Source organism: Mesoplodon densirostris, chromosome 7 (assembly GCF_025265405.1).
Source record: "Mesoplodon densirostris isolate mMesDen1 chromosome 7, mMesDen1 primary haplotype, whole genome shotgun sequence".
Classification (NCBI taxonomy): domain Eukaryota; kingdom Metazoa; phylum Chordata; class Mammalia; order Artiodactyla; family Ziphiidae; genus Mesoplodon; species Mesoplodon densirostris.
This window is the reverse complement of record NC_082667.1, coordinates 113,028,007-113,098,631: the sequence shown is the minus strand read 5'-3', so window position 1 is coordinate 113,098,631 and position 70,625 is coordinate 113,028,007. Positions and strand designations below refer to the sequence as shown.

Sequence of the window (70,625 nt, the reverse complement as noted above, 5' to 3'; positions counted from 1 at the left end):
GGGGGGCTATCTGGTTGCTGGAAGGAGTGGGGAAGGAGAAGGGAGGGAGAGTGCTCTTCAGGCTGGGAAAGATCCAGAACTCTCATTAATGTCTGACACCTCCAATAAAAGCTGCATATTCCCCAAAAGCAAGTTTTGAAAATCCTAGACTCTTTGAAGCTTGGTGTTTAACTGCCACTCCTTCCACACTTAGTAGGAAACCAAGCCCCTTGGCTTGCGCACAGGGCTCCCATCTGGGGCGATTTCCCTCCTCCAGGCATTTGAGGCCCTTGTGTGCTTCTTGCAGCTGGGCATGAAAGGGAGGCCTTGGTCCTCACAGAATGAAGAGTAGCCACCCCGGGGGCAGTGGCTGTAGTGCAGACAGGCTTGGAGGCTGGAGTGGGTCAGAGCTGGGTGGGAAGGAAGCAGGGGTAAGACTTTGGAAGTTGGAAGGCGAATGGAGTTGAGAAATGGGACTGAGCCCAAGCAGTTATTTTTCTCGACTCTTTTTCTCCCCTTCATTTACCTGAAAAAATTAGCACATATATAAATGCTAAAATAGGAATATACTGAAAAGCAAGTCCCCATTTATGCAGACTACCTGCCTCTTAAATGGCCTCTTAAACTACAATTAACAGCTTTTTGTGTATCATTCAGAAATTTTCTATGCTTAAATGCATTTACTTCTTTTTTTTTTTTTTGCCATCAGCAGGAACATATGATACCCACTCTTCTATATATGACTTGCTCTTTTATTTTTTAATTAAAAAATTTTATTTTTAATGTTTTATATTCATATTTATATTGCCGTATATGACTTGTTCTTAATATATCTTAGAGATCGTCATATGAATCTACTTCATTTATATGCATATATATTTCTTTATATACACACATATCTACTTCATTCTTTGGCTGGTATTGTATAGCATAGATGTACCATAATTTATTTAACCCACCCTCTAGTGATAGATACTTAAGTTCTTTTTAGTTTTTAGTTATCATGAACAAAACTGCAGTGGACAGCCTTATACATACACGTCTGTGCAAATATAACTGAGGGGTACATTTCTAGAAGAGGAATTGCCGTGTCAGAGGTGTGTCCTTTAAGCTGACAGACGTTGCTCAGGTTGTTTTCTGGCCAAGATTGCATCCAAAGTGCGGGGAGAATTGGTTGTCAACCTTCCATCTCTCCCCCACCTCATCTGGGAATAAGGTGACCCCCAGGGTGGGATAATTCCCTAGGGGATGATTGAGAAATCATCTCTGTTTGGCTTTGGGATGCAGGAAGAGAGGTGTTTTCTGTTTGGTTTTTTGCAGAATAGTCTGTCCTCTTCATGATGTTTGCTTGGGTGGAGTGCTTCTTGCTTTCCCTGAGCAGCGCTGCACTGCAGAGGGACTGCCGGACTCAGGGGGTGTCAGCTGGGCTCCCCACAGAGTAGAGGGGCCAGCTAGTCTGCCCCCAGGGAACTCCCCGGGCTTCCCAGCACTGTTCACCAAACTGCAATAATGTTGCAATCATTTGCCTGGTGGATTTAACTTTTCAAAGACTTTTGTAGCCAATGTTTCATTCCATTTCAGCTGTGAGGGAGGCCAAACAAATACTCTTAGGTCAGGTGAGGAAACAGACCCAGAGAGGCTGTGTGATGGAGTGTGGTCATGAAAAGGTACTGGGTCGTGAGCTAGGACTCTCGGGCTCAAGTCCAGCACCGAGGTGTTAGCGGGGTGACCCTCTGTGGAAGCAGTTGGACAGGATGGTCTTCCAGCTCCTCCCCATCAAGGACGTGGTTTGATGACTATCCAAGGGCCTGCAGTTAGCTTGGGGGCAAGCTGGCCGTTCATGATTTGTGAAACCCATCCTACAGTGGCTCCAGGCTGGTACCACATCCTGATGTGGCTTCTATAGAGGAAGCAGAGGGTCTCTCTCCTTTGGGTGATGGCACATCCTCCAAGACTCCTCAGGGGTGGGTTTGGTGGGGCGTTTGGAGAGGGGGCAGGAAGCACAGCAGTGGCTGCAGCTGACATGATGGGTCCAGGCTGCTAGGGAAGAGGCCCTGCACCAACACCTTCCAAAGGCACTGTGGGTAGAGCCCTGTTGCCCCATTAAAGCCCCTATAGTTCATGCCATCTGCCCCCCATAAAACCAACCAGTCTCCAGAGTCTGACCCTGCAGATGGCTTTGGGACCTAATCAAAGCCAGACCCGTGCCTGGTCTCCCTTCCACTGGTCTGTGAATAGCCTTCAGCCATCCTGGCTCCACGCCCCCTTAACTCCTTCATCCCTGGCTTCCTTTCTCTCCCCCAGGATCTCTGTTCTGCTGCCCTTTCACCCCCTTGGACTAGGGTCACACAGAGGAGCCCATTCCAAAGCCAAGTGTGATGTCTTGAAAGAATCTAGGCTGGGATCAGGAGGCCAGGGCTCCTCCCCTCGGGCCACCACTGACTTGCTGTGTGGCTTCCAGAAAGTCATTTAACCTTGTGGGGTCTCACTTTCCCTATCTTTGGCAACCAACATTTATATTTTAATAAAGGGCTTTCAAAATGTTTTTCACCTACATGGCCCCATTTAATGTTTCAAAAGGAGATAATTATGCCTCTTCTAATTACTATCACAGGGCGAAGTTCATGAGAAGGTGGGTTGTGGAGGTTAGGAAGCAATACCTAGGTCACCAGTTACCCTGCCAGACTGCGGAGGGGTCTCCACAGAAGATGGCACGAGCCTCTCTGTAGGCCGGTCAAGGGCCTCTGTGGAAGGGGCCAGGATTTCCTAAACACCACCCAGGGGACCACAGCATGTGGGTCCACAAGGGAGGCAATTCCTGCTCCAGGCCACTCAGCTAAACCCAGTGAGGCGGGGGTGTGGGTAGTGACAGGCCTCGCACTTGCCAACAGTCATGGCCTGTCTCCCCTGAAGGCAAAACAGGAGGAAACACGCTAAATAGTAGGGGAAGGATTGAGGACAGACCCGTGAAGGGCTGTGTCAAAGGGAGCCGCGGCCTGGGTGGCTGGTTGAGCCGGGGTGTGGAGACGCCCTGTGGTGAGAATGAGGAACCACAGTCTGGTTCCCTCGGAAAGGTGATGGGGCAAACCGGGGATGCGACTTACTTGAGTTTACACCTGTGCTGGGCAGGTACTTGCCCCAGCTGACCCTTGAGTCCCCGAACTGCCCTCTCCTCTGTGTTCACGCTGGTGTTCAAGAACACCTCCTCTCTCCTCAGCTTTAAGACAACCTTCCCTGGGCCCAGGGCAGGGAGGAGAGTGAGGATCCAGCCTTCTCCACCCTTCAGGCCAGAGCTCAAGGAGTGAGCTAACGACAGCAGGAAGGATTGCAGTTGGATTCCAGAAGGGACTTACTGGGTGGAAGATTGTTCCATGGTGGCACAGAAATCCTTCTGCCCAGGCCAAGTTCAGTGAAGAAGGTAAAGGAAGGGGATGGACTGTTTCCTAGGGTGCTCAGATGACCACTTCAGAGGCTGGTCCCATCGCCAGTGGCCTGACATTGTTGTTCTGATGGACAGAGTGGACACAGCAGGTCACGTGGGCATTGCTTAGTCCTCGGCTCTTAATTGTCCAGGCCAAACCCCAGCCGTCCTCGGCGCCAACTTGGTGTAGCCAGTGAGACTCCTCCAGGGTCCCTGCACCATGGGCTTGCTGAGGGCACTGACTCAGGCTGGGAGTTGACTATTAGGGGCGAGCTGGGCATCTCACATTGGGTGAGGGTATGGCTGCTGAGCCATGTGGGTTATGGGGGGGGGTCACAGTAACAAGAACCGACACTCACTGTGCATCTCCCTTGTGCCAGCAGCTGTGTGTCCACAGTCCCTCCCAGCGACCCTACGCGGTAGATCCGTCATTTCCTCCATTAGACAGGTGAGGAAAGTGAGACACAGAGATATTAAGGAACTGGCACAGAGCCACACAGCTGGAAGACAGTGGAGCCAGGATCTGAGTGCAGGCGACTGGACTCCACAACCCACACTTGTCACCATTACACCTTCCCAAGGGGTAGGATGGTCGGGCTGGACTGAAAGTGGGGCTGCGAGGTCAGTGGGGGTAGAGTTGGAGCAGGAAAGGGGGCTCCAGATCCTGGGGGGTGTGAGGGCTTAGGGAGATGGGGGCAGGCTGTGAGGAGGGGAAACCCAGCCGTGTCACTGGACCTCCCTGTGAGAGGCTGAGCATGCTTGCTCAGAAGGGCTAGAGCTTGTACAGTTCCACCTGCCCAAAAGCAGAGTTCCCATCTGTGGGCAGGGCACACTGATGTGCCAGGAATGAGTTACAGGTGTTCTAAGACAGAGATCTCCTCCATCCGATCCTCCAGATGGTCCCAGGTTCCTGGGGCATCTGCCACCCCCTCCCCCAGCTGTAGCCTCTGGCTGAAAGCAGCCCCTCACTTTACTCCAGTGGGTCATGCCATGCCATGTCGTCGTTTTTCTCATGTGCCGTGCTGTGACAAAGTTTGGGGAGTTCTGTCTCAGACAGGAGCTCACACGGCCTCTGACTCTTTCTAGGAGCTCAGAGCATCAGATGCTGCTTCAACAGCTGCTAGTACTGCTTCTCCGGGGTCAAGCAGAGAGAGCCATCCCTACACTGGAGTGCTTGGGGACCTGTTGGTGGGGTGGCATGCGCCTGGCTGCTAGGCTGGGCTCTCTGACCTGGAGCTGGCTGGGGAAAGCCCACGAAGCTCAGGGAATCTCCCGTGGGAAGCTCATCACGTCCACCCAGTGCCTCTGCGCCTGCTTGCTTCTAGCTGCATGGTCCTGGGCAGGTGACCTCCCTGGGCCCCAGATTCCTCATCAGGAAAATGAAAATAATAAACGCCTCCTCCCCCCGCCCCCCGGAGGGTGCTTGTGAGCATTAAATGAGCGCATGTGCCTATTCAGCAAGCCTTTCCAGTCTTGCTCTGGGCCAGGCAGTGGTTGGTGTCAGGGATGGGAAGTGAGTTAGTACACCGCAGTGTCTCTGGGCAAAGAGAGGAGGGGACCCGGGGACAGGGAAACAGACCCAGAGACAGAAACCCAGAGACTTAATAAATGGGGCTGCGCACAGAGCCCATACGAAACACACCACCAGTAAATCACCTGCTGGACTTCCCTTTAGAACAAGAATGATCGTCATCGCCCCGGTGACCCGCTGGACGTTGGACTTCAGAAGTGCCCTCTGCCTCCCTGCTCAGTTTGGTCCCTCCCCTCACTCACCCCAACCCCTCGGGGACCAGAGAGAATGTCCTGGAGCCCGTGTCCCTGCCACCCTCAGAGGCTCACTGGGCAGCAAACTCAGGTCCCCGATTCCCGGTAGCGGGGAACCCGTGGGCAGACACAAAACCCATTCCAGTGTTGGGCATGAAACAGGCCTTTGTGCCAGGCGGGAGCAGCCATCAAAGCCGAGCGGGCGGGGCCAGCCCGGAGCGCTGAGAGCCTGGGCGCCTCTCCAGACAGGCGTCCTCGCCCCTCTGCCTCCTGTTTCCATCCTCCTGCTTGTAACTTCAGTGATAAGGCTACTCTTACCTGCGTTGCACGTTTACAGCTTTGGGGAGCACCTTTCACTCCAGCTGACTCATTTGCTCTGCATCCCAAACTGAGGAGGCATGAGGGTGCCACTGAGAGCTGTCAAGTGGCTCATTTGTTCAGTAAGCACCTGCTGTGTGCTAAGCTCTGAGGATACAAGGGCAGGGCTGGACTTTGGACGTTGGGCCATCTTAAGGCCCAGGGTCTTATTCCTGAGAGCTGTGGGGTGCCACTGGAAGGATTTAGGTAGGGCCAGCATGTGAAGAAGGGAGGAGAAGGCAAGTTCAAATTTATGTTTCAGAAAGACCGCCCTGGCTGCTGCATGGAGAATGCATTGAAGTGAGCCAGATGCATTGTGGGGAGAGCAGCGGGAAGCTCCTGAGAAGGCCAGGGTGGTGATGGGGACAGGGTCACACAGTGCAGAATTCGATGAATGACAAGTGTTGTGGGATTCAACCCTTCGTCCAGCCCCTCACACAAGATTCAGGGTAAAGCTGTTTGTAGGGTGAGAAGAGGGAGGAGTATGGAGACATTTCAAACTAGAAAGTTTCAGGGAAGGCTCCCCATCAGTCGACTGTGGTAAGACTTGGGTATTGAAGTTGATTATTAGCCACAAGACTTTGGGCCAGTCACATAATTTCTCAGTGCCTCAGTTTCCTACTGTGTGAAAAGGGATAATATAGTTCTGGCTTCTAGTAATGGAAGAATAGCTTTGTGGGACTTACCCATCCGCCCACCCCCCAAACAGTCACTGGCAACAGATAACAATTATAAAATCTGGGAAAGTATTTAAAAAAATTATTTGAAGACAATGGGGAATGACTAAAAGCAGGCTTCAAATAAATCTCTCTCTATCCATCTCTCTTTTTCTTTTTTTCTTGCAGTACACGGGTCTCTCAATGCTGTGGCCTCTCCCGTTGCGGAGCACAGGCTCCGGACGCGCAGGCTCAGCGGCCACGTCTCACGGGCCCAGCCGCTCCGCGGCTTGCGGGATCTTCCTGGACCGGGGCAAGAACCCGTGTGCCCTGCATCGGCAGGCGGACTCTCAACCACTGCACCACCAGGGAAGCCCTCTCTTTTTCTTTTTACACATAAGAAAACATGGATAGATAAAGAAATATTGTTATAGATCTCCAGTAGGTTCTATTTCTATTAGGTCTCTAAGGCAGCATTTAAACACAACACACAGGAAAGCTGGAGTAACTATATTAATCTCAGACAAAATAAACTTCAAGTCAAAGATTATTACTGGAAATAAAAGGAATATTTCATAATGATAAAATGCTCAAAACATTAAGAAAGCATAATAATTATAAATCTGTACTAAGATATAATAATACTTAAAATAATTGTTTATAATCTGTACTAAATCTAGTAACAGAGCTTCAAAATACATGAAGCAAACACTAACAGAAGAAAAGAGAGAAATAGACAAATTCACAATCATAGTTGCAAATTTTATCACCCTTTTCTCAGAAAAACTGGACAAAAATTTAGTTAGAATATAGAAGATCTGAAGGACACAATAGCCTCCCTCAGTTGAATTGACATTTATAGAATACTACCCATAACAATTGCTATACACATTTTTCCCCCAAATGCCCATGGAATATTCACTAAGATGGATTATATGCTAGATAAAATAGCATCTCAATAAATTCCATAAGACTGAAATAAGATTGAGGATGTTTTCTGACCAAAATGGGATGAATTTAAGAATCAATAAGGTATTTAGAAAAATTCCAAATATTTGAAAATTTAAAAATACAGCTTTAAATAACTTGTGGATCAAAGAAAAAACTAAAAGGGAAATTTTAAAGTATTTTGAACTAAATAATAATGAAAATACAACATATCAAAATTTGTAACATGGTATTTAGAAGAAACTTTACAGTTTTAAATTCTTCTATTAGCTAAGAATAATGGCTTAAAGTCAATCATCTAAATTTTTACCTTCAAAAACTGGAAAGAGAGGAGAAAATTAAACTGAAAATAAGTAGAAGAAAGGAAATAATAAAGGGCAGAATCAATAAAATAGAAAACAGATGATAGAGAATGACAATGAAACCAAAAGTTTTTTCTGGAAAAATTAATAACATTGATAAACCTCTATCAAGACTGACCAAGAAAAAGAGAGAAAATATCAAGTACCAGTATCTAGAATAATAGAGGAATATCCCCACAGATCCTATAGGACATCAGAAGGATAAAAAGGGACTATTATGAACACCTTTATGCCAATAAATTTGACCACCTAGATGGAATAGGCAAATTCTTTGAAAAAAAAAGCCAACAGACCAAAATGGACATAAAAGAAACAGAAAATCAAAATAGTCCTATACCTATCCAGTACATTGAATTTGTTATATAAAACTGCTCTACAAAGGAAATTCCAAGCCCAAGTAGTTTTACTGTTGAGTTCATTACATATGTAAGGAAGAAATAGTACCTGTGGTCTTTCAGAAAATGTAGAAGAAGGAACACTTTTCAGTTCTTTTCATGGGTCCAACATAACCTTGAGCCCAAATTTGACAAAGACAAGAAAATTATAGACCAGTATCTTGCATAAACATATATACAAAAACCTTTAACAAAATATTCACAAATTGAATCCAACAATATATAAAAAGGATCATATATCTGACTATATGAGGTTTATCCATTTCATACTTGCAAATCTATTATAATCCACATCATTTATAGAATAAAGGAGAAAATTCATATGATTATCTTAATAAATGCACAAAAAGCATTTGACAAAATTCCACTCAGTCATGATAAAAACACTCAGAAAACTAGGAAAACAAGAGACTTTCCCAGTCTGATAAAGGACACTATATGAAACCTACAGCTAAAATCACCCTTATTAGTGAAAGACTGAACACTTTCCCTGTAAGATCAGGGAAAGTTTAAGATCAACTTAAACACCATAGAGATTCTAGAAATAGACTTGCACTCACACAGTTAATTTATTACTTCTACTTAACATTGTACTGAAGATCATAGTCACTGCAACAAGGCAAGAAAAAGAAATAAAAGACACAAATATTGGGAAAGAAGAAGTAAAATAACATGTTTTCACAAATGACAAGATAGTTTATGTGGATAAACACCTTACTAGAACTAATGAATGAATTTAGCAAAGGTGCTAGATACAAGGTCAATATATACACATAAACTATATTTCTATGTACAAGCAGCAAACAACTTGAAAAATTCCACTTAGTATTATAAATAACAAGATACTTAAGAAAGTCTTTAACAAAAAATATGCAAGAATTGTGCACTGAAAATTACAAAATATTCCTGAGTGAAATTTAAAAAGACCTAAATAAATGGAGAGTTACATAACATTTACAATTGAAAGACTCAATCTTGATAAGATGTAATTTTTGCCAAGTTAATATGGAGATTTAATGTAGTTCCATTCATAATCCTAGAAGGGTTTGCTAATAGCATTTTATAGGCTATTCTGAAATATATATGCAAGTTCAAAGGACCAAAATAATCCTAAAAAAGAAAAACAAAGATGAAGAGTTTATAGTAGATTACTTTAAGATTTATTATAAAGCTGTAGCAGGGACTTCCCTGGTGGTCCAGTGGTTAAGAATCTACCTTCCCATGCAGGGGACGTGGGTTACACCCCTGGTTGGGAACTAAGATTCCCACATGCCGCAGGGCAACTAAGCCCGTGTGCCGCAACTACTGAGCATGTGAGCCACAACTAGAGAGAAGCCTGCGTACTGCAACAAAGAGCCAGCATGTCACAACGAAAGATCCCACATGCTGCAGCGAAGATCCCATGTGCTGCAACTAAGACCCGAAGCAGCCAAAAATAAAATAAATAAATAAATATTTTTTAAAAGCTGCGGCAATCAAGACAGTGATGTATTGACATAAGGATAGACAAATTGATCAACAAAACACCATAGAGATTCTAGAAATAGACTTGCACTCACACAGTTAATTAATTTTGAACACAGGTGTTAAAGCAGTTCTATGGAGAAAAGAAAATATTTCAACAAATGGTCCTGAAACAATTGTACATGTTTATCCAGAAAGAATAAGCCTTGACATCTGAACTTTATATCATATATCAAAAAATTAGAGTTGGAGCTTCCCTGGTGGTGCAGTGGTTGAGAGTCTGCCTGCCGATGCAGGGGACATGGGTTCGTGCCCCGGTCCGGGAGGATCCCACATGCCGCGGAGAGGCTGGGCCCTTGAGCCATGGCCGTTGAGCCTGCGCGTCCGGAGCCTGTGCTCCGCAACGGGAGAGGCCACAGCAGTGAGAGGCCCACATACTGCAAAAAAAAAAAAAAATTAGAGTTGGATCATAGACCTAAATGTAGCAGCTAACACTACAAAGTGCTTTGTTAAAGCAAGCATAGGAGAAAATATTTTTGAGACCCAAAAGCAGACAAAGAGGTCTTGAACAAGACCCAAAAGTCAATAACCAAAAAAGAAAAAAATGATAAAGTAGGCTTCATTAAAATTAAAAAAAAAAAAACTTTTGCTCATCAATGAACACTTCTGCTTTCATCATGATGGAGTAATGGGGACCAGATCTACCCTGTCAACTTAAACAAGTAGAAAATTGGAAAAAATATATGGAACAACACTTTTCAGTTATGAGATAATAGCATAGGGCTGTGATCCTTGAGAGAATGGAAAACATGAAGTGAGCCCTCCAAATACCTTACTGTATGGCCTGGAGGCATCTTCTAGGTCACAGAACAGGGAGAGAGAAACCAAGCAGTGCCTGTTGATCTCATTGAACTGAGGAGAAAGTGACTGGAGGTCAGGGAAGCCAAGGAGCAGAACTTGCAGGGCAGGGTACCAAAGAGGAGGGAGCTACAGAGGAGAGAGAGCTCTGGAGATCTTCAGAGGTGTCCCTTGAGTCTTTGACTGGCTATTGATTTACAATGTGTGAGAGGAAATGACCCAAAGCTAGGGAAAGGATTCCCAGAAAGGAGTGAGCAAAACAATTTCTAGAGCCCACATAGAACTTGGAACTTGTGTTCTCACCAACCAGAGTTGAGAAACCTTATAATGCATGGGACATTGGGTTAAATGCTCAGAAAGATATTGCCTTAGGAGTGGAGCTAAATCAATTCTGGTCTAAAGGTTGCTGTGGACCCACGTTAAAGAAGCTTAGACACAAGTCTTGAAAGGCTTCAACTGATGACAAATCACTTACCTGTGCATCACAATAAAGTCCAGCACTTAAAGGAATGCAACAAAATTCAGCACCCAACAGATAAAATTTACAATGCCCAGCATTTAATAAAAATTTCCAAGCATGAAATGAATTAAGAAAAACATGACTCATAATCAGGAGATAAACTGGCCAATAGAAAAACAGAGAAAATAAAATGAACAAACAAGAGTGTTAAAAGCATATTATAAATATGCTTCATAGATTTAAGAAGGTAGAGGAAAACTAACATAATGTGAGAAAAATGGATAATATAAAAAACCCAGATGGAACTTATACAGATGAAAATATAATATCTGAAATAAAATATACTTTGGAAGAAACTAAATGCAGGTTAGACACTGTGGAAAAAAGGAGTAATGAGCTTGAAGATCCAGCAATATAAATCATACAGAATGAAACACAGAGAGAAAAATATTGGGGGAAAAAATGAACAGAGCTTCAATGATCTGCAGGATAATGGCAAGCAATCTAATATTCATGTAACTGGAATCTCATAAGGAGAGAGTAGGGCAGGGCAGAAAAAGCTCAAACCCAATGCAAGAAATAAGAAAAATGAGAGCAGAAATTCCTGAAACAAAAAGAAAAAAATCCAAGAAACCTAAAGCTTACTCTTTGGAAAATATTTTGATTTCCCCCTATTCACCCAGTTGGTGAGACAGGGATTCTTGCCCACGAGTTAGGGAAATGGTGGAACACGTAACACCTGACACCAGACAGATGCAACAGTCAGGAGTTTATTAGTCACATATACTCACAGTCAGGGGGAGGAGGACACTGCATGCCATTCAGGGCTGCATAGGGGTTGCACTTGGGAACAGAGTGAACACCAGGGGCTGTTGGGAGGCAAGCTTTGCAGTACCAAGTGGTTGAGGTGCCCCATGATTCCTAGGATGTGATTGGTGTGTTTGAATAATTCCACCGGCTGTCAGGGAACTGAAAATTACTATTCAGGGACAAATAGGAACTGCACCTGGTCCTCTTGATAGGGTGGGTTTTTTGGCTAGAGGACCTTATTCACAGGAACAGAGTGGGAAGGGGAAGTTGAGGTAGGGCCAGATGAGGCCCTCCTGATTTCACTAGGTGTCAAGGCAGCACATAATATTGGACCTGAATTTTAGGCCTTACACCATAGAACCATAGAAAGATCAACATAATTGATAAAACCCTAGCCTGACTGATCAGGAGAAAAGAGAGAAGACACAAATGACCAATATCAGGAGTGAAAGAGGGAAAATCTCTATAGATTCTACAGACATTGAAAAAACCTAAGGGAATATCATGAACAACTATATGCCAATAAATTCAGCAACTTAGATGAAATGGACATATTCCTTGAAACACAAGCTACGCAAGTCACACAATAAGAAATAAATAATTTGACTATCCCTATATCTATTAAATAAACTAAATTAATAGTTTTAAAAAAATCCTTTCTATAAAGAAAACTCCAGGAATGGCTTCACTAGTGAATTCTACCCATTGGTGTGCTGGTAAATGTTTCACCTGTGATTTTCCAAAGGGAAAAAAATTCCCTGGTTTGTAGCATTTGCCAGTTTCCACGGTGTAAATATTCCCACCATGACCAATTTCAGGTTACCAATGTGATGTCACTGATCATGGAGCTGGGAGAGATGTGCAGTAGAACACCACTTGGATAAAATAGTCATAAATGTCCTCAAGAGAACTGCTACGAATAAAATGTAGCAAAAATAATTAAGAAGTGATGCACAGTCATTCAGGATTTATTACCTTTGTTTTTAATATAATTTATTTAATTTTTAATAATGGCTGTATTTAACAACAGTTCACAAAATTCCTAAAAATTTAACAGTAGGCTATCATGAGCCAGTACAAGCCAGTTCTGGTATACCGATGATTCTACTAAACATTTAAGGTAAAAATAATACCAATTCTATAGATACTTTTATAGAAAATAAAAGAGGAACGAACATTTCCAAACTTACTTTAGGAGGCCAGCGTTACCTGGATACCAAAACCATACAAAGACATTATAAGGAGAAAAAAAAAAGCTAAAACTACAAACCACCATCACTCAAAAACATAGATACAGAAATACTTAACAAAATTTTGGCAAAGAAATTTCAGCAATATGTAAAAAGGATAACAAATCATGACCAAATGGCCTTTTTCCCAGGAATTCAAGGTTGTTTTAATATTCAAAAGTCAATCTATGCTTTATCATATGTGATAGACAGAATATCCATTTCTTAATCCCAGAACCTGTGAATATGCTGCTTTCTGTAGCTTAAAAGATTTTGCAGATGTGATTAATTTAAGGATTTTGAGATGGAGTGGGATTCTCTCCTAGAGCCTCTAGAAGGAAGATAGCCCTGCCGACATCTTGACTTTAGCCCAGTAGATCCATTTTGAACTTCTAAACCTCCACATCGGTAAAATAATAAATCTGTATTGTTGTTAAGCCACTGGTTTTAAGCAGCAGGAGGAAACTAAGTAGAAAACTAACGCATCATTTAAACAGTCTTAAAAGAAACAACATGCAATCATGTCAATTGATGCAAAGGAAGTTTTTGACAAAATTCTACATAGACCCATGATAAAATTTTAGCAAACTAGGAATAGAAGGGAACTTACACAACCTGAAAAGAAAGGGTGTCTATAAAAAAACCTAAATAAAGATGTTTAAAAATTTTTTTAAAAACCAAAAAAAACAAAAAACAAAAAAACACACCTACAGCTAACATCATAGGTAGTGGTGAAAGACTGAATGTTTTCCCTCTCAGATCTGAAACAAGGCAAGGAAATCTGTAAAAACTATTCCCCCCTCCAGTTTTATTGAGATATACTTAGCACATAAAATTGTACTAGTTTAAGATGTATGACATAATGATTCAATGTATATATTGCAAAATGATCACCACAATACATTGAGTTAATTTATCCGTCACCTCACATAGTTACATTTTTTGCTTGTGATGAGAATTTTAAGATCTACTCTCTTAGTAACTTTCAAATATACAATACCTTATTGTTAACTATAATTACTATGCTGTGTATTACATCCCCAGAACTTATTAATACTATAATTGGACATCTTGGCCACCTTCACTTATTTTTCCCATGCCCACCCCCCTTTTATAAATATTTCTATTCAACAGTGTACTGACGATCCTAGGCAATGCAATAATTCAAGAAAAAGAAATAAAAGCCTTGTTGCTTTGAAGGGAAGATTCAAATATTGTCTTTGTTTACAGTCAACATGATTGTCCATCTAGAGAATCTTAAGGAATCTACAGAAAAGCTAGGGTACTAGAACTAATAAGTAAGTTTGGCAAGATTTCATGATACAAGTTCAATATACAAAATGAATTGTATTTCTGTAGACTAGAAACTAACAACTGGATATTTACATTAAAAATAACGTTTATAATAGCATAAAAACATGAAACATTTAGGGGAAAATTAGCAAAATTTATACAGTACACTGAAAACTAAAAAATATTGCTGGGAGAAATTAAAGAAGATCTAAATAAATAGAGAGATAGACCATGTTCATGAACCAGAACAATTGATATTGTTAAGATCTCAATTCTGCCCCCAATTAATCTATAGATCTAATGTATTCCCAGTCAAAATCCCAGCAGGTTTTTTGAGAATTTCACAAGCTGATTCTAAAATTCATGTGGAAATGGAAAGGACAAGGATAGCTAAAAAAATTTTATGAAAAACAAAGAACAAGTTTGGAGGAATTACTACCTGATTTCAAGACTTACAATAAAGTTACAGTAATTAAGAGAGTGTATTATGGTGTAGAATAGAGATTTGGATCAGTGGAACAGAATAGAGCGTCTAGAAATACTTACACATATACAGTTAATTGACTTTTCACAAAGGTGCCAAGCTAATTCAATGGGGGAAATGGCAGTCTTTTCAGCAAATGGTGCTGGAATAATTGGATGTCTATATACAAGAAAAAACAATGACCCTTGTCTCACACCGTAAACAACAACTTGAAATGGTGGGGCAAAGACCTAAAATCTTTGTGATCTTGAGTGAGCCAAGATTTCTTAGATAGGACACAGAAAGCACAACTTCTCTCTAATGAGAAAAAAAAATCAGTATATTGGACTTCATCAAAATGAAAACCTTTTGCTTTTTAAAAAAGACATTGTTAAAAAAGTGAAAAGGCAAGCCACAATGGGGGAGAAAATATTGCAAATCATATATCTAATAAAGGACTTGGATCCAGAAAATACATGGAAAACTCTTCCCACTCAGTAGAAAGACAAATAACCTGGTTAAAAAGTGAGCAAAAGATTTGGAGAGACATTTCACCAATAAAGGTAAACAGAGCAAATGAGCATGTGAAAAGAAGCTCAACATCATTTGTCACTAGATAAACACAAATTAAAATTACACTGAGATACCACTTAACAACCAGTGGAATGGCTAGGACATCAGGAGACTGATTTTACCACGTGTTGGCAGGGTGAGGAGAAGCTGGAAGTCGTGTGAGTTGGTGGGAATGAGAAATGACACGGCAACTTTGAAAAACATTTTGATAGTTACTTATAAAGTTAAACATCCTCTTATTACATGACTCAACAAACTCACTCCTAAGTATTTTCCCAGGGGAAATAAAAAAAAGAAACACATAAAGACATTTATGTAAATACTCATAGCAACTTTATCTATAACAGCTGCAAACAGAAACACCCAAATGTCCATCAAGTGGTAAATGGATAAATTGTAGAATGTCCATACAATGGAATACTATTCATCAATAAAAAGGAACTATTTATATAGGCAACAATGTAAATGAATCTCAAAAACATTATGCTAAGTGAAAGAAGCCAGACAGGAAAGATTACATACTGAGAGACTCAATTTATAGAAATTCTGGAACAGGCGAAACCATGGTGCCGGAAAGCATATTAGTGATTTCCAGAGCCTAGGGGGATTCACTGTAAAGGAGCACAAGGGATCTTTTCAGAATGATGATCTTTTCAGAAATTTCATAATCTCTTCTAGATTATGCTTCTCATGCTGGTTATATGACCGTACACATTTGTCAAAATTCTTTGAATCGTATACTGAAAACGGGTGAATCTTATCTAAATTATGCCTTGATAAATCTGATAAGAGGACACCACTAAGAAAATTAATAGGCAGGCCACAGATTTGGAGAAAATATTCAGAAAACATGTAACCGACAAAGGACTGACTACAAGAATAAACAAAGAACTCCTATGATTCTATAATGAAAAGACAAGCAAGTCCATTAAAAATGGGCAAGAGGCTTGAACAGATACTTCACAAAAGACGTAGGAATGCCAATAGCACATGCCAATAGCACATTGCTTGACATCATTAGAATAATGCAAATTACAAGCAGTACATACCAGCCAGCATGGCTAAATTTTAAAAGCCTGACAACCACCAAATGTTGACGAGACCATAGAGCAACTGGAAAACACACACGTTGCTGGTGGGAATGCAAACCAGTACAACTGCTCTGGAAAAGGGTTTGACAGTTTCTCATGAACTTAAACATACACCTGTACACCTACTCTTTGACTCCGTAATTTCCCTCGTAGGTATATATCCAAGAGAAGTGAAAACATATGCCCACAAAAACAAATGTTCATAGAAGTTTTATTCACAGTAGTCACATACTGGAAACAGCTCAAATGCTCATCAACAGGAGAATCACTAGACAAATTCTGACACATTCCTACAGTGGAGTACTAGTCAGCAATGGAAAAGAAACCAACTACTGATGTATGCATCAAGATATATGAGTCTCAAAAATAATATGCCGTGAGAAAGGAGCAAGGCACTCAGGAGTACATACGGTATGATTCCACTTATGTGAAGTTCTAGGTTAGGCAAAACTATTGTTAGCTACAAATTAGATCAGTTTAGGGTGGAGGTAGGTGGTGGGATTGACTGGGAATGGACATGGAAAACTTGCCCGTGAGATGGTAATGTCATATTATGACAGGGATGCGGGTTACTTGGATATAAACATTTATCAACATTATACAGCTATATTTGTACATGTTAACGTATGTAAATTTTCCTAAAAGTAGTCATGTCAAAAAATAATAAAAATTGAGTGGGTGAAAATATAGTGAAAGGAAGAATGGCACAGTGAGATAATTGTTACAGCGAGGCGATGTGTGCATAGGGATTTAAATTATACCATTATGTCTACTCTGTGTATTTTTGAAGTTTTCCGTAATAAAAAGTAAAATAAAATAAAAGGAAAGAACAGGATAATGATACCTCCTGGAGCTGTTGTGCGTTCATTTAAGCAGTGTCGGGGAAAGGGTTTTGGAGTCTGGGAAGTATGTTTTGACACAAGCTTTCTCCACCGGATCTGCCTCCTCCTCCCTCTCATTTACGCACTCTAGCTCTTGCTGTCTGCTGCACTCTTGTTCTGTTTTGTTCTTCTTGTCACTCTGCTTTCTTTTTCTTTTCTTTTTTTTTTTTTTACATCTTTATTGGAGTATAATTGCTTTACAATGGTGTGTTAGCTTCTGCTTTACAGCAAAGTGAATCAGTTATACATATACACATGTTCCCATATCCCCTCCCTCTTGCGTCTCCCTCCCACCCTCCCTATCCCACCCCTCTAGGTGGTCACAAAGCACGGAGCTGATCTCCCTGTGCTATGCGGCTGCTTCCCACTATCTATCTACCTTACGTTTGGTAGTGTATATATGTCCATGCCTCTCTCTCACTTTGTCACAGCTTACCCTTCCCCCTCCCCATATCCTCAAGTCCATTCTCTAGTAGGTCTGTGTCTTTATTCCCGTCTTACCCCTAGGTTCTTCATGACATTTTTTTCCCCCTTAGATTCCATATATATGTGTTAGCATACGGTATTTGTCTTTCTCTTTCTGACTTACTTCACTCTGTATGACTCTGTATGGACTCGAGTTCCATCCACCTCACTGCTTTCTTTTTCATTTCCCACCTGCCTAGCTCCTTCCCTTCCCCTGCCTGCCCATCGCCCTCTGTCCACTGATGCCTCCAGATCTGCCGCGTTGGGGCTCTGGTGGCTGCAGACTGGGTGAGGGCGGTGTCTTGAAGATGTGGCCGCACAGCAGCAGCCTGCTTGGGGAGGTCAGGGAAGGTGCTACTTCTTGATTTCTCCTCTTGCAGCCCACAAGCTCGGCCACCCTGTGTCTCCCAGGCTGCTCTGCTTGCCTTGCAGCCTGAGAGCCAGCACTCTAGCCAGACGGACAGGCTGCCATTGCCCTGACAACGTATCCTCTACTTGGCTTCCCTGAGAAGTGTCTTGAGGGAAATTTTTTTTTTTTTTTTTTGCGGTACGCGGGCCTCTCACTGTTGTGGCCTCTCCCATTGCGGAGCACAGGCTCCGGACGCGCAGGCTCAGCGGCCATGGCTCACGGGCCCAGCCGCTCCGCGGCATGTGGGACCTTCCCGGACCGGGGCACGAACCCACGTCCCCTGCATCGGCAGGCGGACTCTCAACCACTGTGCCACCAGGGAAGCCCTTGAGGGAAATTTGAGCCAAGCTTTAAACCCCAGCTCATCTCCTTTCTGGAGCCGCCCTGCCCGACTCCGACCTCCACGGGGTAACTGCCTTCCGGCTGCCGTCAACATCTCAGCCCTTGTACCCTGATCTGTTCTTGCCAAGCCGCAGCTGAGTGCCTGGCGATGCTCCGGAAACTGTGGGCTTCGGGGCAGGATCCACAAGACGCCTACAGTCTGCTCTTTCTTTTGTTCTGTTTTAATCATCCATTAACTCAACAGATATTTATCAGGCCCCCACTGTGTGCTGGGCACCGAGTGAGACGCTGAGGGCGGTAGAGCTGGCCTGGTCGTGGGAGGAACGGAAGGCTACGAGGCAGCGTGACGGGGTCAACCACCAGGGAACTCGGAGGAGGGGGGTTGGGGGGTGGGGGGAGCGGGAAGGGAGGGGTCGCTTGGCCTGGATTGGGGTGACAACGTGTCAAGAAGCAGTTCTTGGAGGAAATGCCAACTAAGCGAAGACCCAAAGTGGGTGGAGTGGCAAAGAAGCAGCGTGTGAAACAGCCCCAGGGTGAGAACTCCTTGCAGGGCCTTCTGGGAGCTACAGAAAGTTCTGTCTGGTTAGACTTTGGGTGTGAGGGGGGGTCCAGCCCGCATGTGAGGCCTGGAGACCCCCCTGCTCCCCGGCCAGAGCTGCCGACCAGCCTCCCCGGGCGCCCCTCCCCGGGCAGTGGTGCTTCTGCTTGGACCAGGAGGACTCCAAGGTGGCTGGCGCCGGCCTCCCCTGAGCAGCACAGGACTTGAGTGGGATGGTGCCGAGCAGGGGCCTGGGTGCTCCTCCGCTTGCTCCCCCTCTTCCTCAGCGGTCCTCCCCCGCTGAAGCCCTCAGTGACTCAGGCAGAGCTGGCCTCGCCTCCTTGCATGTGACTCACGTCTTGTGCCTCTGTGGGGTCAGGCAGCCTCCTCTGCCCTCTTTGCCTTTCAGGGAATGCTCTGGCTTCCCTTCCAGTTCTGGTTCCAATTCTTGTTCAGGTTCCGGCTCTGGTTCTGGGCTCAGCTGTACCCACAGGTGAGGCCATACACAGAAGCCAGGCCTTGCCAGGGACAGGAGAGCCGATTCTGACCTCAGAGCCTCCTCCTGGGGAGGGGCCTCCCCCATCCCTGAGCCAGGATGGGGGCAAGGGCTGCCATGGGGTGATGAGACAGACTGTGGATGGACTTCCCAGAAGTGGAGGCTGGAAAAACATGGAAGATATGGAAGGAATTTTTGGTGATATCACAAAGGTAGCCATTAGACTCTAAAATCAGTTAGCATGCTTAGCTCAGAAGAAAAAAATTTAGCAGTATAGTTTAAGGGATTAGAAGGAGAGCTCTGGAGTCAGATTATGTAGAATTCAAAACTCAGTTCTGCTACTTATTAACCTTGTGAGCTTGGGCAAGTTACTTAACCTCTCTGTGTCTCAATTTCCTCCACTGTAACATGGGAAGAATGACAGTACCCACCTGGTAAGATTATGGGAGGGCTGAATCAGGTAATTCATATTAAGGATTTAGCCTAGTGCCTGTTACATGGTGAAGGCTTCATAAATAATAATAATAATAATAATAATAAATAATAATAATGGTATTTATTGGTATTATTCTCTCCAACCCCTCTGAGAGACGGGTGAGTGACCCTTGCCTGGCACCCACTGGGGGCTTCACAAGGGTTTACTCCCCCCTCCCCCCGCCATGGGATGAGAGAGCGGCAGAATGGGGGTTCTGCTGGGATGTATGCCATCACTGGTTAACAGCTGAGTGACTGAGGGCAAGTTGCTCAACTTCCTGGTCTTAATGGGTCTGAATTTCCTCATCAGGGAGATGGGGATAACGCTGTCTCACTTGTGAGTAGTAAAGTTCGTACTGTATGGATGGATGGCACCGAGCTGAGTTTCAGCTCTGCTGTGTGAACTTGGGCAGGTTGCTTCACCTCTCTGCACCCCTGTTTCTTGGGACTGTGTACCAGGGAGAGTTGTGAAAGTGGGGATAATCTATGTAATGTGCCTGGCAGACAGTATGGCTTCAATAAAAAAATAGGCGCTAGTATTGTTATCCTGATGATGAAGATGGGGAAGAAGTTCAGGGTTCTGGGAGGGAACTGGTTGCTTCTGGGAGGGAACCGGTTGCTTCTGGGAGGGAACTGGTTGGATCTACGTGTTCCTTGGGAGAGAGAGCTACTTACCGCAGCCTCAGAATGAGATGTGCGTCTTGTTTTCCTTCATGCCTTCCTGAGATGTTAGCATTGCCTGAACCTGGGCAGGTTCACGTTCAAGCTGTGTGGAAGGGATGGGGAAGGAAGGTGACCTTGGAGGTCTTAGGAGCAAACCCAAAGCAGAGGCTTCTCTGTGGCCAACCCACCCCTCACTTTGTGGGGCTTGTGCTGACCGAGCACCTCATCCCCTCCAGGCCTCCCCGGCTGACAGTCCGTGCAGGGCAGCCGAGTGCTGCTGGACCAGCCCTGCCACACCCGTTCCGTCTGCTCTCCGGTGTTTGTTTGTTTGTGTTTTTCCTTTCCTCCTATCTTTCACAATTCTGGGGAAATTAGTTTCTAGAATTCAAACAGCCGGGAGGAAAGCCGGAGGTTATCCAACACATTTCCTACCACAAGGCAGGTCTGCAGCAATCCCACCCCCCCATCCCCCCTCCAACCCCGCGCCCCCCAAGTCCTCTAAAGGAGACGGTATCTTGGGCGAGGCAGACAGCCTGTGGTCTGTCTGACCTCAGTCCCTCTAGCTGGGCTGTTAGCCTGTGCCCTCTTGTTTGGCCCTCTAGAGAGGTGGAAAGAAACTGGCCAACCTACATCCAAATAATCCTCCTGAGGTTAAGAAGGGTGTTATTAAGGCATCCCTTCTCCAGGCTAAATAATCCTAGTGCCTTTAATCCTTTCCTCTCAGGTTCTGTTTGCCAAGTCTTTAATTATTTTCATTGCCCTCTGTGTAATTTAGGATGCCACCCTATAATCATAGAATTTCAGAGCTGGAAGATTCCTAGGAGAGGTGTGGAGGAGAGCCGGTTGCAGAGGGTCAGGCCTCTACTTGCCCAGTCGCCAGAATGGGAAGGAAGCCCAGTAGGCTCCCCTTCACGACGCCCTTCCCCACCCCTCTTCCAGCAGGGGAGAGCCCTGCTCATTTGTCCTTAAAGCAAAAATTGACTGAGCCGTTCTGGTGAGCTGTGCGCTGTCCAGGCATTTTCAAAATTGTGACTTCCTTAATCCTTCCACTGTCCTGCCAGGGAGCCTCATTTTGTGGGCACGGGGACTGGCTCTGAGAGATTAAGTAACTTACCCAAATTCACACACAAAGAAAGTCCCAGGCCCCTCCACCCAAACTCCCTTCTCCTGCTACACTCACCCCAATCCCAGTGGTGCCCACAGAGTCAATTCCCACAGGCCTTTATGGAAGCATCTCTCTCCTGGAGAGTCTGTCAGGCTCCAGGGAGGCCAGAGCTGGGCTGCGGCAGGAATTGTCAGGATTCTCTCTCTCTTTTTATATATATATATATATATATATATATATATATATATATATATATATACACATACATACATATCTTTATATATCTATATATATTTATATAAAGAGATTCATTTATATATCTTTATTTGTATATGAAGAGATTTATTTCAAGGAATTGGTTCATGCAGTTGGGAGCTGGTAAGTGCAAAGTCTGGAGGACAGGCTGGCAGGTTGGAAATCAGGCGGGATTTGATGGCACAGTTTTCGAGGCAGAATTTCTTCAAGAGGAAACCTCAGTTTTTACTGTTAAAGCCTTTCCACTGATTCGAAGAGGCCCAACCACATTAAAGAGGGTAATCTCCTTCACTTAAAGTCAACTGACTGTAATGTAACCACATCTACAAAATACCTTCGCAGCAATACCTGGATTAGCGTTTGATTAAATAACTGGGTATTATAGCTTAGGCAAGTTGACACATAAAGCTACCCATCACACGCTCCTTTACGGGTGTCGATGGGGAGAAGTTGGCTTGATCCAGTGGGCCTTTTCCCCAGAGTCCCAGGCAAGTGCTGGAAAGGTGCCAAGGAGGGCAGAGCCCTGTGTGGACCTCCCCATTATGAAGGTGCTGGGTCCCAGGTCAGGGTTATCCCAGAAGATCCACACCAGAACGCTTTCCCCTGGGGATGTGCTGCCTTCGTCTGCTTGAGAGCTGCATTTAAGACCCAGGGACTTTTCAGGGGGCAGGAGGCTTAGAAGGAGCAAAGGGCAATCCTCGGAGTAGGAGCAAGAGGACTGTTGCCTGAGTCCGAGGGACCAGGTAGGCCAAGAGCCCTTGAGGGTGTGGACCGTGTGTTATCTCTCTCTATCCCAGGGCTGGGACCATGGCCCACGGGAGATGTGCTACAAATGTCTGTTCCTTTCCCTTCATCAGGCTCCCCGGTAGGTGCCTAAAACATTCTAGGCAGGTAGAAATCAGACCTGTTTTTAAAGTTCTTCCAATAAGAAAATGTACTGATAACAGAAATAGTATTTCCCAGTCTAGAGAGTTGTTCTCCTCCTCCTCCCCCTCCCCCTCCCCCTCCTCCTCCTCCTTCTTCTTCTTGTCAAAGGGTATAACCTTTTCTTTTTAAAATAAATAAGTCCTGGGGATGTAAGGTACAGCATGGTGACAATAGTTAATAATACTGTATTGTGTATTTGAAAGCTGTTAAGAGAGTAGATCTTAAAAGTTCTCATCACAAGAAAAAAAATTAGAGAGTTCTTCTCAATATAAAATCAAAACCCCTCCAGTTTCAGGTCAAACTCTGTAGGACTAGGATAGCAGAAATGAGTAAATTAGACTTCAGAGATTTTACTGTTGCTCTAAAGTTTGACCCACCACAGGCTTCTGGCTGCTGTTTACAACTAGAGGCACACCAAAGGACAGAGATACCGGCAATTCAGAAGACCCACGCAAGCACTAAGATTGGACCAGAGCCCTCCTCTCACAGACACAATTGCCCCTCATCTTGTCTTTCTCAGGGCTTGAGGCTCAGATAGACTCAAAGAAGAAGTTCCTGCAGCAAACAATCCTAAAGCTTGAAATCAAATGGCTAAGGGATCTTGTGAAGTCTTTTTCTTTGTAGGTCTTTTAGAGGACTTTTCTAGATATAGCGTTTCGCAGAGGCAGGGAGTGGACCAGCTGGCCGCTCCCTCTCAACTCTGGGATTCCAAGGGAACAGGAGGAGTTTTCTCCTTTTAAGGGGTTTCCTCTTTCATCTGGAGGTGGTTGGTGAGAGAATCAGGTGTTGCCAGGGCACAGTAGTGGGTGGGTGAGGCTGCCCCACCTGCTGAATCAAGGGAGACTTCCAGGAGGGGAATGGCTTGGAGATGCCTCATGAAACAAGCCTGGGAGGAGGCTTGGGGTTGGCTGATAGGTGGGTATGGGAGGAAGGGATTTGGTGGGGACTGGCTGGAAGCGCAGGCCTAGTCTGAAGAAGCAAGATTCTCCCCAGCTTCATGGGAGTCCTTCTCTGGAAGCCATACCTATCAGCTCTTCTTACCTCCTAAACCTTGCAAGGGATGGGGTTGCAGCCAGTGACATTCCACCATCTCTTGGTACAGGGAGAAATGTTGCAGCAGGAAGGCTTTAAGCTAGACCAGAGGGAGAACTGGATAAAATGGGAGATGAGTGACTGAGGGGCTCCAGGGGCCCCTTTCTTTCAAGGTCTTTAAAAACAAAGAGGTTTCTTCTGCTCCCAGCACCCCCCTCACCTCCAAGCCACAGTGATGGCGATGACAGCCTTTGGGGGCTTTTTGCCAGTTTGCATGTAACACGTAGGTTCTGTGAGCCATCAGGAAATAATACCCTTTCGTGGAAACTGTGCAACTAGATTTGGGATTGAAAAGCAGCCAGACCCCAGCAGCTAGTGTAGAGTGTAGTTTTGGGGGGCACAAAGGCAGAACTGGAGTGAGGGGTTTGGGGGAGCTCTGGGAGCCATCATTCTCCCATGGATGGTCCTCAGTGACCACACCAGACCTCAGTACTCCAGAGGGTAGAAATCCCTGCCTCTCTAGTTCAGCCCTGGGACTGGTGGGCATGGAGTCATGGGGTCCCTGGAAGGACAATTGTTTCTTTGGCTTCTTCCCTTTTTCAGCCCTTGGATTCTGGAGATTGCCAGGAGACTCCACCTAGAGTCCACCATGCCTTTGGAAGGAACACCCACACCAAGGGAAGGCAGGGCCTGAGGCCCTTACCCGGGAGGGCCAAAACACCAGTAAATCAGCTCTGACACAATTCAACTGAATAAATCTGCTGAGTCAAATCAAATGCTGCCTCTGTCTGGCCAGGGAGGATGCTTCTGTGCATGGGAAGTGAGCCATGCTCAGCCTGGTTGGAGGGACCGGCCTCTCTCAGCAAGGCCTGGGCTCTGCCTCCCCTCGCTGGGCAGCCCAAAACTCTCACATGGATTTCTCTCATTCACGGACATGCCAGATTCAAATGACTGACTCACTGGTTTGTTTTCCCACTGGACTGTGAGCTCCCCAGCCACGAGATCTGGGACTCATTTATGCCCGTGTGATCAGTCTCTTGTTTAGAGCCTGGCATATGGTAGGAGGCTGGAGAAATATCAGTGTGAATGAGTGAGTAATTAACCCCATTGGGTGGTCTGAGCTAAATACCTCTGAGTAGGACAGACAGGGATGTAACAGGGTTTCAGAGGAGGGAGCCATCACTGTGGGCCTGGGTCAGAGGGAAAGCCTCGTGGAAGAGATAAAGGAGCCTTGTCTTCTGTTGCCTTAAAATCACTTGAGCCCATTTTCCTCCCTCAGGACAACTGAGAGTTGAATTCTCCAGCATCCCTTTTTCTATCCTCCTTCCTACATTAATTCGTCTACCCCAGTCACCTGCTGACCCTCCATGATGTGCCGGAGTGGCTCACAGTGGCCTGGGAGAGCTGACTGTGTTCATCTCTTCCCAGCACCCCTCACGCTGGTAGTTTGAAACTGGCCAGGGAGGGAGAAATTGGCAAACACTATAAACCAGTGCTATTTCACCCTAGAAGAGTTAGTTGCTAAACGTTTATCAGCACATTTGCCTACCTACTACCTGTCCATCTACTACCTGTCCATCTCCTTCCTTCCTTTCTCTTCCCTCCTCTTCCCTCTCTCTTTCCCACGGATCTTCCTTCCTTCCCTTTTCCCTTCCTTTTTTTTTTTTTTGCGGTACGCGGGCCTCTCACTGTCATGGCCTCTCCCGTTGCGGAGCACAGGCTCCGGACGCGCAGGCTCAGCGGCCATGGCTCACGGGCCCAGCCGCTCCACGGCATGTGCGATCTTCCCGGACTGGGGCACGAACCCGTGTCCCCTGCATCGGCAGGCGGACTCCCAACCACTGCACCACCAGGGAAGCCCTCCCTTCCTTTTTTATCAATTCTTTTATCCAGTTCCCCACCTACCTACTCATCCGTCCAACCACCATCCATCCATCCATCCTCTATCCATGCATCCATCCATCCATCCTCCATCCATCCGTCAATCCACCATCTTGCCACCCACTCACCTATCATCCACACATCTACTATCCATCCACCCATCCATTTCCCACTTGGATCCATCTAACTTTTATTTCTTTTATTCATCCATCCATCCATCCATCCATCCACAAATGCTTTCTGAGCATCTTCTCTGTGTCGGCCTATTCCCCAGGCTCAGAATCTTTCCCAGACTTCTGGAAGATAGGTGCGTGAAGGACTGGTCCTTAGAAGGACTAGCAGAGGTCTCCCAGTGCAGCACCCCGGGGTGAGCCGGCACTGAGGTTGGGTTCATAACCAGAGCACTTTGGTTTTCCCCTTCTGCTGCTCCTTGCCCCTCATAGCCTGTTCTCACAGGGTCCAGGAGACACGAGCAGGGGAAGGAGAGGCATGTCCCCATCTCTCACTCCCTCCACACCTCAGGCAAGAGCCCAGTGGAATTGGGCCTGACTTTGAGAAAGGGTTTCCTGCTCCCGAAGTCCCCATGAACTCTTAGACAACTTACCAGTGAGTTCAAACAAGATGGGGCTCCCCTGGGGCCTGAGAACAGAGACATGAGGTGAGAGGGAAGGCCCATCATGAAGCAGCACCCTCTGCCCCCAACGCCACCCCACCCCTCCTCCTAAAGCTCTGGCTGCTCTGTGAACCAAGCTTGTCTCTCGTTCCCAGGGGCTGTTATTGCAAAGGGTTTGCTGTTCAGCCTGGTGAGCCAAAGGGTCTGCAGGGCTCCCAGAGCCCGACCTGGAGTCGAGGGGAAGTAAGCGGACCCCACACTCCCCTGCCCGCAGTCCAGAACCTGCCACCTCAGCCACGCCCATCTCCTGCGCTGCCCCATCCAGCCCAGCCTGGGAGAGGCACAGCCCTTTACTCTGTGCGGGGGTGTTGGCTTCCCTGGACCATGGCAGAGGGTCGCAGCCCAGAGGGGACCAGGTGGCATGTCCTGGCAGGAGTGGAGGGTCCCCAGAGTTCCTGCAGGGGGTCAGAGAGAGGAAGTGGCTAGAGTTGTTTTTCTCACTTCTTCCCCTGAGGTCTGTGTTTGTATGACAGTCGTACCCAAACGTCTCACTTTTGAGAGTATCTGAGTCCACACTTCACTGGCCTCTTTTTGGAGGGTATTGCCTGTGGCCTGGAACAGAGAGGGCAGGCAGATTTTGTTCTGAGTCACACAGCATACCTACTGTGGAGACAGATGAAAGTGAAGTGTTTGGGCCCCGAGGATGCAGCCCCCTGTCCTGGCACTGTTTACATTCCTGTCCCTCATTACTATTTCTCTGTTCTTTGGATCCAAGCAGGTTATTTCTACCTGCTCTGAGAGAAATAACATAAGGCTGTATGCATCTTGTTCATGCTGCTGGGACAGACATGACTTTCCGAAGGTGTCTTCCATTGCGATAGTCAGGTGGCTGATGGGACCTTAGCAACTCAAAGGCCTTGGGTTCAAATCTCAGCTCCATCAGGACTCAGCTGACTTAGGCCAGCAAGTTACCTTCTTAGAGCTTCAGTTTTCTCATGTATTAAATGGGGATAATTGAACAGGTTGCTGTAAGGTTTAAGTGAGCTCATACAGGTAATGTACCTAACACAGTGCCTGAAGTTGGCATGCAGGATTAAATGATCAGTAGCCACTTCACTCCAAATCCTAAAATCCAAATCCAACTGAACCCATCTTTCCCTTTAAGATGAGAAGCAACTCCATTGTCTCAGGGCGGCGGGGGATCTTCCTCTGAAACCTGGGCCCTCAAATTACAAGGTTATTTGGCTTGTGTGATCCAGTTAATAGCCCTCTGTCCTGTGGGCCTCGCGGGCACCTCGCCTTCTGTCCTGGGGGCTGCTCAGCTCAGCGAAACCTGTGAGGACAGAGGCTCCCATTTCCTGATGAGAAGAAAGTGAGTCAGGAGGAAGCAGCCCAACTGGTTGCTGAGCCGTGGAAAATAGTTAAACTGGGGGAGAGAAAAAAACACTTGTTTAAAAAATCAGGCTAGGTATGAATGTGCAGGGTGCGGCCCCCTGTATAATTAGCTGCTCTGCCGGCTCTGGGAGCTGCCTGCCTCTCTGGGCCCGTCGAGTCAGGCTCGCCTGCGGCCCCTCCTCTCCACTCCTCCTCCCCTCTCCCTGTAGATGTGTCTCGGGCTCTGCGGCTGTCTGTCCCACTCCAGCTGAGACGCTGCGCGAAAGGTCACCCACCGCACCTCCAGCGAGCCCGACACAGACCAGCCAGGCGACCCGCAATGGAAGCTGCAGATGCCTCCAGGAGCAATGGGGCCAGCCTGGAAGCCAGGGGTGGCCGCAGCCCACTGGGCCTCAAAGGCAGCCTGGAGAATGGGGCCAAGGCCGAAGGTAAAGAGGCCAGGATCGGCAACGGGCACGGTAGGGAAGCGGCCGAGGGCAAGAGCCTGGGTGGCTCCCTGAAGCCAGGCGAGGGAAAGGGCTCCCTCCTCTTGGGCAACAAGGGGCGGCGGCCCATCATCCAATTTGTTGAGTCTGTGGATGACAAGGGCTCCAACTACTTCAGCATGGACTCTGGAGAAGGCAAGATGTCCCCCTATGCCAGGCTCCAGCTGGGGGCCCCCAAGAAGCCACCCATCACCTTTGCTGAGAAGGGGGAGCAGCGCAGGTCCATCTTCTCAGAGCCCTGCAAGCCCACGATGCCCATCATGGAGCCTGGGGACCTCCAGCGGAACAGCTGCCCCCGGGCCGCCTCGAGCAACCTCCTGCGCTCCAAGTCGGGCTCCGAGGAGGTCCTGTGCGACTCGTGCATCGGCAACAAGCAGAAGGCCGTCAAGTCCTGCCTGGTGTGCCAGGCCTCCTTCTGCGAGCTGCACCTCAAGCCCCACCTGGAGGGCGCCGCCTTCCGTGACCACCAGCTGCTCGAGCCCATCTGGGACTTCGAGGCCCGCAAGTGCCCCCTGCATGGCAAGACCATGGAACTCTTCTGCCAGACGGACCAGACCTGCATCTGCTACCTCTGCATGTTCCAGGAGCACAAGAACCACAGCACTGTGACCGTGGAAGAGGCCAAAGCCGAGAGGGAGGTAACAGCGGGCCCCTCCAGGTTTCTCCTCCCCCAACGCGTCCTCCCACCTCTTCTTCTCCACTGGGGGTTCCCAGGGTCTGGGGCTTAAGTCTCTGCTGTCCCTTGTCCTTTCTGAAAACAGTTCTTTCCCCTCCCGCCCCCAGGCTGGGAGTCAGAGACGGTTCCCCAATCCTCTAAGGCCTCAGGAGACCAGGCATCTCCTAGATGAGCAAATGGGGGCTCAGCAAAGATGGGGGGCTTGGCCAAGGTCATAGGATAAATTCAAGTCAGGTCAGGGAATCAGCACTCAGTCCTGGGCCCTGTGTCTACCTGGGTCTTTTCCTTCTTTCTTCCTTCCTTCCTTCCCTCCCTCCCTCCTTCCTTTCTTTTCTTTTCTTTCTTTCTTTTTTCCTTAAGGGAGAGAGAATTCTTCCCACCTGAGCAGGGCTGGCTTCTGGGATGAGTCATGGGTGAGGAGGAGGGAATTTGAGGACCACTTCAAGGCCCTTTTTTTCTAGCTTCAGAGTTGGCTTTTGCAGTCCAGTGGCTCCTTCTTGTTCTATCAGATCCCCCACCCAGTCTCTTGACTCTCCCAGTGGCCTCTTTTATCCTTCCCTCCGCTGGGCCCCGTGTGCTTTGTGTGTGTGGTTGTATGTGGACATACCTCTGCCTGTAGGTGGACACTCTTGGTGAGGGTTGGAGTGTGGGGGGGTGTTTATTCATATGTGGATGTTTGCATATGACTGTATATGTGATACGTTAAGTATGTTTGTGTTCTGTGTACGTGATCCTGCGTGTGCTTCTGTGGGGAGGAGAGGGGGTGTGTGGAAGCCTGTGAACGTGGACACCTTACACCTGGAGAGGGTGTGCTGGACCAAAGGCTCAGCTGTGGCTGCCGCTACTGACTCCACAGATGCTGGGCTGGTGTACCCGCGGCCACACAGCTCTGTGACATGGGCGGTCTCCAGCCGGTGGTCAAGGCAGGGCACCTGACTTTCCGCACCCTGCAGAATGGGGCAACACAGGACACCCTCTGGGCCCAGCCTTCCTAACCGAGAGTCTGTAGGTTACTCTCTCCTACCCACACCCCTGGGCAGGAGAGATGAGTCAGAGATGAGAAAAGACTCAAAGATCCTTTACAGAAGCCTCATTTGGCCCAGGAAAAAGGTGATCCCAGTTTCCCTAACTCCCTGACCCCAGTCTGGCTTCAAGCTTCAGATAGGGAGATGGAGATGGGGCAGGGGCCATGGACCCCACCTCCAGGACACCTAGGAAGTCAAAACAGAACGAGGGCCAATCATCCTCAGCCACCGCAAGTAAGAAATTGCAGAGTCCCAGGCTGTGTTTTAGGAGACCTGACTTCCAGTCCTGGTTTTTGCCTCTAACCAGCTGTGAGATGGTGGACAAGTCCCTTCCATTCTCTCAGGCTTGGTTTCCCTTCATGTGAAACTAAGGGATTGGACTAGATTGGAAGTTTTCAAAGGACCCCTGGAGCCCTAGGATTCTTGGGAATGTCTTTGAGGCATCAGGGATGAGGAGGGGGGCTGATTGATGCCAAGAAATCAGGGGACCCCTGTCCCCACCCCCAGTGCAAGCAGCGCATCCTCTTATTTATCTGTAGGTTTGCCCCCAAATTTCATCTGAAACAAGGGTATGTCCACTTAAGAAAAGCCTGAGTGCCCCTGGAGGACGGGACGGTCTTGGGCAGTTTTCTCTGGTGGCACCTGGGACTCGGACTTCATGTTCTAGTACTGGGACAGGACTCAAAGACACAGTTCTCACCCTTGAAGGCTCATGACGTAGGTCAAGAGGCAGAGCTCAGACGCACACACCAGTCTGGGGCGCATCCCCCCAGTTACACAGCAGTGGCTGTAAGTAAACATCAACTTGCAGAGGGCAGAACGTCAGACTGGAGCGTCAGCAATCTCGTCAGTCTGCTCCCCACCTCGCCTGGGGACTCAGGCCCAGAGAAAGGAAGAGCCCTGTCCAAGCTCAGTGTTTGAGGAAGAAGTTCCCTGAGTCCTCAACCAATGATGGGGAGCAACTTAGGGGAAGGGTTAGGGTTCCTTTGAGGGGGATGGGATTGCAGGGACTCAGGGGAAAATGTCTGATTCACTGGAGTGACTTTAGGGGTGGGAGCTTCAGACTGTATGTGTGTGTGTGTGTGTGTGCATGCGTGTGTGTGCACCAGCAGTGTAGGTAGGCAGGGATGGGTGGTGCCGAGCAGCTGAGTGGAGATGGAGATGGAGTGGGGCACTTTGTCCCGGTCTGGCTCTGCTGGAACGTCAGACGTGAGGGATGTTGGCACAGAGCAGTGTTAGATGGGCCGACAGATCAAAGTGGACTGGCCTGTCAATCCTGGCATCCTTTGGAGGCAGCCCCTGCAGACTCAGACATTAGGGCCCCACACAGCTTTGTGCAAGGAGCCCCGTCCAGAACCTGTTCTGCAGCCTGGTTGGTGAGGCCCAGGTGAGGTGATCGCTGACCTATCTTGGTTACTTGCACAAAAGTGTAGACAACACCCAGGGCTGCGGTGCTCATCTCTTGGGCCTCAGACCTTGCTACAGACTCCGAGCAGAGGCAGTGCTGGAGAAAGGCCCCTTGGTGTGCCAGCGTGACAACCCTTCTTCTGCTGACCCAAGATCAGAAGGTCTCCCATTCCACTCCGAATGTCACAAGGGAGGTCCACAGATGTCCTGTGGCCCACCCCTCTGCCTCTGGGCATTTCCTGGGCTGGATTACACTGATGAGATTGCAGTGTACATATCCATCCTTTCCTGTGTCTCGTGGCCCTTCCTCCTGCCTATCCCGAGTGCCTTCTGCTGCATCGGGTCAGGGTGGAGGATTCCTGGCCATGGCTGCTTGCTGCAGGGCGGCCTGCCTGTCATGGGTCCTCTTGGGTTCTGGGTTGGCAGCCTGGCAAGGCGCCGGGAGGAGTGCTCAGGCCAAGCATTGCTCTGGAGGGCGAGGTCCTAGCTCGTCAGCGTGGCTCAGATTCCGTGCGTTGGTCTTTCTCCTGACGTCATCACTTGGCTCGGTTCCTCTCTGTCACCATGGCCTGTGGCTTTGCTTCAGGTCTCATTGCCCAATTCTTCCTTGAAGGCTGAACTGCCGGGCTGCTGGGCATGGGCAGTTGCTGCTCATTGAGTTTTGGGAGCTGTGCTGGTCTGGGCTTTTGGGGCTCTTTGGGTGGACAGCCATGACTGGGGTTTGGGAAGATGAGCCAGGCAAAAGGCCTAGGGTGCCGTGGCAGGTGCTGGGACCATCCTCCCCAGAGATTCTGGGGGAAACCTTCTGCTCTGGGACAGGGTGGGTGAGAAAGGAGGTGGGATGAACTCTGTGGGTGCTGGAGAGGAAAGGACAAAATAAAAGAGGTACAGAGGCAGGAGGCAGGGAAGTAGAGTGCCAGGGAGGCAGGCAGGAGACACCCCTGTCTTTATGGAGTACATCTGTATGCCAGGCGCTAGCCTGAGCGTTTACACGTTTACTCCTGACGACGGTCCCACGGGGTGGGAGTAACTGCATCTATTTTATAGGTGAAGAAATGGGCTCAAAGATGCCAAGAAACTTACCCAACGTTACAGCACTGGGACGTGGCAGAGCTGGGATTCAGATTCACTGTGGCCGTAGCCCAGCCTGTTTCCTCTCCACCATTTTCAATGTTGTTTTTATAGGGTTGGCAGTGGCTCCTTGGGGTCACCTGGGAGGTTCTGATTCAGGGGGTCAGGGCCTGGGATCTGTACTTTTAAGTTACCCTCAGGGATTCGAATACGTAGTCAGGTTGGAAATCAGGAATCTAGTCCAGTTTTACCAGGAAGAAACCGAGGCCTGGGAGGTGGGGTAACATGTCAAGGGCCCGATGCTGGTCTGGAGACAGTCTGGGTGATGCTCTTCCCACCCCGTCTTGCCCCTGCCTCGTCCTGACACCCAAGGAAGCAGAAGGAAGGGTGTGCCCCAGCTAAGCAGAGTAATACTGGGCTGTTTGACATCTGTGTGGAAATGGGGACATCTCTCCAGCATTTCAGATTCTTATCCATAAAATCACCATTTGTCTGAAAGTACAAATTTGGCAATTAACTGGCTCATCTGGCAAATGTCACAGCCAACGGCCTGTGTGGTTAATTCAGACCAGGGGAGGATCCCTCGGGGCCCCATCTCCTCTTCTGTGGGGGCAGCGCAGGCACGTGTCCAGGTGAGTGCTCAGGTGAGTCTGCACCTGAAGGCCCCGTCTGTCCGGCCGAGACGCCAACAGCCACTGGCCACCCCTCTGCCCCCCCAAGGCCGGAAGCATTTCAAGGCCGTGTGGCTTACACAGGCCCGTCCCAGGCAACTGAGCCAGAGGCAATCGCCATGGAGGAATGTGGGAGAAGGGAACAAAGAAGGCATTTAGGGACAGGCCTGGGCAGGGTGTAGGGAGTGAGCTGGGGAGAAGGAGGAAGTCGGGAGGGAGGTGTAGACAGGGGTGGAGCTGAGGGGAGCTGAGGCCCTGTCAGACATCAGGAGATTTAATGAGATTTCAAGGGAGGAGGGAAAGAAGGAGAAAGCGGGGCCTCAGGGGGTGATGGAGAGGGTGTGGGGAGGAGAGGAAAAGAGGCAGAATTGATGAATTGCCCCATCTGTGAGGTGGGGGAGCTTGGGCGGGAGTGAAGGGCATGGATGATGTCCTGGGAGGTACAGAGAGCAGCCCAGAGGTGGAGGCCACGTGACAGAGCTGAGTCCTGTTGCTGTGTTGTGGTCTTCCCACTTCCTCGCTGGGAGAACTCAGGCAAGCTCCTCAATGTTTCTGGGCCTCGGTTTCTGCATCTGTAAAATGGGGATAACATGGCTTGCCTCCCCAGGGGGCTTTTGCAGATGAAAGGAAAAATGCGGGCATATAGTGGATGCTCAGTAAAGCAGTTAGGGTCCTTCCTTCTAAGGTTGCAGGAGAACCCAGTATTTTGGAGCCTTCCTATGTTTTATTGTTTCCTATATCCTGCCTTTTCTGGCTTTTGTGCAACCCTGCCAGCAGGGAAAAATTGCCAAGGGCTAAACAGATGCTGGATACATCCCCAGAGGTCTCACCCCAAACCCTCTTCTCCTGACAGGGCAGCACTCATCCCAGAGGTGAGAGCAGACCCTTTTAGTAGCACAGAGTTCCCAGCCCAAGGTCCCTGGTGCCCTGCAAGTCTGGCCTTGCAAGGCCCCCTCCCAGCCGATGTTGACTTCCCTGGTGCCCCAAAGAAACCAGGAGACTAGTTTCTCCTCCGCCCTGACTGATGTTTCCGCCCACTGCTGCAGACAGGGCGGCTCCGCTTTTCTCTCACCTGTTTCCAGATCGGCTGCCTCTCCCTCCGGCCCTCCCAGGTCTCTGGCTCTCCTCTGTGCGCCCCTGCTAGCCTCCCTCTTCCCTGCCTCTCTTGCTCAGGATGGACCCCAGGGGCTGACTCCTGCTACCCTTAGCCGAGGCTCTTCATTGTTCTAGAGCCCCTGGACTCTCCCTCCTCTGTACTCAGTGCCTTCTTCCTCCCTCTTGGCCAGTGAGTCTGTGCTCTGTGGGTAAGACCTTTCCTCGCCTTAATCCCCCATGCCCCACAGCTGCCAGCTGGTGCCCCAAGCACGTCTGCTCACTCCGCTGGTTCCTCACCTTCACCTTCTCTAGGCAAACCTTCTCCCCTCGCACAGGGGATTAGCCTGCCTGCACCACCCCCTTTATCCTACCTCCTTTCCGCTTTCCCCAATATCCTCCAATCTTCAGTTCCCCACCATCTAAGCCTCTACTTTGCATCTGCAGCCCAATGTCTTGACCTCCCTCCCCTCGCCCCTGGACGACTCACTCTGTATCCCGAATGCGTACGCACCACCCCTGGGCCCCAGCACAATGACACACTCCATCCACAGCGCTGAACACCACCAAGACCTCAGCTGCATGCACCTGCCCACTCCCCTCACTTACCCGTGCCTGTGGGCCTGCCCGCCACCCTGTCCTCTCCCCTCCGAGCCGGCTCCTGGTCCATGGAAGGTGCCCCACCCAGCTGTGGGGAGGGGACCACTTGTCAGCGCTTTCTCTGTGCCAGGTGCTCTCTGAGAGCCTCACTTGCCTGATCCCAGTTCATCCCACACCTGGCTGGGAGATGGCCCTCATACTACTTCCATGAAAAATGGGAGTGACCGAGGCACCAAGTTTGTTAACTTGTGAAGGCCACCTGCCTAGAGGTGGTGGTAACTGGATTCAAAGCCTTGGAGCCCCAGTCCTGGGCTCTGGGTGGGCTCCCTCCTGGATCCCCCAGGCTCATTTCATGGAAGAACTGCCCTGCGCCTGCGCCCCGGCCCCCCAGGCCTGGGGGTGGGAGTGAATGCACTTTTGTTCTCTGCTTTCCTTGTTCTGGGTGCTGAGGTAGGGTGAGAAGCCCCAACGCCAGCCGCTCTATTGCTGAGCTGGTGAGGACGTCTCAGCTGCTGGGGGAGGCGGCTTCCGGCGTCCCATCCCCCTGGGGCCTTGCTTGCTGGGGGTGAGGGACTCTCCAGGGACGGGAAAGTTGCCCAGCACAGACCCACTGTCCGGCCTTTAGGCTTCTTCCTCACAGCTCAGACCCGCCTACCAGTCCCAGGCTTCCCAGGAACCTTCCAGGCCACCGGCTCTGCCAACCTCGGAGTTCCGGGCTCTTGGTTCTGCCCCCTTAGAGAGTCTCCGCTGCCCACTTGGGGTCTGGGTCCCTTGGCTCTCCAACCTCCCACCACCGTGTCTATTGACAGCTGGCTTCTCCCAGCCTTTGTCCAGAGACCAGGCCACATCCTCATCTTCATCCGCGTCTACTCCTCCTCTTAAACACTTTCCATCCCTGGCGATGGCATTTTCCGTGCTGTGAGCTTTCCAGCACGTAGCTCGTGGGGCACATGCTTTCTGAGAAGAACTTAGAGTCTCTGGCCTGGGGATCCCAGGGCTGTGGGCAGAGCGGGTAGGGCTGGAATCCCGGGCTGTCTGGGGGCTCTGCAGCTCCTGCTCTAGGCCTTCCCAGCTTCTCCACCAGCTTCTCGGCCCTCTGGGCACTTTTTCAAGAAAGCCAGGACTCTCTCTCCTCCATCAATCCACTTCCCTGGGTGTCTGCACGGGGACCCACCAGCAGCCCCCTGGCCTGGGAGCGTATCCAGGAGGCGTGACGTGTGCGCCCAGCTGCTCAGGACTCCTTGCCAAGAGAGCTCACGTTCCTGGTGGTTTGTGGCTTCCACATCTTGACTCTTCTTGTGGCTCCTCAAGGAGACGGCTGGAAATGGGTGGGACTCTGTGTTCAGAACCCAGTGTAGTGGGGAGACCGGTGAGCACTCTGGGGTGTTCTCAGATGCCTTGGTCTTCCTGCCTTCAGGTGGAGATCACCCACCTGTCTTCCAAGCTGGCAGGTGCTTTGGGAGCACACGTGGGGAACCCACAGAACAAAAGAGGTGCCTCTTGGCTGAACTGGATTGACCTTGGCTTCAAGCCTCCACTTTTGTCTCTGTTGTAGCTGCTTTTCAGAGCAGGACATTCCTCCGCTGGAAGGAAACTATTATCCATACTTTCCGTATCCATCAGAGCTCATGTCCCAGCTCATTCCTGATAGATCCTCTTCCCAACCCACCCCAGCCCCTGACAGCCCATGTTCTCTTCCTGAGCAGGGGTGCCTAGAACCTCTCCTTCTCTTCTCCCATCCACCCTCACTGCCTCACTTGCTGGCCTTTCTTCTCCCCCAGGGACCCTGAATAAAGTCCCGAACTTGCCCAAACTGCAGACGGCACTCCCTTTCCCATCAACAGGTTTCTAACTGTGCCTGCCCAGACAGAGTCCCCGCTGGCGGCCACCCAGGCTCCTGCTTGCAACACAAGCCTCACGTCATATCATAGAAACGCTGCACACTGTGACTGCCACGGGACACTCCCTGGGCTGGGCTCTGCTGAGCTGGGCTGCGTCCCCTTTCTCCCCTAAGCTGCTCCCTGATGGCCCCAGGTGCATTGAAAGGAGTGGGAACCCCGTAAATGAGCTTCCTTCCTGCTCACGTTGGGTGGAAGGCCTGGCAGAGGGTCAGCCTTATGAAGACATGGCTGGGCTGCCCAGCCCCAGAGCCCTGCGTTTACAGTGAGATGGCGTTTGACTTGTTGCTGGATCCTCGGTGACTGGCGTGGTGCCTGGCATATGCGACGGCCTGATGAGTGTTTGCTGAATGAACGGCTGAAGGGCTGAGTGGTGGATCCTGCTCGAGTTTGCCCCCTGGGTGGGCCCACTCCCGGACTCTCTGGTTCTCTTCCACCTCTTCCCCCTGACTTTTCCTCCAACCCCGGCTCCTTCCCTGCAGACAGAGCTGTCACTGCAAAAGGAGCAGCTGCAGCTCAAGATCATCGAGATCGAAGATGAAGCTGAGAAGTGGCAGAAGGAGAAGGACCACATCAAGGTAAGCAGCCCCCAGGGCTCTCCCCACCCTGTGCTGCCTGGAGGAGGCAGGCCTGTGCTCCAGCTCGAGGTCTCAGGCCCACAGTTACAACCCACACTCGTTTCTTCTGGGTTCTCTTGCCCCCTTCTAAGTGTGGGCCAGGCATCCATGTTGCCCAGCACCTAATGCTCATTTTACTTTATCCCAGCAAATAAAGACCCTGGACCAACTTGTCCTCCAGTGTGGCTTCCAATGTCCACCGATGTCTGTTCTGCCCACCAGGCTACCCAGCCACCAAATGCATGCTATTTTCCCTTTACTTGTGTCAGTGTGGCTAGATGTATGTCTGCCATGGTTTGAATGCTTGTAAACTACAACCTGAAATCATTGACTCTTGACCCTGGCTACATAAACAGCTCATTAATTCACTTTCTGAATGATGTTTGGGTCTGGTTGAAGTTTCAATGGACACACCCTGAGTCATCTGGCAACTTCTGGGCCCATGGAGTTACCCAAGGGTAGAATGATAGGTCATGTCAACCCACCAAGGGGGAGGAGCTGCTGATAGATAAGGAAAGGTGGGCTGTTAAAAAAAACCCTGGCCATCTCTATCAAGGGATGGCATCCCTCAATGATGACTTTGAATGAGATTCTTGGTTGAACAGGCTTGCAGGCTCAGGGCAGTAGAAATGCCCTGACTCTATGTTGGGAACCTAAAGCTGCACCCTCTAGAGAGATTTTTAATTACTGAAACCATCCTTCCTCTCTCCCCTCACTCTGGACGCAGAGCTTCACCACCAGTGAGAAGGCCACCCTGGAGCAGAACTTCCGAGACCTGATGCGGGACCTGGAGAAGCAAAAGGAGGAAGTGAGGGCTGCACTGGAGCAACGGGAGCAGGATGCTGAAGACCAAATGGAGGTGATCGTTGATGCTCTTCATGAGAGGGCCAAGGTGCTGCAGGACGACAAGCAGACCAGGGAGCAGCTCCACAGCATCAGCGACTCAGTGCTGTTTCTGCAGGTAACAAGCAACTCCTCTGTCATTCAATCCCTCAATCCTTCTATCCACTACCCAGACCCTCATCCAGTGTCCATCTGTCCATCCATCCACCTATCCACCATCCATCATCCATCCATTTATCCATCCATTTGTCCCTCTAAGCTCCATTCCATCTGTCTATTTAATTTTTCCATCCAAGCCACTTCCTTACCTACTTTAAAGATGGCACACAAATACCACCTTTTCCCCACTTCAATTGATAAGTACAGATAGTGCTCCAGGCTCAGTAGGAAACAGTTCTGTGATCAATTAATGATGCCTGCACTGGGTATGGGTGTGTGTGACATATGAGTGCTGCATATTTGTTTTCCTTCATCTTGTCTGTCTGTCAATTCCTCCATCCATCCTTCCACCTGCTAGACTGTGTTGGGTACTGCACGCCCAGTACTCTATTAGCTGCTGTGGAGAATAGAAAGGCATAAGACATGGTTATTGCCCTCAAGGAGCTGCAATCTGTCTGGGAAGATAAGACACGTACAATTAGATAACAATATAGAAGAGGGTGTAATTAAGTGATAAAGCCTATGGTTCAGGAGATAAGAGCCTGTGGAAGCTCTGGGAAGGGCAAACAGGCTGGAGACAGCTTTGTGGAGGCGGTGGAATTTGACTGGGTCTTGAAGTCCCATTAGGATTTGAGATGAAGGGATTCTCCAGTGAGAGGGAAGGGAGATGAGAAGTGCCGAAGTGTAGAGGCAGTGAGTGGGCATGAGCAGGGGGAGAAACCACCATGACTGACCCATACGCTAGTAATTCCTTGCCTTTCTTTGGTGCTTTCACGCCCAAAGACTTCACAGCTTGTGTCACACCCATAAACCCCTATGAGGTAGGCACAATGCACCCAGTTTAAGAGATAGGAACCACGGAGTCACATGTCTCGGTGCTAGTGCCATTAGGGATATTAGCATCTAGTGGATTTTAGTTGAACCCTTTCATTTTACAGAAGAATAAGAAACAAGTGCTTAGTGGGAAAAAGTGGGACTAGTTAGTAGCAGAGCTAGATCTAGAGCCCAGCTCCTCTGCATCCTGTGCTGAGTCTTCCAGCTGGACCATGAAGGCCCCGTGCAGAGAAAGGTCCCCATAGCTCCCAGAGACCCAGAAAGTTAATGGCTTCTTTCCTTTCCTGGTAGGAATATGGCGCCTTGATGAGCAGTTACTCCCTCCCCCCGCCCCTGCCCACCTATCATGTTCTATTGGAGGGGGAGGGCCTGGGGCAGTCGCTGGGCAACTTCAAGGACGACCTGCTGAATGTGTGCATGCGCCATGTTGAGAAGATGTGCAAGGGGGACCTGAGCCGTAACTTCATCGAGAGGAACCACATGGAGAACGGTGAGTACCCTCTTGTGTGCAGGCCCCAAGGCCATGAATGTTTCCTCCCAGGCCAAGTCCTGCTGCCTGGTGCAGGCCGACATCGAGCCAGCTGGCCCCTCACTGTTCCCAGCCACCCATCCCACTTAAGGGTGTTTGGACTAGGATTCAGGGATGGTACCCCTCTCCCTTGAAGTTGCTGCCACAGTTACGCAGCTATTACAAGGGGCCTCCAGGGCAGGAAGCATCCCAGGCACTGGCTACACAAATGTCTTCTCTGCGGGTTGTCCATCAAACTCAGGGATTGGTTTCATTCAGCTCTGCGTCTGCTTGGCGGACCCAATCCAGCAGCTGTGTAGATGCTGCAGCTTGTAAGGGCCAGACTCCAACCTGGTGGCTTTGCTGGCTCCAGTGGACATGACCTAGAACTGCATGTGTGCTTGGAGGGAGAACTTGCCTGTCACCATGGCCGTGCTGAGCAGTGTTGAGACCAGAGGTGGACCTGGCCTGGTGGCCCGGCTGGGGATGGTTGGGCACAGCGTGTCTTGGTGACTCACCAGCTCCCCTGAAGTCAGCTTCTCTACTGAATCACTCTGTCCTCTGCAGAGGCAACTGAATCACCTCACAGCGTCCTAACATGAGAAACTGCCCCATTAAGTGCTTTTCCACCACTCCCAGCCCAGTCCCTTTAGGGCCTGAAGCTGGACACTTTCCCCAAGCCCCACCCAGTGGCCCAGGCCTTGAGGTTGCAGCCTAACTAATGACTTCTAGCCCCAGCACCCCGAAGGCAGTGACCCTGGTCTTTGGTCTCCGAAGGGAGCATGTGATTCTTTGGGGGATGAGAAGGGGTAATAGTGCACAGAAAGGCTGGGACTCAGGGGGCAGCATCTGTATGTCTTGGGGATGGTGATGTCACACAGTGTCTCCGTGAGATGTGAGGGACATTCAGTCACACCTGAGGACAGATAAGCCATTTCAGCAAGACCATCATTTGGCTTCAAGTGGCACCTGGGTCCTGAAATCCTCCTAATGACCATGGCGACCATCCTGAGGGGACGGCTCACAGCGATTGGGTCCTCCCTGGACGCTGGCTTTGTGGGAACGCCTCCCTTACATTATCTTAGTCTCCCTGTGGGATGAATTGCATGTCACAGATGAGAAGGCTGAGACTTAGAGAAGAAGCTTTTCAAAGGGCACACGGCTAAGCAGGGGGCGAGCTGGGTTTCAAACTCTGCTGTTCAACGCCTCCACCCGGTGTCCTCTCATCTGAGAAGCAGCTGCTGCTGGTGGCTGTGCAGAGGAGTTGGGAGTGTGATGATCATGACCCCTGGGGTACACACCTGGTACGGGAGCCCCTCCGCTGAGGTCTGGTCGGACTGATGAGGACAGCCCCGACCGGGTTGGGGTGCCCACCTCCCACCTGCAGCCCGCCCACTGTGCCATTTCTAGGTCATGATAGTGCTGGCCAAGACCTCTGTGCAAGTGGGGCCCTGGGCCCTGTCCAAGGTGTGCTGGGAAGCGGCTGCCAGAAGAGGATGGGTGCTACTGATGTCAGCAGCCCTGCACCTGTGCCTGGGGCCCCGGGCCTCCATGTTGGCGTTTTGGCACTGCTGTGTGCTTGGGAGTGTGTCTGGCTGTAGGAGGTGGGGTGTGGGTGGCCGGTGAGTCAGACCTTGGAGTGACCGTCTTCTCTCCCTTGATTGCAGTCTGCACACCGGACAGAGCAGGGACTCAATCCCCACCATCAAAGGTGTGGGGTCTGAGACGCACCAGAGCATCTTCATCCTGGGCTTGGTGGGGACGGGACGGGGCCAACATCAAGGAGGATTTCTATTTGTCGTGAAGCGCCTACTGTGTGCCAGGCCCCTGCTCGGCACACGTGATGGAGATGAAGGATGAGCATCCTCACTCCTCCTCTTGCCCGGGAGAGAGGGAGAGGGCAGGGCAGAGGGAATGTAGGAGATGGGGAAGTAGCAGGAGAACGGACTGGGCCAGAGGGCAGCGGGGGAAAGGCAAACTTGGAGCCACAGATTTGTTTGGGTTCAAGGGGGTCTGCCGGTGGGTGTAGGGGGGAGTCAGCTAGACTTAGCTACCCCTCCTGAGTAGCTCACTCTCCCCTGCACGGCTCCGCAGCTGGATCCCTGGCCATGGAGGCCAATGCTGGGACTTCATTCCATCTCATTCCTGGGCTGCCAGCAGCGGCTGAGACAGAGCCAGGAGACAGGGATGAAGGCTCGAGCCCCACACCTGCCCTTACGGGCCCTGTGACACGGGGCAGTGGCTTCCCTCCCCTCCTGAGCCTCAGTTTCCTTATCTGTCACCTGGGCATCTTCACATCAGCCCAAGGGTTGATGCACACATCAAACAAGAAATGAAACGCAGTAGCACCTTGTAAACTGCAAAGTGCCTTGCACACGTTTTCCTCACAGGGGCCAGTCACAGGGAGGGTGGATGGCCCACCACACAGACCCTCTCTAGCCCCCCCAGGAGCTCAGGGCCGGAGGGGATGCTGGGCAGGGGGCCATCTTCTCCAAGGTTGGGGACCTCGCCTCTCCCTGGGACAGAGGGGCTATGGGCTGCCTCAGCGACACCCTCAGTGGCTCAGCGCATCCTCCCCACCTGCCCCTCTGCTGACCCGACCTCTCTGCTTCCCAGGGAATGACCATCGCTACGTGAACAACTACAGTAACAGCTACACCAGCGAGTGGAATGCTCCAGACACCGTGAAGAAGTACTCCATGTACCTCACATCCAAGGGTAAGGGAAGGGAGGAGATCCTCCGCTGCGGGGATGGTCCAGGAGAGACGCAGCCAGGTTCCCCTGGGGAGTGACCCTCGCGGACAGGCCTGGGAAGGTCCTGGCGCCTACCTATTTCCCGGTGTAAGTAGCAGCACCTCCTCTCGCCCTCCGTCTGGCACCTGCCCCTCAGCTTCCCTGCCCTGTGCCCACCCCTCCCACCCCCGCGCCTCCAGCCCACACCCTCCTTCTCTTTCCTTCCGGAGGGGCTCCTGGCTGCTGGCCTCAGCCACTCCCGTCCACCGGGCTGAGCTGGGTTTTGCTTCTGCTGAGGTTTCTGTGGTCCTGAGGGAGGGCTGGCTTCTCCAGAGCCATCCCGCTCCTCCAGGCAGGGGGGTGACGGCTGCTCTTTTAAATTCCTCACCCCCCACCCCATGCACGCCAGCCCCTCAGCCCTCCATCCCAGGCCCTGGCGAGGCGCCGCCTGAGGAGCGGCAGCCCAGCTCGGCGTGGGTAGAGACCAGCGCCTGGCTGTCCTTGCCCTGCTGTAGCCCGTCATATTCTTTGGCACCAGCAACAAACCACAGCGATGCCCGTGACGTAAGGGTGGTTGTGCCCGGTGGACAGAGGGGTGTGTGCATGTGTGTGTGTTGTGAGGGGCCGGGGGTCAGGACAGGAGAGGGTGTGCAGGCAAGGGGGAGAAAGGAGACGTGGGGAAGACGCCAGGGCCTGGAGCGGGGAGCCTCGAGGCCCTGGGCACTGATCCACACGCCTCAGATGCGCACACACCGACTCAGTGGGAGGGGCCCAGGGGAGATGAGCTCAGCAGAGAGGAACCTTGGCCTCCCCACCCAACTTGAAAACAACACCTGGGCTTCCAGCAAAGAAGCTGGACCTGAGTACTGGGCCCTACATTCCTGGCCGGGGCGGGTCTTGCTCCCTTCCCTCCCCCGGGGCGCTCTCCTTTGGGTCTAGTCCTGTGAGAGGGTGAGCTGCGTTAACCAGCCCCATTCCAGCATCACTGGCCCTGACCCGGACCCTTCTGGCTCCCCAGCTTCTGAGGATCAGACCCTGGGGTGGTATCAAGTCCCCCGACTGGCCCCTGCTTGGCTGGCCTGCTCTGTAGAAGGCGGAGGGGAGCGGAGCAATAATGGGGGATTGAGGAAAGAGCATGGACCCGCCCAGATGTCACCCGAGAGCCGGGGCCTGGTGACCTTGGGCCGGTCACTGCCCCCTCAGTATCCTCATCTGAGAAGAAGGAGCTTGGACTCAGCTGTTAAGAGAGCGTCCAGCTCTGTTACCGTGAGACAGGCTGTGACATCTGTAAGGAGAAGAAACAGGTTCCTCCTCTGCGACGGGAGGGAGGAAATCTGGGAGCCCCGGGCTCAAGGTAGAGGCAGGGGAGGGGCCAAGGGAGTCAGTAAGGAGATCAGGAAGCAAGGCCACCAACGGATAGTGGCCTGAGTCTGGGAGCTTTGGGGCAGTGGGACTGGGCAGTGAGACTTCCGGGAGAGATTAGTTTCCAGGCTCCCTGCAAGAGGGGCCAGGGGCTCAGTAGAGAGGGCGTGGCTGTGATGGACAGAGGGCGCAGGGCAAGAGGGATGGACTGCAGGGGTGCGGGTTTAGAGGAGGACCAGCTGGTGCTCGGCCAGAACGGGAGTGGGGCTGGTAGGCGGGAGGGCAGAAGCCGATGGAGGACTCTGACCCATGCAGACGCACGTGGGGAACGCGTTGTCTTCATCTGTGAAGTAGCGGTGCGGAGCCCGTTCTGTCTGCCTTCCTCCCAAGACTGTTGTGGAGCCTGAATGGGGGAGGGAGGGAAACACCTGTGGCATTTAGCGCTCGTCCCTGGGGAAAGCATCCCTGTAGTGGGGGAGGTATTTGTGACACAAGCCCATCAGGCCCCTCCAGGTGGCAGCCCTCATTTGGTCAAGGGCCCTACACCTTTGCCCCATGGTGGCCATGGCCCAACTTCCTCATGGGCACCCCATTTCCCAGCCTCTGGGGTCTCAGTCACACAGGGCCTGGCTCAGGAAGGCTCGGGTGACCCTCAAAGCCCCTAATTAGGGCAACCATACATCTTAGTCTATCTAGGACTCTCCAGGTTTACACCTGGTGCCCCCAACATAACTATTCATAGCACCCTTTCACGCTCAGAACCATTCTGATTGGAAAGGTAACTTACGTGGTCACCTTATCCTAGACCCAAGGGAGCTGCCTTGGTGGGGGAACAGGCCCTGGCACAGGCAGAGGCCGCTGTCTGGGGGCAAGGAATCCTGCAGTACACCCCTCAGGTCAGAGCCACAGGCCCCCGACTGAGCCAGGTCCCCCTTTCTGCAATGACAGCCCCTCCTCGTGTGCTTCACAGGTGGGGCCAGGACGTCGTACCAGCCGGTGTCCCCCAACCGCCTCTCCAAGGAGAAGACCTTCAACAATCTGTATGGCCCCAAAGGTAGGAGGCGGCTCAGCTGGGGGGTGGGCAGGAGGGGCTGTGGGCTGGGTCATGGGCAGGGGGTCTGGGCTCCCCACGTGAGGTGAATGTGGGGAGCTGGGGTGGGGTTGGGGACCCAGAGACGGGTGACAAGGGGTCCTAGTGGGCTTAGGGCATGTGCGCGTGTATGCGCGTATACGGGCATGTGTGTGCGTGTGTACGCATGTGTGTGATGTCGTTAGGCTGAGGAAAGGCAGCCGGGCACCTCGGCATCCCTGGAAATCCCTGAGTCCATAGGATCTTCTCCCTGAAGGCTGAGTCAGGGGGAAGTGAACACCAGGGTTAGGTGTGGGGACTTCCCTCAGCAGATGTCGGGGCAGGGACAGAGGACCTCTCCTGATTTGTGTACTCCTGGGTCGGAAAGTCATACAGTGGTTAAGACAAACTAGGGGAGCAGGAAACAAGAAGTCAGGCATGCTATGAAATGGACCGTCCCTGGAAACCCAGGAGGTATTGTTGCCAGGGAGGTGTGTGGGCGACTCATCCTTAAGACCCGGGAGGGGTGGGATGGGGGTGGAGACACGGCTTCCCCAGGGAGAGCTGCTGAGCGCAGGGTCCACTCTGCCCACAGTGCTGAGGGCACCGCTGCGCCGAGGGCAGGGCCGACCCTCGATGAGCCCAGCTTCTGGGGGCTCCTACGGGGGGTGCCACATGCGGGGGCGGGGAGGGGACCAGGCCAGCTCTGCCAGAGCACCCCTCGGACACAGCACCAGGACATCTGAAGAGACGAGGAAGGGAGTCGGGGCTCGGTAGTGAGGACCAGGCCCCCGGAGATCTGGAAGGTCAGGGGCACCGTGGGCAGGGCCATGCCCAGGCCTCTAGGTGCAGGACTGGGTTCACCACCAAGCACCGGAGACTGTGAGCTCCGTGAGGGCAGATGCTGGGTCTGCCCTGTTCCCCGCTGCGACCCCAGGGTCCAGAAGAAGGCGGGGCTCAGCAAACATTTGTTGAATGAGAGGAAGAGGGCACCAATGAATGGGCGAAGGAAAGGGCAAGGCGGATGGCCCCTTGGAGCCTTGGCGGGCATGCTCAGTGAGGGCCTTGCTGCAGAGTCTGCCCGAGATCCCTGTGGGAGGGGGTCCACGACGGGGCAGGCCACCCGCCCCAACCCCATGTGACCGCTGACCCGGCTCCACCCCGCAGGCAGCAGCAGGAGAAGATCGCCAGGGCTGGTGGGCTCCGCTGTGGAGTGAGCTCAACCAAGGGGGGAGTCCCCCACGCTCTGGGCTGCTGAGCGGGTGCACTGCCCACAGGGGCTCTCGAAGGCCCTCGCGGTGCCCCTGCTGTCCCTGCCACACCGTCCCCACGGCCTCTTTTTGTCCACCTGCAAATGGACACTTGCAGCCTGTTCAACCTGGCAAACAGAATTTCAGGACTTGTATCAGCTGCTTCCGCCTCCAAGTTTTCGCCTGTGTATTTATTTGTTCCTTTACTCATTCACCCATCCATCAGCTGTACAGTGAGCACCTTCCAGGAAGCAGGCTGGGTGCCAGGCACTGGGTGTGATGCTGGGCCAGACGGGCATTCCACCTGCCCCCACAGAGCCCGGTGGGGGACGTGGACCATTAAACGTGCAGTTACAATGCCATACGGGGCGTGGGGCTGAGACACATGCAGACTTGGGGGAGGTGACACGGAAGCTGATACCTGAAGACCCGACACCTGAATCTCCTAAGCATGGGGGAGCAGGTGGGCTATTCTAGGCAGAGGATCTGGGCTGTGCAAAAAGCCTGGGGCAAACGAGAGCCTGGTGTGTGTCAAGAGCTCAGAGTGCAGCCTGGTTGGAGCATTGAGTGCTGGAGGCCCACCTGCAGGCGAAGGCAGAAAGTGGAGACCGTGGGGAGGGGGAGGGCCACATGAAAGGGCTGAGGGCCGTGCTAAGGACTTTGTACCTTAATCTGAGGGCAGCGGGCTGTTAGGTAGGGCAAGGGCCTGACAACACTTTATAGTTTAGAAGGACAGCTTGATGGCAGGAAGGATTGGCCAGAAGTGTGATGAGGGACCAGCAGTGTCCTGGCTGGAGACGTGCGGGGGCTGGAGAGATTCACAGAAATGGCCATGTCCCGGCCTGCATCCCCCATGCCAAGCTGTCCAGGGCTGATGCCTCTTCCTTCCCCCACCAGGTAACTACACCTCCCGGGTCTGGGAATACTCCTCCCCCGTCCAGAGCTCCGATGACCTGCCTGCCGTGCAAGGCAGCTCTTCCTTCTCCCTGAAAGGTGAGCCCACCCCATCCGGAGTGCCTTGGACTCTACTCACAAGTTCTTACCTTGTAAGAATCTGAGCCCAGCCTCCACGTCTCTGCTGTCAGGAGGGCTGGGCCACCACACGCCGGTACCTCAGGATGTGCTGTGGTACAGGCCTCGGTGTCATGGAGGTGCGGACACATGACACCCTCTACAACCCCCACCCCAGACATCCCCAGGGTGCTTCCATCAGGCACCGAGTCTTCTTATTGCAGAAAGTTTATTTAACTCAGTCACCCAGTGACTCCCAGCCTTGGTTGACTCTAGAACCCTGTGACCACATAGCACCTGTCAGCATCCCATGGAGCCAGAGTCCTGCCGAGTCCCTGCTGGGAGAGGCAGATGAGATGATCTCTAAGGCGTCCCAAGTCTGATTCTGCCCCCCAGAGCTCTTTGACAAGGCTGAGCAGCCGATGCCTCCTGTCCCCTGGGGATGGGATCATCCTGGGGGGCAGGCCTGAGCCAGGCTTGAGCCAGGCCCCAGCTCACAGTGGGGCCCACGGCCCTCCCATCTCTTCTGAAAGGTGCATGGGGCAGCTCTGATGGGCTGAGGTGGGAGCAGGCCTGTCTGCCTTCTGGCTTGGAGACATCGGGCCTGGGAGACAGGATAAGCAGGCTGGGTGGGCTCAGGCGGAGGGAGTGGGAAAGGGGCAGGCGGACCTCCAGGCAGTGGCCTCGGATGGTGGCTTTATCATCCAGCATTCCCTTCCGGGCTGGATCCCAGCCTATACCCAGGGCTGGGATTCTTGGATCTGCCAGCAAGGAGATATGACTAGAGGGTCCCGGCCTGCAGGACCCCTAGGCCTGGGGAGTTCTGGGACTTGCCTTGGCCTGTCTGGCTTCCAACAGATCATCCCTGATCTCTGGTCAAGCTTGGATTAAAGGCCACCCGGCAGGGAAGACGGCCACCCTTAGGTGTGATTTGGAGCTTTCACGCTCCCTAGCATCTCCCCGTTGGTCTGCGGTCTCCCCAGGCGAAGGCCTTGTCCTAGGAGAGCCTCTCCTCCAAAACACCAACACCGGGACACCTGTTGTCACCTTCATGCAGATCAGCTCCCCAGATCTGCTGGGAATGGCCTATATGGGGGTTCTGGGCAGGGGCTGCCTGCCTGCCTGGGAGGACTGACTCCTGCTCTGGGGCGGGGGAGGCAGGGAGTACACTCAGGCTGCCAGGGAGGACTGAGCGAGGGCTTTGAGAGCGGCCGTGCCCGTGGGACGTGTGACTCCCTCTGGGCCCTCCTGGGACCAGTGCTAATGGCCCTCTCTCCCAGCAGGCACTAGAAAAGTCCCCTATCAGTTCACCACCTTGGGACAGGCTACCACAGAGTTTTCCAAACCACCGGACAGCAGTGGGCTGTTTAAATATCATCCTGGTACCTGCCTGTTTTACATCCCCCCCACCTTTTCCCTCCCACAGCAGGGCAAATGGGACACCCTATGGGTCTCTCTGCCACTTCTAGGGTGTCCTGGTCCCTCCTCCCCAGAGCCCCCTGGAAGAGGATGCATGCCCCTCGCCCCCTGCCATCCCTAGCCCACCTGCCCCTGGATGCTGCCTGCTATACAGGCTGGTCTCCTGGACCACACCCCTGCCGCATCCCCATCCCCACCTCTCTCATGGCTGGCTTGGGATCTTCTTTCTGGGAACTGAGAAGCGAGACCTGAATTCCCCCCTCTCAACCTCCCACTCAGGACCTGAGGAACCCTCTCTTTCCAAGGCTGCCCCCATCCCCAGATGCAGGGAGACAGCCGGGTTCTCTGCTCTGTTTCCAACCCCTTGCCAACCCGGGGAAGGGCTGGTCTCGCTGGCAGCCTGGCAGTGCTACAGGTGGTTTCTGGGCCTGACCAGCTCATCCGCCTTTGAGCAGGCCAGCCTGCCCAGGGCTGCCGGCCTGCAGGGCTCCAGCCTGCCCAGGGCTGCCGGCCTGCAGGGCTCCAGCCTGCCCCTGCCAAGGACAGACCCTGTTTATTTCTTGAGCTCCTCCATGTCCGGGTCACAGGCTGTTCCTTGCCAGACGCCACCGCCAGTCCCTGCAGGCTGAGGGCTGACACTGAGAGCGCTTTTCACAGTTCTGTGGACTGGAGCTCCTTACAGACCCGCTGGGCTGAGGGGGAGGGGTGGGGAGGTGGGCTTGGGCAGCGCTGCCCCGGACCAGCGCCTCGAGGACCCCAGGCCCAGATGGCGCCCATGTGCTCCAGGCGCCCTTGGGCTCGCTGTTTTAACCCTGGACCGCAGCCACATTGCTGCCCCTCTCTGGGCCGCAGCCTCCTGCTCGTGAAGCAGGGAAGGGGGAGCCAAACTAGGCAGACAGAACACGAGGATGGGTTTTGGAGTCCAGCAAACCTGGGTTCTAATTCTGACCATTGATTATTAGCTGTGCAGCTCAGGGCAACAGAAACAGGGAAGACCTATGCGAGTCCCAGCACAGTGCCTGGCACAAGTGGAGCCAATACATGGGGAGCCTCGTCCACACAGTTGGCGGGCAGGGCGGGGGGGGGGGGCAGTTGGGATGAGTGCCTAATGGTGGAAATCCTGGCAGGTCGTGCTCATAAAGTGGCTTCCCTGGGCTTTGGGGAGGGGAGGGGTCTGTGGAGTGAGCCTTCAGGGTGGTTGGGGGAAATCCCAGCAAGTGGTGTGATCCTGACCTGGATTTGGGGTGACACTCCCCTGCCGCTTGGCCCAGCCCACCTGGCCCGTTCCTCCTCCTTCTGTCTGCCTTGGGGCCCCCTCCCTTTGGCCTACCTCCTCAGGATTTTCCATTGCAACCCTCCTGGCTCCTGCATGCCTCCTCAGGGTTGGCTGCACTTGGTCATGGGCTGCATGGAGCTTGGCAGTCACTTTGGAGATGGCGTCTGTGGTGCTCCGGCCCTGGGCCCCTGACCGCCAGCCCGTGCTCCCTCTGACCAGAGCCTCTTGTCTCCCCAGGCTATCCTTCCCTCCTCAGGAACCAAAGCCCCAAGGCCCAGCCCCAGACTTGGAAATCCAGCAAGCAGAATTATCTGGTGAGTGAGGAGAGCCTGCCTGGGCATGAGCATGTGCAGAATGGGCACTGAATGGGACTCCCAGGAGCAACTGGTCAGGGCCTGTGGGAGGATGGTGACGTCTCTGAGCCATGGGATGGAGGTGGCAGTGGCCTGAATATCTGCATACAGCAAAGGGTAGTAAAGAAAGACCCAGGGCTAATAGGCAGGGGGCCTGGGTAAAGATATACTTCTTGGGCCTCAGTTTTCTAATCTGTAAAGTGGGCAGCCCAAGATATTTTTTATGTGCAAATGCTTGTTTGCTGCCTATGCTTGTTGAATGATGGTCAAAATGCTGAGTCCAGGGGACGGGCATCCTAGAGATGAGTCTCGCTTCCCTGGGGGCCAGCTCTGACAGCACAGAAGTCATTGGGATGATAGCGTGGGTAAGGCAGAGGCTGCAAAGTTAGGAATAGATATATTTAGGGTTCGATAGCTAATGACCCTGAGCTGGGGCATCAAAGAGTAGCACGAGAGGAAGCATGGTCTTGGGGCCCAGCCACCTGCTGACTGTGGGGTCCTGAGTGAGTCAGAGCCCTTTCTGGGGCTCTATTATGCAGTGCTGAGATGGGGTTGAACTCTAATACCTGTAGACCTGACATGCCTGAGCCCTGCCTGAGACCTCAGCGATCAGGGGTTGTCCTTCATGTGCTGTGCCTTCACTTCCCCGCATGGGCCTTCTCCTCCAAGGCCCCTGCCAGGCCCTGCTGAAGGAGTCAGCCAGCTGCCTTGGGATGGGGGTGGCATCTGCTGGGCCCAGGGGCTGGAGCCCCCGGCTCCCTTCTGTCTTTGCATTTGGAGGTCAGAGCATGGAGGGGTGATTTGCTTCAGGTCACAAAGAGTGACTGGGGCTGGTTTAATTGGAGAGAATCTTTAATTTGCTGGCGATGGAGCTAAGTGATGGTGTGTGTAATCTGAGCCAGGCGCAGGGCCACGGCAACAGCAGGGCTGCAAAAAGCAGATATGGAGAGAAAAAGGAAGCTTTCTCTTCCTGGACTCGGTCCTTCTCCTCCCTCCCGCTACTTTTCCTCCCTCCCAGAGCCCTGATCCCAGCAGAGAAGGCTCATCATCACCTTGAGATGCCTGGCAGGGCAGGGTTCCGGGGTCCCCAGCTGGCACCCAGCACTGGGGAAATGGAGGCAGGTGCTAGTGTAGGAAGAGGCTGGCCTGGGGTCTGGCCCCAGTCCTCTCACCAGCTTGCCATGCGAGTCATTCTTCCCCTGTGCCTCAGTCTCCCCATCTGTAACATAAGGCAGATGGCCTGGATGCTTTCATAGCTCTTCCAACTTTCATGTGACCCTGAGCCAGGGAGGGAACGGGGCAGGGGATGGGGGTGTGTGTGTGCAGGGAGCACCCTGCTCAGGTGCTCTGCTTGTGCCCGCCTACCACCCTGGACTCTTGACAAGACAGCGCCATTCACTGACCTGTGATCCATTTGATTGACCCAGCCTTCCTGTAAGAAAGGCTTCAGCCATTTCTGGGTCTATTCACTTTGCCTTACTGACTCCTTTGGGGTCCAGGCTGGCATCTGGGGATTAGGAGACCTGGTCCAGGCCCTGCTCTGCCACTGAGTAACTTTGGCTATGTCTTTCCCCGCCCTGGGTCTCCATCTCTTCCGTTGTTTAATAAGTGTTTTAACCAAGGCCTGAGCTAAGTTCCCTCAGCCCCTGCATTCCACAGGTCCCCAGTCCTGCTGTGGACCAGATGTAGGCAAGGAGCTACTGTAGATACAGGTTTCCAGGCAGGCAGGGCCAGGGCAGGGGCTGGGATCACCCTTGGGGTCTCCTGTACTGGGGTCATTGGGGTGTGAGGCGGGCCCAGGCTCTGACCCAGCTCAAGGGCAAAGCCACTTCTGGAGGCCCTCTAGGGGCCAAGGGGGCTCGCAGGAGCAAGAAGCAGCTAAAATGTGCTCTTCATTGCAGGCTGGAGGGCAATTTCTCAGGGACCTGATGAAATGATTGGGAAGAGAAGGAAGTGCTGATTTTGTGAAATTGCTGCGGGATGTAATACACAGGCTGGCAAGAAAGTTGTCGCCGGCTCTGTCCTGAGAGATGCTCCCTGAATCCCTATGAGGGTTCTGGGATGAGAGAGTTGGAAGGTCTGGGATGGGAGGCACCCAGTCTGTGTTGGGCTGGGGTGGTGGTTTGCCCTCTCTGCACCCCTTCTGTCAGGGAGAATTATGCAGAGAGATCAGAGACCAAGTCCTGAGAGTCAGAAGAGGTGCATTGACATGAGTGGGGCTGGGGGTTGAGCTCTGGAGCCTGGTTGCTGGGTCTCGAATCCCAGCTCCTCCGCTTGCCAGCTGGGTGACCTTGGGCAAGTTGCTTAGCCTCTCTGTGCCTTGGTTTGTTCATGTATAAAATGGGTATGATAAGCGTAACCCACTTAATTGGGTAGTTGTGAAAATTCAGTGAGTCCGTCTATGGAAAGCCCTCGTCCCAGTTCTGTAGAGTAGAGAACACCGTATTAATGGGACCTACGCTGGTGCTGGGAGGGGCTTCCTGGGCGTGGAGAGACCGGTTGACGAGGCTGAAGTTCAAGCTCACCAGTCGACTGATGGAGTGAATTCTAATTAGGATGTGAACCCAGAGACTCTGATAATACTGGGGCCCAACTCTAATCCCAGGGTAGATGGAGCTTGCGGGTTAGGCCACAGACCCCTAGAATTATTGGGGTTCAGACCACTGCTGCTTCCTGGCGGAGGTTAGGGGGTGGGCGTCCGGCTGGTAAGCTCGAGTGCCCTCCGACCTCCCTGACTACTCTTGTTTCCCCCGCAGTCGAACTACCGGCCCTTCTGCGTCAACAAAGGCAACGGGATCAGGTCCGGCGAGGCCCCATGAGTGCCAGGCAGGCAGGAACGAGGCACCGTCACCCCTGCCCTCCCCCACCAGCACTGCTGTTCTTGCTGCTCTTCTCATCTGGGTGGGAGGGGTCCTGGCCCTCCCCCCACCCCGCCCTCCCCTGCTCTCCCAGGGCCGCCTGGCCTCCCCGTCCTCCCCATCAGCCACGCCCCATCCAGGCCCCCTCCTGCTTTGTGACTAAGGATCACCATCTTTCCTGTGCTCAGAGGCCAACCCTCATGCGGGTGAGAGATAAGGCTTTTCTCCCCTAACACGCCACGTTCCCCCTTTTGGGTGGGATCCTTGGGGCCGGTAGAGGGTGCCCACACGGTACCAGCCTGCTTCCCCCGCCCAGGCCCCTGCTGTCTTCAGGCCTGTTGGCCATTTCTCTCCAAGGCCCCTTACCCTGTGATGCTGTCAGTAGGTGTCTGGCCATGACAGCGGCCCATGTCCCCCCAACACGGGCCCACTTCTTCCCAGCAACCTAGCCCCCTAGGAGAAGACTGGCCCCATGTGCCCTGCTCTGGTCCTACCTACCCAGGCTCAGCCTGGCGGGGCCTGCAGCCCTTGGCCACCACAGAGGGAAATCTCTCAGTGTCTTGGCATCACCCTGGCCGGCCTTGGGTCTCCCCACATCCACCGCGCATCTGTGGTCCCTGAGGACGGGCTCTCCTGGCTGGCAGGATGATCTTCACCAAGATATTCCTTTCTTCTACCTGCTGAGATAAGCGAGTCCCTTGATGTGATATACTCCACCCATGAAAATAGCTACCGGCCCAGCTGCTCCGAGGGAAATGTTTCATTGGTTTCATAATTGTGTTTCTCCCTGACAATGGGAAGCGAGCAGGCTGGTAAAAGTGTGGCTGGGCCGGTAGCCGCGGGTGCTTAGTTACAATGTGCCTTACACCCTGCCCGCACCCCCCCATCTACTGCCCCCACTAGAGTCTCCCTCTTCCCTCTGACTACCCTCCACGTTACATGTTGTCATGGGGCCCAGGGCCTGGAGAGGCGCTCACACCAGCAGCACCAAGGTGGGGTCATCCCTCCTCTCGCCATCCCCCTCCCAAGGGCCTGTGGGGGCTACGGGGAGAGGGGCCAGCTGTCAGGGGTGGGAGAAGGAGGGAGGGAGGCGTTCAGCTTGGGCTTTCCCTTCCTGAATAAACCATTGATCACTCACTTCTTTGTATTGAACAAGCGTTTCCCTGAGGGTCACCAGAGGGGCTGACTGCAGTTCTTCTGAACACACTTTTTCCACCTCTGATGAGTATGTGGTCATCTCCCCTCTTTCCTCCAGAAGATGTGGTTCCTTTGAGTCTCCCTCCCACCCCTCCCCACGCCCACCTGAGTCACTGGTGGGCAGTGCAGGACGCTGGACCCTCCTGAAGCGGCCTTGGTTAGCAGTGAGCAGAAGGGAGGATGGTACAGGTGGGGCCCGGGGGTCACCTGAACACCCCGAGGGCTGTGAGAGCTCAGAGCCCCCGGCCAGCCTACCCCAGAGTCCCCAGAGGGGAGCCAGGCCCAGGAATGGCTACCCACAGGCTGGGGTGAAGGCCAAGCAGAGGCTTCAGACCTGAGAGCCTTCTTAGTAGGGGGAGGGCTTCCTGGGCAGGGGAGCCCACAGCCGAGGCCTGGCAGGGGAGCCCCGCTCCCGAGGGCAGCGCCATCCTGAATTTGGGCTATAGGGAAAGGAGATGAGGCCTTGCAGTCCCTGGGAACCCAGAGAGGCCTGGAGAGGCAGTCAGGGAAGGCTCCCTGGAAGAGGCAAGCAAAACAGAAGGAAGCATGACTTGGGAGGGAGAGAAAGAGGGTGCAAGAAAATTACACCCCTGCCCCGGTGTGGCTGGGACGCGCCCCGCCCCCAGGCCCCTCCATTCTCATGTCCTTCTTTGCTCCCCACCGGGGGCCAAATGATCCCAGGGGAGCAGCCCCACGCACCTCAGTAAAAGAACCTCAGTGAGCTCACTGCTGGTCCATCGTCGAGGGGCAACACCCTCCTCTTCCCCTCCCTGCCCTGCTGGGCCGGGCAGCTTTGGGATGCCAGCCAGCAGCCAGACTTCCCAGAAGGGGGCTCCTTGGAATCAGGAGAGATGGATAAGAGGATGACCGGGAGGAAAGAGGGGAAGGAAGGAAGGGAAGGTGAAGGGAGAACCTTCTGCCGTCATCAGGAAGCAGTCGACTGCGCGTGGGACGCTCTGCCACCTTGGTGCCCTCCCTTGAGGTCTGGGAGCAGTGTCCTCGGCCTTGGCTGCGGCTCCCCGCTGCCCCGGGTGCTGGTTCCATGAGCAATGTCCTCTGAGGAGTGTTCCCCTCCCAGCAGGCCCATCTCAGTGACACCCAGTGCCCCGTGGCCTCCCCCACCTTCTTTAGGACCTGCAGTCTCTGTGGCTGTCATGGTGAAGAGGGCCACCACCCCCGCCCCCGGGCTCCAGGGGCACCCAGATGCTCTGAGAAAGGGCCTGTCTGCCCACATTTTGGGTCCTTCCCCAAGCCCGCCAGCTTGAGGAGGGGAGATGGACCCCGGTCCTGCTGAATTCTCTGGGCTGAGAGCCATGGGGGCAGCTGGGCCCCTGCCTGTCTGAGGCCTGGGCCTCCCCAGGAGCGGCCACCTGCAGCCTGGAGGTCCTGGGCCCTCTGCTGGGACCTGGGTGGGGACGTCCCCCAAGCACGGTGCTCCCACATCCATCCCCACCAGTTCCATTACCGCCAGAGCTGTGATTATAAAACAATCAAGGGAATCCTTTCTTCCCACTTCTTAGAAAGCCTCCCTCCTCAGTGTGAATGAAAACATTGGGACTATCGCAGGCCCCAGATGGCTCAGGGAATGGGAGGGGAGATGTCCCTCCCCAGAACGGGAGAGAAAGGAGAGAAGCAAGACTCCATTCCTATTCTAGTTTCCCTCAGATCCATGCTCCCCTGTGCCTTGTCCTCACCAGCTCTGTGCCTTAGGCGATTCCGGGGGTGCTGTGGGTAGCCTGCCGGCATAGGGCTGGAGGAGGCAGCGCAGCAGAGCTGGGGCTCAGCAGGGAGCTGGGCCAGGTAGTTGGGATTTCTTTTCCTGACTCCATCACTTTGGGCTGTGTGATCTGCTTGCCCTCTCTGGTCCCGAACTTCCCCATCTTAAAAATGAGGTGTTTTCACTGGATCATTCCTGGGGTCCTTTCCCAGCCCTGTGCAGCAAAGATCATAGCGTGAGTGGTTGGAAGGGACTGAAGAATGGAGCTTGGTACCAGGTTAGGGCTTTGATCAGGATCTGGTCGAGAGCCAGGTGGATTGGACTCCTGACTCCCCACGCCTCCCCTTACCCACCCGGCTGCCCCACCTCACCTTTAGACCCCGACAGTATGGGACTTGGGCCTTCCCTGAGGAGATGGCTTTCCTGGTCAGGAGCGGGGAGGCGGGGGCCTCAGAAGCGTGGAGCTCTGCTCTGGACCTGGATCTTCAGGACCCACTGGAATATGGACTCTGTGATATCAGGGGTTACTCTGCTTTGTTCTCCTAGAGGAAAGTGGGCATGTGGACAGGACTTACAGGCTGAGAAGCATTTATCTGGGGGGAGGCAGTGGCAGCGGGGAGATGAAAGGAAAAAAAAAGGGGAGTTGGGGAGAGGTCCAGTGAGGGGCTATCTGGGACATTCCATCGGGTGGGGAACCGAAACGTGGGCTTCGGAGTTTGGAGTACAGAGTCTGGAGCCAGACTGCCTGAGCGAGCCCCGACTGTACTCAGCAGCTGTGTGACCTTGGTGAGCTCCCTGGCCTATAGGAGGGTAAATTCCGTAAAGGCATCATACGGGATTGTTGGGAATGTGTGAAAAGCACCTGGCACAGCAAGCGCCCAATAATTGATACATGATAATATGACTGTTGTGAAATCAACATCCAAACCTGAGAGCAAGCTCGGTTTTCTGGTCCTTTCAACCTTCTGCAATTGGACAGGGGGTACTGGCAGGCTGCGGGGCAGTTTCTGGTCTCCTGACCAGCCCCAGGGCTCCCTGCAGTTCTGAGATATGGCCAGGAGGTGACAGCATTTCACCACAGTTAATGGGCACTAAGCCTCCCTCCCCTAGCCCTGCAGTCAGGAACAGCCCCTCAAAGGGAGCCCCTTTCTTCCCTCTTTCTACATTAGCTAAATAGACCCTGAGGTCCTAGGCTGTGGAATCCATCACGACAGCTGAGCAGGAAGGAGGGGCTTGCTGTTCACCCCATGAAACCCTGTCCAGCCTGGCATGAAGGTTGCAGCGTGGTGCATGCGGAGGGTCCCCTCCACGTGGGCACTGCTGCCCTTGCACTGTCTTTGTGGGCCTGAGGAAGGGGGCTGGGTGGGCTGGTCAGGGTCACTTCTGCAGCCCCCGAAGGCAGGACTCTGTACAAGGCAGACCCCCAAGTGAAGTGCGAGATGGAAAGTCAGAGCCCTTGAAATCCAAAGTGAGAAAAAACCGAGGGGCTGCAAACTGCAGAGCCCATTGACGTCTGTCATCCTCAGATCTCCTGCCCACATGGAATGGGGGGATCTTGTACATTCCTCCTGATCAACTATGTGGGGAGGGCAGAGGCCTCAGGAATAACTCTGGGGAGGGGTGGGGGCTTGGAGGCAAAGATGCGGGCTGAGCTCCTACCCTGTCCTCGTCTTCCCACCAAACCCTCACGTCACCTCCCAGGAGTGACCCAGGCAGGTTTACCTTTCTGAGTGTTAACTATTAAGTTTGAAAATGAACTATTGTCCAGCCACACGATCAAGAGAGATAAACGCTAATTGCTGGATGGATGTGCTAACTCCTGGCTCCTAATTCGTCACCTTGCCTAGGCTGAGGCTGAGAGGCAAGGGAAGGAGGAGGCGCTGGGGCCAGGACCCTGGGAGCCACTAGACCCTCTTGCAAGAGGATGTGGCAGTGGGTGGGTGAGCCAGGACCCCCTCCCCAGGGGACGAGAAAGATGCCCTGGGTCCCTGAGTCTCTCCAGGGAGGACAAGGAGCCAGGTGAGGAAGGACGGGGAGGTCTTCGGCTAGCTCATGCTTATTAAGAAATTAATCCCAAGTAGCCTGATAATTTGTTTCCCCACTGGCCTTGAGGTTGGCCTTGGGGAGCAAACTATTTCTCTGAGGTTGGTTGCATCCTCATGTTAAGATGCTCAGTGGACTGCAAAACCCATGACTGATTGGCGACTTGCTGAAGGCAGATCTGGAAGTGGAAGGTGTGGGACTCACGATTATTCCTCGAGAGGTGAGGTTGTGGGTCTTTGGTGGCTTAGGTGGGGACGTGCCTAGAGTAGGATCTGGACTAGATGACCTGGTGCAGATCCAGGTGAGAGCAGAGGGGCGGGAACGGGGATTCGTGTGGCAGCAGGACTGGTGGGAGCTCCTTCGCTCATTCCCAGGATTCGTGGCATCTCAAGATCCTGGCCCTCAGTTTTCTCATCTGCAAAATGGGGCTAGTAATCACAACCACCTGTGTGTTTTGTGAGAATTAAATGAAAGGAAGTAAGTAAAGTGTTGCCACAGTCCCTGGCACTTTATCACTCGAGAAATAAATGTTCGGTGAGTGGGTGTCGGGCTTCGCTGTTCTCTTCTGACCCTGCTTTTGCTGCTGGTGGTGGCAGAATCCAACCTCACCATTCCAGGAGAAGGCCTGCCCATCCCTTAAGACCACCCACTCTGGTTTCTAGGGACGAGATGAGTCTGGGCCCCTCCTTCCCCGCCTGGGCATGCAGCCATGGGTCCTCTGGCTGCATCTGGCAGGGGAGGCAACCGCGCACGGGAAGGATGGAGGCTAGTGCGTCTCCTCCCAGCATGCAGGGCCGGCCACTACATGCATGAGTGGCCGGGGTAATTAATTTACACATTTCATCCTGCTTAAACTAATAAGCTTCTATATTCTCCTTCTCCACTGAGCCTGAGCCTGAGCCTTCATGCTGGGCTGTCATCCTGGCCCCAGGGAAGCTGTCACATTCCCCACTGCCGTCCCGTGGGCTGGGCCCAAGGCTTGGAGGCCCTGTGTCTACGCTTCTGAGTGTGCTGGTCCAGGTCAGCCTCAGAGGCCATCTCAAGGCGCCCAAGCAACCTCAGACCTGTCTGGGAGTGAAGGGAGAACTGGGAGTCCATCCTTGCAGCCCCCAGCCCCTCAGGCTCCTGTTCCTGAAGCTGCGGGATCTGGTACAAAGATGACTGGGGACATGAAGACATCCTCTGGGCAAGGATAAGAAATAGCCTCCAAGAAAGGTGGTGAAGTGAAGATAGAGTAGGGAGGATAACTTGTATCCTATCCTGTTCTGTTAAGAAAGGGAGAGAAGCATGTGCGTGTTTGCTTGCAGGATAAAGCCTGGATGGGTACACAGGAGACTGGCTGCCCCCCGGGAGGAGCTGGGCTGCGAGGCAGGCGGAGGGAGACTTTCTCCCTTATCCTTCTGTACCTCTTGAGTCTTGAGCACTGTGAATGCATCACATATTCAAAAAGCTTCAGCTGTTCAACAACAACTACAAATGTAATGTAAAAACCCCGTTTGTATCCAGCATGTTTGTTGGATACTCCGGTGTGCCTGGTGGTGAGGCTACAGGAGGGTAAGTCATGACGCTCCCTTCAAAGATGGGGTGGGGAGCAAGGAAAGTCCTGGGTGATAATGACCGTGGTGAATGGAATGCCTGAAAGCCCTTGGGCTCACGGACGAACCCCAGTGGGTAGTTCAGGAGCTGCCTGGAGGAGGGGGTCTTGGGCCATTTTGAAGGTAGTGTAGGAGTCCACCAGATGGAGAGGAGAGAGAAGGGCTGGACGGGCTTGAAGTGTGAGTTCCTATTTTGACGGCAAAACCCTGGGGTGCATTCGGGCCCTAGCGTTCCCATCAGTAACATGGGAAGAATCCACTCAGGGAGCCAGTAAGGAAAGCGATTCCAGCCCCTAGAACTTCAGTGATCACCAACGCCTCGTAGTCCTGGAGTGGAGGCTGTAGGATCCGGTCTGTGCTTCACAGAGGGTCTTTCTCCTTAGCTGAGGACGGCGGGCCAGCTCCTTCTGGCGGCTTCCTCCTACTTAACGGATTCCACTTGTACGCTCCGATTCCAAATCCTGAAGGATTTAATATCCACTCTGTCATCTACTAGCACCAACAGGCATTATGTAACTGAACCTTAAATTGAAAATGCTAGGCTTCCATTTTCCCCACGCTGCCAGGAGAAGTCGGGGCTCTGCTCGTCCGACGTGATTGACTCTTGCACTAATTAAAGTGCTGTCCGTGCAGGCACACAGCTTGCTCCTGGCACACCCCACAACACAGCCTGGGGTGACTAGCCAAGGTAGGGTACTGGGCTGGCCATCCTAGTGGCTGCAAGATTGGCCCTGTGTCTACCCCAAATATCACTTGCTTTTGTGTGTGTGTGTGTGTGTGGTACGTGGGCCTCTCACTGTTGTGGCCTCTCCCGTTGCAGAGCACAGGCTCTGGACACGCAGGCTCAGCGGCCATGGCTCACGGGCCCAGCTGCTCCACGGCATGTGGGATCTTCCCGGACCGGGGCACGAACCCGTGTCCCCTGCATCGGCAGGCGGACTCTCAACCACTGCGCCACCAGGGAAGCCCAAAATATCACTTGCTTTAAGCCCATTTCATTTCCAGCTCACTGGCTGTAATGGCCATTCACTCATTCACTCACTCACTCATGCATTTATTACGCACTCATGGCAGGCACGGAAGTAAAAGATGCTAACACATAGTCAGGCTCTTCTCACCTCCTTCCCTCTTTTGCTGTGACAGCTTCATATAATGCCAATTCCCAGGCCATACCAGTTCACAGAGGAACCCAGGGGAACGGAGAGCAAGAATAGTTAATGTTATAGATGCTATTCTTCTACAGATATCTTCTTCATGAGATAACTCTCTTTTCAAAAAAGTAAACTTTTAATTTTGAGATGCCTGTAGTTTCACATGCAGTTGTAAGAAATAACACAGAGAGAGCCCGTGTATCCTGTGTCCAGTTCCCCCCATCTTGCACAAACTTAGTACAGTATATCACACCCGGGATACTGACAGGGATACGGGCAACCTACAGAGCATTTCCATCAGCAAAAGGGTCTTTTCTGTTGCCCTTTATAGGCACCCTTACCTCCCCCTTCCTCCCTCTTTCCTGATCCCTGCCAACCACTGATCTGTTCTCCATTTCTATCATTTTGGTATCAAGAAGGCCAAATGAATAGAATCGTAGGGTGTGTAATCTTGTGGGATGGGTTTGAAGGACTCATTTAATCCTCACAACACCTCAGCAAAGTAAGCATCCCTACCCCCATTTCATAGAAATGCAAGCTGAGGCCAGGGAAGTAACTTGCAGAGGCACAATTCAAGCTTGGGTCATCCTGACCCCCAAGCCAGCCTCTCAACTAACACGGAGCTGCAGGAATTGTTGGAAACAATAGCCCTGGGGTCTGCCCATGTCAGGGGAGCTCCCTCCGCATCCAGGACACAGCTAGAGGTCCTGGCCCTGGATTGCTGGGGGTTATGGTCCTAGCCTGTCTAGCGCAGCCTGAATTCTCAAGAGCAGGCATAAGGGAACCCCACCCCAGGACCCCTGCTGTGGTGAAGAGACAGAGGTGGGGCTCCCGCCTTGTCTGGAGGGGCTGGCAGAGGGGCTCAGGTACGCTGTCCCGCCTGACGGCACGACAGGCTGATTGCGCTCCTCGGGGGATTGTTGCGGGGTGGGGGGGGGGCTCCTGCACTGAAGTCCACCCCTGCTGCCCCCCAGGCCTCCCAGCCCAAGACTGGGTCTCACAGCCCACTGGTTGGGTCAGCCTTGGGGCCACAACAGGTCAGCTCCGAAGCAACGTCACTTGCAGAGCTAACCAAGCATGGGATTGCTCAGATTGCTGGAAAGAGCAGCTCCCCCTGTACACCCCTCCCACCAGCCAGCCACAGGCTCCTCCGACCCCTCGCCTGGCTCTCGCTCCTGCCTTCCCCCGACCTGGTCTCAAAGCCACATGGCTCCCACATCACAGTTGACAAGGGCCTCATTTCCCTGTGGAGGTTCCTGGGGAGGGGAATCTGGCGCAACTCTGTATCCAGTGGGAGGGCCGGATGGGGCAGTGGGAGTGGTCACTCCCCAGACTCCACCCTGGAGCGTGGTCGGCAGGTCAGGGCTGGGGCTCGTGCATGAATGTGGGACAGAGGGGACCTCTTCTGGACCTGGGTTGGAGTTAGCAGCCGTGACCCAAGCCCCTGCACATCAGGAGTCTGCTAGAGGGCAGAGCCAGGGCCAGTGGGAGAGGTTATGATGAGGGAGGCAAGCTTTGCTCAAGGAAGGAAAGAATTTGCAGTAACTAGGAATGTCCAAAAGTAGAGCAGACGACTTGGTGAGTGGTGAGGTCCCCGTCAGTGAAGGCACGCATTCACTCATTCATTTAACCCTGTCGATTGTCTGCCTTGGGAAGGCAATACGCCGCTGTGGCTCTCAGCACTAGAGTCCCCCAGATGTGGGGTCTCCCCGCTCCGCCACTCCACAGTCTTTAGCAAGTTCTCTGTGCCTGTGTTACCTCCGCTGCAAAACAGGAACAATAACAGTTCCTTACCTATCTCAGCGGGAGAACTGTAAAGGCTCTCAGCCCCTTGCCTGGCACCAGCTAAACACGAGCAGAGCGTGTTATTTCCCAGGTGCCGTTACCACTATTCTACAGATGAGTTCGATAAATTCTCTGTGACTCAGTGCCTGAGTGGGGATTTGAACCCCAGCTGGTCTCATTTCAGAGCCCATGGTCCTCCCCCTCGACCATAAGCCTATGCCCGTTAGGTAGGTGTTAAAATCTGAGACTAAGGGACTTATAGCGAGAGTATATAAAGAACACTTACAACTCCATGATAAAAAGACAACCCAATTAAAAAGCGGACAAAGTATCAGAATACATATTTCTCCAAGGAATTACACAGGCCAATAAGCACATGAAAAGATGCTCAACACCGTTCGTCATCGGGAAAACGCAAATCAAAACCGCAGTGAGGGGCTTCCCTGGTAGTGCAGTGGTTGAGAGTCCACCTGCCGATGCAGGGGACGCGGGTTCATGCCCTGGTCTGGGAGGATCCCACGTGCCGCGGAGCGGCTGGGCCCGTGAGCCATGGCCTCTGAGCCTGCACATCCGGAGCTTGTGCTCCACAACGGGAGAGGCCACAACAGTGAGAGGCCCGCGTACCAGAAAAAAAAAAAAAAAAACGACGATGAGATACTACTTCACATCCAGTAGGTTGGTGATAATCGAGAAGACAGATAATAGCAAGTGTTGTCAAGGATGTGGAGAAATTAGAACCTCATACACTGCTGGTAAGAGTGTGAAATGGTGCAGCCACTTTGGAAACCAGTCTGGCAGTTCCTCAAATGGTTAAACATAGTTACCGTATAACCCAGCACGTCCACTCTTAGGTATATACTCAGGAGAATAGAAAACACACATCCACACAGAACCTTGTATGCCAACGTTTATAGCAGCTTTCTTCATTATAGCCAAAAGGTACAAACAAGCCAGTTGTTCACCAAGTGATGAATGGGTGACCAAAATATGTGTATCCACACAATATCATCCAGCTGTGAAAGGAATGGAATCCTGACACATGCTACCATGTGGATGAACATCGAAAACCTTAGGTGGAAGAAGTCAGTCCCAGAAGTCCACCTAGTATGCAATTCCGTTCCTACAGAAGTCCAGAATGAGCAAATCTGTGGGGACAGAAAGTGGGTTAATGGTTGCTTAGGGACTTGAGTGGGGCTGGGGGGATGGAGGGGTGATGGCTGAAAGGTATGGGGGTTTTTTTAGAGATGATGAAAATGTGCTAAAGCGAACTGTGGTGGTGCTTGCACACATTTGTGAATAAACTAAAAACCTTTCAATTGTAGACTTTAAATAGGTGAATTATAGGGTATTTGGGTTGTATCTCAATGAAGCTGTTCAAAAAAAGAGAAATAAATCCATAGAAAAATACTGAGACTGAGGGGCGAGGTATGGGTGGAGACAGAGGCTGGGGATTTGCTAATGGAGAGCTTGGTGGTGGGGGGATGACCTTGCTCAGGAAGCATTTCCCAAGGGATGGGTGATGGACCCTGAGGGAATGCCTTCCTGGAGGAAGAGGTGTCACTCAGGTGGGTGAACCCCTGGGAAGTGCCGGGGCAGGCAGAGGGCTGAACCGGTGACCTCTGGCGGCCCTCAAACCCTCCAGCAGCAGAGGGCTGGTCGGTATTGGGTAGGGGAGCTGGGGTTCTGATGAGGTGCCTGCAGCTCCAAGGAACAGTGGCCCTGCCCACCCATCTGCCTCCAGCTGGAGGTCATCACACCACTGATGTGACCTTGTGCAGAGGGAAAGAACTTGACCCAGTCAGTGTCCCCACGGGTGAAGCGCAAATGATGGGAGCTTGAGTTTGGAGGCAGAGGACCTCTCTGACCTCAGGCTCCTTGTCAGTAGTCTGGGGTGGTCATTTCCCCCTCCATGGGTTGCCCTGCATGAAATTAGATGCTGTGTTGAAAGCACCTGGTAGGAGTTCCAGTGATGGGCGAAAACTGATCTCAGTTGGTCTTGGCATCAACCCTGTGAGTAGATGGGGCGGGTATTACACGAGGTATCACAGAGGTCCCATGTCTTGGTGACTCGTCGAAGGACACATTGCCGAGAGGGAGAACAGAACTGGACCCTGCCTCTGGGATGTCTTGCACCTGACAACGCAGCAGGGCTGACACCTCGCAAAGCACTGTGGGAAAATACTCTCATTTCACCTTCAAGAAAAGCTTCTGTGTAAGTAGGATGAGTATCACTAGCCCCGTCTTACAGGTGAGAAAAATGAGAGTCAGGGATGTGTCTCCAAACATTATTCAGGGCACCCGGACTCCTGCTGGCTTTAGAGCAATCACAGCCATGATTCTGGAGGCTTCTAGACTCCAAGATGCAGTGGATTAAAGGCCTTGCAATGAAGGTGGAGCCGGGGGGAGGTGCTGAGGATGGAAGAGGCCGAGCGGTGGGTCTGTGCTAGGCCAAGTGTGGGTAGCTCTGGCAGCCCCTTCCGTGGACCTGTCCGCCTCTCCCTGTTCTGGCGGGAGGGAGGAGACAGGAGGCTTCTGTGCACAGGGAAGGTGGCTGCATGTTCAACGGGAATCACACAAGCACTTTTGATAAACAGCAGGTAGCCCCGCTCCCGCTCCTAACAGGATTAATCTAAATGCACACAGACGCAGCTGGGCAAAATCAAAACACAGAACCCAAGCTAAATTACACCACTTAGTGGCGGGGCCCTCAGAGCCTCCGAACGTGTCACCTGACTCGCTCACCTGCGGCAGGAAGAGGCCACGTGTGATGCTCATGTGCGGCACAGGCATCAGGTGGACCCTGGAGGAGGGCCGGGGGCCAGGGCGCTCAGGCAGGGCCGTCTCCGAGGGTCCATAGCCTCAGGTGGGTGGTACATCCTGGAAGGCTGGGGCAGCTGCCAGGCCTAAAGAAAATGGAGAGGCCAGGATGCTCCTGTGACCAGCATCCCACCTGCTGGTCCTGCTTGATGAGAGTCCTGCCTCCCAGGGAACCTGACCCCAGGATGTCCACACAGAGAGTGTTGGGTAGCTCTGCCCAGTGGTCTGGCATCCTAGGCTTTATTCTGGCCTCCACAGTGAGGGAAGGGAGAGGGAGGGGAACTCAACCATGGTAACCACATTCAATCCCCACTATGGCTATTATAACCCCACTTTACAGATAAAGAAACTGAGGCAGAGTTAGGTTTCAGATCTGTTAGGATCCAGAGCCCATGCTCTTGCACTGCCCCAAGCTTCTTCCCCAGTCAGAGCTTTGATGAAGGACAAATCTACCCAGGGTCTGCCTTGGGCTCAGGTGGGCTCCAAGCCCAAGGTCAGGGCAGAAGCTGCTTAACTCCCCAGGGTCTGGAGCCCTGTTTCCTTCGCTTTAGCTTAGGACACCTTGGTAATGTCCTCTGGCTGTGGGCATCTAAGCCCTAAAAGCTGCACAGGGAGGGGACTCTAGGGGAAAATGAGAAAGGCCATGAAAATGACTCTCTGGGCCCCTCCCCCTGGGAGAGAACTGGGGGGTCATTATGTCCATCTCTTGGCCAATGAGTGGCAGGCAAACCAGCAGGGCAAACCCCCCTCCCCTTAAATCTTAGGAACGATAAATCCATTGCTCACGTCAATTGAGCACGTACTCTCTGCTAGGAGCTTTGCTAAGCCCTTGAATCCATTCTCTCTCCTAATGCGCCCAGCAACCCTAGGGTGTGGGTATTATCTTCATTATAACAAGGAAGTGGCACAGACACCAACTGTGATCTCTCTCCTTCCCAGGATTCGGTCACCTTAACCGGGTTCTCCCCTGTGACCCACAGAAAGGGCAAGGTTGGGGTGTAGTTCCTGCTCCCCGCAGCTACCTGGTTCCATGGCCCCGGGCAGCTCAGGGCTTCTTTGAACTGGGAATTCCTGGCTTGTGAAACAAGGAGAAACGCCCTCCACCCTACCTGCATTCCTACCTTATTGTGGGAATCACAGGAGAGAAATACACCCTGGTTTTCATGCTGTGAGGTGCTACATAAACATTAGTTATTGTTCCACACCCCAGAGCAGGCCTGTCCCAGAGCTCCGCATGAGGTTGTTTTTTTTAAAAATTAATACTGTTAGGAATGAGAATTACTACTAATAAGCCCATTGCTTGTCCACGTACCTCTGCGTGGGGACCTCGATGTCCCCAGGACACAGTCTCTGCCCAGGGTCTAAGAGGAGGGGATCGTGCTCCCCATTTTGCAGTGGGGTAAACGGAGGCCCCCGGCAAGAACAAAGGGCGGCCCCAGGTGCCCCAGGCCGCCAGGGGAATGGAGATTTCCCTCGGGACCTGGGATTTCCGGTCTTCTCCCTCCCGCTGTGAGGGCTCCCAGGCCTCTCCGAGAGTGATGTGTGGCAGCAATACGCACAGCCAGTGCGGCGTCCTCCCCTCCTGCCTCCCGCTCTGGTCTCTCCCCAACCCTCGTTTCGGCTTCTCACCTGTTTCTCCCAATGCTGCCTCTCACCTCTCACTGGTTCTCCCCTCCCTGAGTGAGTTGCTGAACTGGGCCTACTTTCAACTCCTTTCTGGGCTGAGCTGTCCTTAGCGGCTGAGAGACCTGAGGGTGGGGGAAGTGCTAATGAGGAGCTCCCCCTGCCCTGCCCCACCCCACCCGCGGTCCCAGGAGAGCTGCCCTGAGGCCCTTGGTGGAAAAGGAGGGAAGGGGGCCTGGAGCCTTCGGTTCCTGTCACCTGTTCAGTGACAGGACCAGCTCTGAGCCTCCGTCTGTGGGACTCCCAGGCTTACGTTTTCCCCACCTCCAGGGCTGAAAAAGCCTGGACACTGGGACTGGGGGCATAGCTGTCCCCTCAGGGCCATGCAGACCCCTGTGCGGAGGTCCTGGTGCTTTGCCACCAATTGCAAGGCACCGGCTGCCGCAATGCAGATTCTAGATCCTGCCGGGAAAGAAAATCCATGGGGAGTGAGCTTCTAGACTGAGGAGTCAGGGGATGGAGGCTAGAAGAAGACACTGAATCCTTCTTTCCTTGCTCCTATCAGAGCTAGTGAAGCAGGAGACCAAGGGCTTCTGGGAAGGCAAACAGGGCCCACTACGGGGTACTGCCCAGAAAAGCATCTAGATCATTAAATAGTTAAAAACAATAGAACATTTATGAACACCCGGAATTTAGTGTATTGTTAACCCATTTTCTAACATGGAGAAAATGGAAACTCAGAGAGGTTCTTTAACTTGCCCAAGGTCACACAGCTAATGGATTCAGAAAACACAGCTCTAGGCTGGTGGGTTCTCCGTCCTGTGCACAGAAGCTAGGGTGTGGGCCAAGCTCTGGCCAGTCCCTGGCTACACTCTCCCTGCTGCCCTTGCCCCTTCCAGCATCCCCAACTTCAGGAGGCCTGCTCTGCCCTCAGCTTCTGAGCTGGGTCAAATTCAGAGTGACCCCACCAAAGGCCTCCCTGGGGTTTAGGACTACACACTGCTCCCCCCTCTACGTCCAGGACCTGGGTGGGCCTGGGGAGTCTGGGGAGGGCCTGGCCTTGCTATCATAACTCTCACTTCTGGGACCCAGAGGGTCAAGTAGGCATTTTGGAGGCAGTGATTGGTAGGGAAGGAACTTGGGGAACAAAAACAGCGGGTAAAGGGGGCTGTCCTCCCAGGCGCAGCTGGTATCTTTGGGGGCTAGCTCCTGCCTTTCAACCCCTCCCTTGGCCCCTAGCTCATTTCTGGGAAACACTAGTGCATTGGGCCAGCGGGCCAGACACTCCACCTAATTCCCTTTGGCCTGATCCCCACATGCTGACTTCATGACGAGCCCAACCAAAGAGGCTGGCCCTGTCACATCTTCCATCCTGTGGACAAACTTGTTATTTACGTTGATTGGTGCATGATTAACAGCTAATTTGTTAATCAACCATAGCCTATGTAACTTAGGTGTGGCTGTCTCTCCATGGAAACCCACCAAGGTCCCACCCTGAGAGGCTAGCCTGGCAGCTGGGGGAGCAGGTGGTGGCAATGAGGGTGTGGGCTTGAGGGTCCCTCCCATCCACAGCCTCTATCGACCCTCCCTGCCCTTGTATGAAACTTCTTCTGGCTCTCTGGGGTTTCCACCATCCTCCCCTCACCCCATACCAGACACCCAAGGCCACCCTCGCTCAAGGCCATCAGCTTCCAGGTGCCTTGGGCAAATCACCTCACCCCTCTGAGCCTCAGTTTCCCCATTTCTGGTCTCCCAGTTGAGAAGATGGGTGATTTCTGTGAAAGCACCATACAGTCAGTAGGGTGCCAGAGCTGGCTGGTATCGACTCACAAGGGTCAGTTGTTAAACTTCCAGTGATTTTTGCCAGCTGGTTGATAAACATGGCCATTATTAAAAACTAAACTATATAAACTTACAATTCAATAAGTTACATTAAACACAAAGGTAATACTCAAAACTCATGACTTCCTAATTACTTTACTATTATCTGTGCTCTTGAGGTTATTTACGTCGATTGTATCTGTATGTTGGAAATGCTGGGTAATGACTCACTGCTAAGCATCTCTCTCCAACTCCACATTCAATGACATCACCTTGGTAGCTTGAAATCAGCCAGAGTAGGGGCATTCGCAACATGGAAATTGGCAAATGCCGTGAAGTCAGGACTTCATTTGTTGTTTTGTTATTTGTTTAGACTTAAAAACAGTGATGGAGAAAATCTTAATGATGCAGATTAAACCTAAAAGTATGTGGTGTGTGTAGCTATTACATTGTAAATAGCACAAAAAATGGAGGAGATATTCTTGCAGTAATTGAAAACTATTATCTGATGCAGCAAAGAAGTCACATCATTGACGAAGGAGGTTCCCACAAATGTCTTTGTTGTTTCACTTTCTTTTTACCCATTAATGTAAATGCAAATACTAACCAACATTCATGTGAGAACTACACTCGTTTGTCAATTGTAGCCATAGGTTGGCTACGGATAGAAGAGTTCTGCAAAAATCAGCAGAAGCATTCTGTGAAAACCAATTGGATATGTGGAATTTACAATAAAGAGTGTTGTATATTTTATTATTTTTGTAAAATATATGCAATGCACCCTTTATATCAGTAAAATCACAAGCACCCACTTTCACACACTTTTCTTTTTTCCTGGAGAGCCGGTTGTTAAACCTTTACCAGCACACCACTGACTGTACTTATGGGAGAGAGCCTCATCCCCTTCCTATATGCCCCTCACTCTGGCTCTAGGACTTGTATGGTGTCATCAGCCTTTAATGGCTGCACCAGATGTGGAGGAAGGGGCTAGAACTTGGCTGTCTCATCCTCCTCCACAGCCCCTTCCAAAGAAGGTGGAGTCCTAGTTGTGCCCCAGGAGAGAAGATGTCCTTGGGACGCATCCCTGGGCAGAGAGCGGAAGGACCCAAGACCCTGGAACTTGCCTGCTCTGCTTTTGGGGGTGTCTCCACCTGTTGGCTGACTCCATCCAGAATCAGACCTTAGACACTACCTTGGGAGGGGCCACCATCATCTTTGTCTGGATTTTGACAAGACCCTCCTAACTGGTCTCCCCATTTCTATCCTTGCCCCCTTTACAGTCTGTTCTCAACAGACAGCCAGAGGGATCCTGTTAAAAAACAAAATCAGATCATGTCCTCCTCTACCAGAAGCCCTGCCGAGGCTTCCCTTCCAATCTCTACAACAGCCCTGCAGGACCCAGCCTCCTGCCACCTCGTCCCTGTCTCCTGCCGCTCTGCCCTTCTTTACTCTCTCTCCGAGGCAGCCGAGCTAGCCTCTTTGCGGTTCCTTGTGCCCACCAGGCACCTCGCCTCTTAGGGACTTCGCACTGGCTGTTTCCTGTTTGGAATGCTCTTCCTTCAAACATCTGCTTGGCTTGTTCCTTCACCTCCTTCAGATCCACTCCAATCTCACCTCCCCATCAAGGCCGTCCTTGATTCAACACTCTCGCTCCCACTCCAATGCACCTGATCCCCCTCCCCTTAATCAATTTTTAATTTTTTCATAGTGTTTCCCACCTTGTAATATACTAATTTCCTGATTACATCTGCAATGGAAACTGAGTGTCACGAGGGCAGGGATCTTTGCTTCATTCACTGACATACTCACACTCCCAAAACAGTGCCTGCCACAAGGCAGGGGTAAGTAAATATTTTTGAAGAAATTCTTTGTGGGAGGGAGGACAGCTTCTCAAAGGAGTCTGTGCAAGAGCAGATAACCCTTCCTTTCTCGATTGATGTGGGGATGGGAGGCCTCCTGCCTCAGTCCAGCCCAGTTTTCCAGCTCATCTCCTAAATCAGAGCCTGTCTGAAAGCAGTCAGGATTCTCCAGAGAAACAGAACCAAAAGATACATGCATAA

The 70,625-nt window shown here is 52.2% G+C and overlaps 1 protein-coding gene across 1 annotated transcript; it reads left to right on the top strand.

Moving 5' to 3' along the window:
• The first annotated feature begins 27,918 nt into the window (after positions 1-27,918).
• TRIM29 (tripartite motif containing 29) lies at positions 27,919-53,898 on the top strand. The gene is made up of 9 exons (XM_060103698.1): positions 27,919-28,722; positions 37,007-37,102; positions 37,869-38,102; positions 39,269-39,467; positions 42,102-42,203; positions 44,551-44,634; positions 46,797-46,892; positions 49,843-49,919; positions 52,715-53,898. Exons 1-9 carry the CDS (start codon positions 27,919-27,921, stop codon positions 52,775-52,777), a joined length of 1,755 nt encoding a protein of 584 aa, XP_059959681.1. The 3' UTR covers positions 52,778-53,898.
• The last annotated feature ends 16,727 nt before the right edge of the window (positions 53,899-70,625 follow it).

What these genes read in the sequence shown, in the direction of transcription:
- TRIM29 (XM_060103698.1), top strand. Translation starts at nt 27,919, where the DNA reads ATGGAAGCTGCAGATGCCTCCAGGAGCAATGGGGCCAGCCTGGAAGCC. An exon ending in CATGTACCTCACATCCAAGG is followed by an intron (nt 42,204 to 44,550) that starts GTAAGGGAAGGG and finishes TGTGCTTCACAG; the next exon opens with GTGGGGCCAGGACGTCGTAC. An exon ending in CCAGCAAGCAGAATTATCTG is followed by an intron (nt 49,920 to 52,714) that starts GTGAGTGAGGAG and finishes TTTCCCCCGCAG; the next exon opens with TCGAACTACCGGCCCTTCTG.